The 72089-nt window shown below is 39.1% G+C and overlaps 1 protein-coding gene and 1 long non-coding RNA gene across 2 annotated transcripts; one reads left to right on the forward strand and one right to left on the reverse strand.

The window, feature by feature from the left end:
- Positions 1-11006: 11006 nt before the first annotated feature.
- Positions 11007-16610, reverse strand: TMEM229A (transmembrane protein 229A). The gene has a single exon (XM_019924597.3). The coding sequence runs from the start codon at positions 16311-16313 to the stop codon at positions 15201-15203; it is 1113 nt and encodes a 370-aa protein (XP_019780156.2). The 5' UTR covers positions 16314-16610; the 3' UTR covers positions 11007-15200.
- Positions 16611-25003: 8393 nt separating this feature from the next.
- Positions 25004-32229, forward strand: LOC117313610 (uncharacterized). The gene is made up of 2 exons (XR_004528167.2): positions 25004-28672; positions 30535-32229. It is a non-coding gene; the product is annotated as an uncharacterized lncRNA (long non-coding RNA).
- Positions 32230-72089: the final 39860 nt, after the last annotated feature.

Genomic DNA, 72089 nt, shown 5'->3' on the forward strand with positions numbered 1-72089 from the left:
AAAAGAACCCTCAGACTAATACAAGAAAATTATTAATATATATTTATATGTGTCATGTTTATGTTTATCAGTTAAGAGGTAATAGTACAAAAATGTTATTTTTCTATGATAGTGTTTTTGTTTTAATATGGATATCTTTTAACCCTAAGATAAGAGATAATAAGATAGACAAGTAGAAAAATAAAGTGTTTATATACAACTGTAAATCTAGTCTATTCTACTACTAAGTCCTTCCCTCTTTCTTATTTGCACTTCTGTAGCCTACAGCGGCTAAGTGCATTTTTTACTCTTTTTTAGACAATGTGAAAATAGGTCAGGTACCATGACTCACCCCAGTTAGGCTGGTAGGTCAGAAAATTGTAGCACAGGTTGGTCTGCAACAGGCTCAGAGTCAGATCATATACCAACTCTCTGGAGTAGAAAAATAGGGATTTACTGGAGGATTCACACAGCCGTTAGAGCTGGGATTTCAACCAGCACATCTGTGCCCTCCTCGAGAAGTGTCCTTGACATAGTTCTGATCATAGTGCTTCCCTGCAAGCTGCAATTAGAAGGGATGTCTTACCTCTGCTGCTAAAAAAACACATTCTGAAACCCAGCTTGTAGCAGCCTGAGGGAGGGTAGTAGAGGGTGGGAAACCAAGGGTCTGTGTGCCTTGCTTGGAAGTGCTGCATCTGCTTATTTGCTGAGCCCAGGTCCTGGAACTGGCCAGCACCAATCTTCAAATTCTGTTATTTCTTCCTGGGAACAGATTGAACTTGCTCAGACCTGCCTTGTGTTGAGATTACTCCTAACAACACTTAATTTGCAATTGGCAGTATTTGCCTTGTGCCTCTCAATGGGTGTGAAAATATTCGGATTGTCACGCTAATTAGAATATCTTTTGACAGCTGCACTTTCTGGGGAGTGGGCCAAGGAAAGGCCCCTGGGCACCCTAGTGTCCCCTCCAGGGAGCAGGTTTGTGATCTCAGGTGGCCCAAGGTTAGTCAGTTTCCATTCACAGGTACCTTGAGGTGCTTTTTCAACCACACCACACCCTGAACCATTACCTTACAAGATTGTTAGGCACTTTTGATCTTTAAATATCACACGATATATACAAAGCGTTTTAAAAGAGGAAGCAAACCAGAAAATGGCAAAGTGAATGTTTATTAAAATAAAAAAATGGACAAATAAATTATGCAAGCTATCTGTTTTACATAGAATACAGCAAAGTCATGGGAAGTTTTTACATGTGGCCAATTCTGTCAGTCTTGACAGGACTATGTTTTAAGACAAAAATATTAGAGACTTCCCTGGTGGCTCAGTGGTTAAGAATCCGCCTGCCAATGCAGGGGACATGGGCTCGAGCCCTGGTCCAGGAAGATCTCACATGCGGCAGAGCAACTAAGCCCGTGTGCCACCACTACTGAGCCTGAGCTCTAGAGCCCACGAGCCACAACTACTGAGCTCGAGTGCTGCAACTACTGAAGCCCGCATGCCTAGAGCCCATGCTCTGCAACAAGAGAAGTCATCACAATGAGTAGCCCGCGCACTGCAATGAAGAGTAGCCCCGCTCGCCACAACTAGAGAAAGCCCGCGTGCAGCAACGATGGCCCAATATAGCCAAAAATAAATTAAAAAAAAAACCCCACAAATGTTTGATAAAAATATAAAGTCCTGGGGATGTAATGTACAGCATGCTGATCATAGTTAATAACACTGGATTGCATATTTTAAAATTACTAAGAGAGTAAATCTTAAGTCCTTATCACAAGAAAAAAAATTGTAACTATCTATGGGGACAGATATTAACTGGACTTATTGTGGTGATCTCTTTGCAATATATATAAATATTGAATCATTATGTTTACACCTGAAACTAATATAATATTGTATGTTAATCTTACCTCAATAAAAAAATACATACATAAAGGAGGAGATAAAGAAAAAAAGAAAGAAAAGGATGAGGATGATGCAGTGTTTCAACTCTCACATATTTAAGACCAAAATCTTGCCATCACAGTCCCTCCTATCCCTCTTTTGCTGTATCTATTAATTCTCCCGGAACCTACTTTCCAAATAACTTTCTCCTATCCACTCTGCTACAGCCTTAACTCAGACCTTCAGCATTTCTTATCTGAATTATCACATCGACTTCCTGGTTTCTCTGTCATTCACTATTCTCTCCCTGCTAATCAGAGTAATCCTTCTAAAACCCATATCTGCTTACAGATAGTTCGCTCTCCTGTTTCAATTAACACCCAATATCCACAGGATAAACCCAAACTTGGCATGGAATACACATCTCTCCGTCGCCTGATCCCTATTCCAGTTTTACCTGGCAGCCACTCCTCCCTTGACTCCCTTCCTCCCTGACTCTAACAGAAATACACCCTCTGCTCTCCATCACCATCGCAGTGAAGTTTTTGTCCTTATGCTTGATTAAGGACAGAATTTGTGAAAAATGCAGTTACCTATTCCCTTGTGGTTACAGAAAAAGGGCACGTAATACACACTCTCATCACTAAACAGCATAATTCCAATCAGACTTTTAAAGAAATCTTGAAAGTCTGGAATTTTGAGTTAAATAAATGTATTATTTATGAAGGTTTTTTAAAAAACCTAACCCCCATAGGTAAAAATGTACTTAAAAGTTTCTATTGAGAAATGCCTCCTGGTACTTACATGAAGTTAGATCTGGCCTATGAGAGGAAGTTCAGTTTCATACACGATAGAGAAAACACACAGCAAAGGCTAATGCTAGCTATGGAATAGTTTTTCATCCCTGAAAACTCATAGCTAAGTCTTCCTCTCTAATTTGAAGCCAATTTTTAACAGGAAGTGAAGAGTCAGTTCACACATTTACATACTCAACTTTATATTTACCTACTCAATCTTCATGTGAAAATTTTATGTCATTTATTTGGTCAGTAAAGTGAGAATCCAAGGAGGACCGAACACAGAAGGATAAGATTAATTTAAATCTTAAATGCCAACTGGGACCGATCCCACAGGAGCGGGTCATCCATTAATCAAAGAGTAACTGATCACGGTGGGGCCCAAGGGTTTGGGGCCGTATCCAGGTGAGTGAATTCCGCAAAGAGCCCCAAGGGGGAGCAGGGAGAGCAGAAGGCCAACCCAGAGGAAAGTCTGAAGTCTCTAAAAAGAAAGGGGTGAAAGAGATTAAAGGGCTCTAAGAAGCACCATCAGATGCTGGGAAGGCACATCCTATTGTTTCTGAACAATGACAGGCTTTCTTTACAACCTTCCCTTTCACTTCATTCCCATATATTTATTCACACGGATACGTGAAACTTGCACTAACACTCATTTCCTTCAAATAACACAAAATCTTATGTTTGAATTTCAAAGTTTTGTCCTCCTAAGAGCTTTGCTATACACTGATACAGAGGACTCTGCTTTAATTTCAAAGATGTACAGTTAGTTTATGTTTCTTTATTCTCCATTTTTCCAATTTCCTCCTAATTTCATAAGGAGAATCAGAAGTGCAGTCGTGTTAAGAAGAGCCTTCCAGGACTTCCCTGGTGGCGCAGTGGTTAAGCATCCACCTGCCAATGCAGGCAAAGAAAGCTCAATACCTTGTTATCCGTGTTTTCTATTTTATGTCACCAAAAGCAAAACATCACGTAGATAAGCATATCTGGAGTTATTTATAGATCATCTAGAAATAATAGTAGGAATTTATGTTTCTGAAATGAATACCCTATACATTAATGGAAATGTGGTTATGTAATAATAGTTACAATACCTTGAAAATTGATTTTGTACACTTGAATACCCTGGTCAAGTATTTTAAATGCTAATCTAAAAATACATTCTATGAAATTAAGTGAATTGGCTCTCGGTAGAGTTGCCCTTTAAGGCCTCTGTCTCAGCTGTCAGAAAGTCTTGGAGACACAGTGTCTGTGTTCAGATGTTTCCAGAGAGCTAATTTTCAAAGTAACAAATAGACTTTGAAGAAAAAAATAAAAATGGGGAGGGGCTCACTTAAAAAATCTGTGTACAAATACCAATAAAGGTTAAAATTAGGGGTGGATGAAATAGAACTTGTCCCTAGAGAGAATTAAAAAAAAAACAATGATGAATTTATTATGTAACATTGGAAGGATAAAACTAAGAGGAAGCTCCTTCTTTCTTTTTTCAGATATTCTTCTCGCCTGTCTAATGATACAGCCCTGAACTTTCTGAGAGACACATAATGTTGCTTAAAAAGAATACTGAGGGACTTCCCTGGTGGTCCAGTGGTTAAGACTCTATGCTTCCACTGCAGGGGGTGCGGGTTCTATTCTTGGTCGGGGCACTATGATCCTGCATGCCACGCGTGGCCAAAAAATTAAAAAAAAAAAAGAAAAAAGAATACTGAAATGGAGTCTCATTCCTGTCTCTTAGCTGTGTGGCAGATAAATTTCAGTGACTTCATCTATAAGCTATAAATAATAATAATAACAATAGTAACTATAATACCATACAGGGTCATTGTGGGAATTAAAAAAGAAGAAGTGGTATGAACTGAATTGTGTTTCCCCACCAGATTCATATGTTGAAACCCTAACCCTCAACGTATTTGGAGATGCAGCCTTTACAGAGTTACTTAAGGTTAAATGAGGTCATAAGGGTAGGGCCCTAATCTGATAGAATTAGTGTCCTTTTAAGAAGAGACAGTGGAGAGCTTGTTCTCTGTCTACCATTCGAGGACACAGTGAGAAGGCAGCCATCCGCAAACCGGGAAGACAGCTCTCACCAAAAGAGAATCCTGCCAAACTTTGATCTCGGACTTCTAGCCTCCAGAACTGAGAGAGTAAATTTCTGTTGCTTCAGTCACCCAGTCTACGGTATTTTGTATGGCAGCCTGAGCTGACTGATACAATAAGGTAGGATATCAAGGGTAGGGTCCATGTCAGGCTTGCTGATATTTAATCCCACAGCATTCTCAGTGCCTATTATCTAGTAGGTACTCAATAAATCTTTACTGAATGAATAAATGATTGAATCAAAAACTAAAAGTTAGTCATTACATACAAATTTAAATTCTCTTTGAGCAGAGCTGACTTCAGACTTTCTCTGAGTTCTTTATTGGATTGCATATGTTAGACAGCATGAAAATCCAGTACAGTGCCAATCCCAGGAATTTCTCCCTCTCTATACTTTCCCTTTTCCTCCACCTGTCTGTGTAGGTGTTTAGAGAATGCAGCTTGGGATCCAGACTGCCTGAGTCCAAATCTTGGCTCTATCACTTGTAGCCTTGGGCAAGATGGTGGCAGTAATAGCATATGTAAAAACAGAGATAATAATAACCTACCTCATCAGGTTGCTGTGAGAATTAAATGAACAGACACTTGTCATGCTTAGAAAACAAATAGCTTAATCTATTGACAGCATCCTCCCTTCTGTGCCTATACTCCCCCTTCCTGAATATCTTGAAATACAGTGGTCATTAACTCTGTTCTTAAATTTACCTTAATTTTAGGACGAACTTGATGTGTTGACCTAAAACAAATAGACTGCCAGATATTTCTCCAGCAAAGATGGATTTTTTTCAGGGTCAGCACAGAATCACAATTCAGGGTCTACAACCATGGCAAGTCACATGCAAGTTCCCACAAGGCAAGGGAAGGAGGAGATTTCATAGAGGGGAAAAGGAAGTTGGGAAGGCCAGAGTAAACAAAGAGTCCATGGCTTTTCATTGGCTGAGTCCTTGCCCGGAAAGAAGTGGAGTCTTTCTTCTTCCCACTGAGCTCTGCTCTCGTTGCGGGGTGTGGAAGTTCCCATCTCTATTTAATTGCAGTTTCTGTTCGTTAATTTTACAGATGATACCAAACACGGCCTCTCCTTCCTCTCTTCTGTTGTTGGTGCTATCACGTTCTCAGGATCTCCCACCTATCTGACCATTTATTCCCATATCTCTTGCAGGCTTCCTCTTTCTACTTTCTTTTGGAAGTCCTCAAGGCTCTGAGTCTACATTCACTTGGCCAGTTGCATCTGCTTCTCTCTCTCAACTTGTACAACCATCCTATCACTACACACTCTCTATTCTGACTCTTAAATATCTCTCAAATCTATATGTCAGGCCATCTCCACTGTCACAATCCTGGTCCAGCTCTCCATCATCTTTCATCTTTTGTATAACAGCCTCATAACTGGTCTTTCACTACATCTAATCTTGTCCTCTCCGATCTCAGTTTTGTTTTTCTGTTTTTTAAATTAATTTATTTGTTTATTTTTGGCTGCGTTGGGTCTTTGTTGCTGCGTGCGGGCTTTCTCTACTTGTGGTGAACAGGGGTTACTCTTTGTTGTGGGGTGCAGTCTTCTCATCGCGGTGGCTTCTCTTGTTGTGGAGCACGGGCTCTAGGCGCACAGGCTTCAGTAGTTGTGGCTCGCGGGCTCCAGAGCGCAGGCTCAGTAGTTGTGACGCATGGGCTTTGCTGCGCCGCGGCACGTGGGATCTTCCCAGACCAGGGCTCGAACCCATGTCCCCTGCATTGGCAGGTGGATTCTCAACCACTGCACCACCAGAGAAGCCCTCAGTTTTGTTTTTAAAAATGCAAGTTGGATTAGTACTTTGTCTGCTTAAAAGCCCTAATTAACTTGTCAACACCCTTAGGAAATGGTCCTCCAAACTTTAATGTGCCCATAAACTTCAAGACCTGCCTTTTGCCTACCCCTCTGGCTTCAGGTCTCACTCATCCCTCCGTTGCTGTCCTCAACCAGACACAACAGGCTTTGAGTTACTCGGCGCTCTGACACTCACTCTTGACAGGTCTTTGAGCACATTGGGCCCCCCATCTAAAACCTTCCCAATATGCTCTCCAGTCTTGGTGGCTGCCCCATGGTCTCCTCCAGCGGCATCTTTCTGTAACACACTTTTGTTTTAAACTCCTCATCCTCTGCTTGATGAAAGAAGAATTGCTTATGTCTTATTTACTTTTTAACACACAGTACACATGTAAATAGTTGTTGGCTGGATGAATGAATGAACTCTTCTCAATTTTCCTTATGCTCATTTTTACTCCTTTAATGCTTTCATCTGTATGATGGTTAATTTTATGCATCGACTTGGCTGGGCCACGGGATGCCCAGATACCGGGTCAATCATTATTCTTAGTACTTCGGTGAGGGTGTTTTTGGATGAGTTTAGTCTTTAAATCAATAGATAATGCAGAGTGTTCTTCCTAGTGTGTGTAGGCCTCATCCAATCAATTGAAGGCCTGAATAGAATAAAAAGACTGACCTTCTCTGAATAACAGGGAATTCCTCCTGTTCAAGCTGGGATGTTGGTTTTTACCTGTCTTCAGACTTGAACTGAGACGTCGGCTCTTCCTGGGTCTTGAGCCCACTGGTCTTTGGATTGTAACTACATCATTGGCTCTCTGGGTCTTCAGCTCGCAGACCCACCCTAAAGATCTTAGGACTTGCCAGCTTCTATAATTGTGTGAGCCCAATTCTTACAATAAGTCTGTCTGTCTATCTATCTATCTACAGCCTGTTGGTTCCGTTTCTCAGGAGAATGCTAACACAATCTGCCAATAATATATGAGGTTGGAAATACAGCATGAAGTGAATCAGATTCATAGATAATAAAACAAAAATATTTACTGCTGGACAATAAAACTGCCACGAGCAGCAGTTTTCTAAATTTAACCAAGTTTGAATTTTATTTTCATTTCTCTGTTCAAAAATTGCCCCAATCCGGAACGTCAGCAAAAACAGTAATGAAAATCAAGATGCATCAGTAAGCTGCAAACTGAGTAACTCCTTCTTTAGAGGAGTGTCACCCAGTAAAACAGGCACTACCAACCAGTTCATATTTAAAAATTCATATTTCAGAAATAATGTTTTAAAGGGTAGTTAAGTTTAAATAGCCTACAAATTCAAACAAAAATCAAACCTATAATGTGGCTAAACTCTCTTAGAGAACGACCTGAGTTCTGTTAAAAGAAGTTGCTCAGCAGAGAATGAAAGACTATGAGAAGATTAAGCAATTCCTACCTTTTTTCTACATACATGGTGGGTCTTATTTATGTTCCATAAATAAAGGTCCTGTTGAAGTCACATGTTGTCACCTGGCAGCGTTCCTAATTCCTGCTTCCACTATTGAATTATATCTGGCATGAGAATTCAGATGAGTTCACCAAAAAAAATTCTTTGAGCATCTGCTCTGTGCTAAGTTCATTGCTAAGTGTTGAGAAGACACAGAGAATGACATATGCCTGCTCCCAACAGATGAAATTAGAAAATAGTAGGAACGAAAGAAGTGAAGAGTGAATTCAATGGCAACTTTTCTGTTCTTCACTCTATTTGCCTTCATTTCCCTCTAATTCACTTTCAGCCTCGGTAATGAGTATGTGAAGAGCAGATCGTGGCCAATTACTTATATCAGAATGTACAGGTCCATGAAGAGGACCACCGGCTTAATGGGAGTCTATAGGAGACAGACTTAGGGGATGTAGAAAATCCAACTGAAACAGTGATGTGACAGAGCTGCTAAAAAAGCTCATAATGCTTACTTTTGTTCTACATTTGTAGAAATAAAGCATCTAGATCAAAGTAGGCAATAGTTTTACCACTGTATATTTTATTATATATTGCTGAATGATCTTGGATATTTAGCCTGGAGTAAGTCAATTAAGACACACTTGGAAACTTTCTTCAAACCTTTGGTCTTCTGTTTATCTATGGATGAAAAACTTGGGACAATGAGTGAAAGTTACAGATGGGGGTCTTTTCTAGCTATCAAGGTATATAACAAAGGAATGAGTTGGCCTGGGGATCTGAATAAGTACAAAGATTTCTATCAGAAGTGATCAAGGAAAGGATGGACGGACACCTGTCAAAGATAATCTAGAAGAACTTATTCTTTTGGCTGGGAGTTGAATCATGACATTCGTTACCTCCTCAAGCTCTAAAGTTTCATGATTTTAGATTTCAATAAGTTGTAGACTGTTTACCCGTGCATTGGGTAGACACATCAATGACACATTATTAAAACTTTTATAGCATGTTCAATAACATCATTTCACAAAAAATAAACTCAGAAATCTCATTAAATAAATATCGATACAATAAAGTGTACATTTTGGTACCCAACCAAACTTAGCCTGTGCAGTATTTCATGAACATAAAGTTTTCTTTGTAATTCAAATCTTACATGGTATAAAGACCTAGAATAATATTTATAAATGTGAATTATTTTAGCCAAAGAAAAATAACACAAGGTCTCTCTAAGGCTATTGAACACTCTCCCTTTCAATGTATCTTTTATTTCTGCCTTTATTATTCTTTTGTTTCTGTTTTATTTGCTGAAAATATCACTACAAGTAAGTACAATGATAAATTTTGTTAAACTCTTGCTTTTAAGTACTTGGAATCTGAATCCTTGTTCTGATGTACTCCGGGGAATTCTTCTATTTATTTTTTCTTCCTTCCCTTCATTGTTTCTAATAAAAGGTTAAGACGGAAATAGTTCCCCTTCAGAAATGTACAAGGGCGTATATTTAATTTAGTTTTTGTTCCTAGAAGTTAGTGCGTAATCAAAATTATATAAACTTTCTGCATGTTCCTCTCCATATTATTTTCAAATATTTAAAGTTTCAAATCTGAGATCCTTTGAGACTACTTTTATTTTCATCATGCATGGATTATAAATAATATGTTAATAAAATATCTTGTATGTAATATAAATATTTGTTGGAAACGCATCAAAAGTTGGTCTAGTTCTCTCCTTAATATCGTAAGTATAATTTTTTTTTGAATGGGAGGGTTGATCCATGGCATCCTTCATCGTTTCTGGTTAGCTAATTGCTTCTGTCGTACCTGTGTCTTCTCACTTCTTTTCCTGATGAAGCTGTTTAGGTCTGGCCGGGAAGCTACCATGAAACTCCCCCAGCTAATATTCCATAGGTGGACCTGAGCAACCACCAAAGGCTTTTCCTGGGTTGAACTAGGTTGAGATTCCAATGACGCAAACATGGTTCCTACTATTTAATCTTTTACTCCTATGCCTGCAGCCAATGTTGGTTTACTTGTTTTTCTGAAGTAATTTAAATTATACTCAAAGCTCTCAAAGTCCTATTGCTTAGACTCAGTGAATGGAGCATCATTTGAAAAGATATGATAAGTAGACCATAAGTATCATGGTAAAAGAATGAAATACTGATTTTTTTCTTTTAAATAAAGAGAAAGGAGTGTCTTAAAAAGTGTTTCATTGCAATACGCAAGCAGGCTGACCAGTATATATTAGCTCCTGGAAACTTTGAGAAGCCTTCTTCCTTCACAAATAGACAGTGGGGTTTATCATCTCAGGTTTAACACTTTTCCCCTCATTTAGTCTTTGCATGAAAAACACAATTAATGCTGTCTTGAGTTGAGAAACCATCTGTCAGAGATGTAAGAAATTCCAGCCTTGGATGGAAGGTTGGATGTTATTAATCTTCATGGTTTCTTTCAACCCTTAATTCTTCTTAATTATGGTAAAGATATATTTTCTTCTAAATGGGAAAGTTGATCCATGTGACTTGCATTCTAACAGTGGATTCTAACAGAATTTTTAAGAGGTTAAGATAAACATCAAACTTTTCTGTATATCAAAGACCAGCCTCTCTGTCTCTCTCGCTCTCCCCCTCTCTCTCCCTCTCTCTCTCTCTCTCTCTCTCTAGGAGTTGTCTGGTCATTTGTTTGACCATTTCTGAAAAAAGAATTTAAAAATTAAAGAAAAAAGTCTCCATATTTTACATTCTCTTTATATTAAGAAAAAAAATCTCTAAGGAAAAATTTCTCTATACACATCACAGGTTAATTTACAATTTGGGTTGCTAGCAACTGGAATTCATTGCCTGTGTGATAGCTTCATGTCTCTGTGTTAAAAATTAGAAAAGAGGTCAGTTCTAATGAATAGAGGTCCACACAGACAAGTGTTGTTTCTGTTGGTTCCTCTCGTACCAAGTCTAAGAATAGAAAGGAAAAAAAAACAACAACTGGCAACAGAAGAGAACCATCTTTTACTGCCATCTTTCCCTTCAGCATAAACCGAGGCATGTGTTTGACAGAGGGAAGGAAGTGTGCTTCCTCAAACTCTCGCTCAGTAAAGGATATTAGTTCCATTAAGCACTGTTGGAAAGTATATTGGAGATAGTATATTTAAAATTAATTTAAAAGGTAAAGGGTTTTTAATGCCTTTTAATATAAGCAAACATTGATTTTATTAAAATGCCTTCAGATATTACAATACAATGACTTATTTATCACTCCAGGTCTGTATCATGTGTATAACTTCCTTTCCAAGTATACTGATTCTGTGTATTTTGGAAGTGGAGAGAGAACCAAAGCAGTCTACCAAAATTCTTCCTCACCATCTTTCTTGAATAGAACCAGGTCTATCATGCCAACAGAGACTATTTCAAAACAGTAGAAATTATTATTTTTTAAAGGGATAGGATTAACCAATTAGATGTTTCTTAAACAACAAAGAATGTCATATTTTTTCTAAGCTTTGACACAAAATGTCAAATATTTATAATAAAATATTAAAGTTAAGTACAGTGAAATGTATGAAATATTGAAAGGATTATCAACCTTGTTGGAGTCCTTGTATAGCATAGGAATGTCTATATTCATTGATAACATGAAAAACTTAACATTTCTCTTTAGATTGAAAGCCCAAATAGAATCGATTTAAAATTTAAAGCACTTCTAGTAAGAAATTTCAGCACTGTGTAAGTTAAACATGGAGTGAAAACCATATTTATTACTTTTTTTCTCATGTTTTTCTGTTAAGAACTTTCTTAGACTCTGAGGTGTTTAATTGAACTCAACAAATATCTGCAAAAATTTAATTTGAATTTTTGGGCTGTTTAGCTCTTACAGTGAAGCCAAATCTGAGTGCTATATTAAATGTATAGCAATAATTATATGTATTTTCCTAGCTCGTGATATGAGGAATCTTGCATTTCAATATATTATTCTTACACTCAAGATCATCTGACTTCAAATGAAGAACTCTATTTCAGAGCACCGCTTGAATATAGACTATAACCCACCTGGGGATTAGAACTAAGCTGATTGTCAGTTATGCAACCTGGTATTAGTGTCCTTGTTATTTTCCACGGAATAAAAAGGCAACATGAAAGAGAGTCTTTGCTACTAGTATCTAGCTTTTATACAGCTGCCCTTGGCATTTGTCATAGCGCAAGAGAAGAGAAATACAGATTGTAAGGTGAAATCCATAGAAGATTCAAAATCACTGTGGTCAGTAGATAGAGGCATGACAGCCATGCTGTTAAGAAGACACTGGAGTCCAGTGTACTTGGATTCTATCTATTGATAAATAGCTGTATGACTTGGATAGTTACTTAACCTCTTTGGGCTTCAGTTTCTTTGTCCTCATGTAAAAGGAAAGTTGTTAGAGGTTTAAGTAAATATGTGTGTGTGTTTGTATACATATATACGTGTATATATATATACACTTAAGGTATATACATATATGATATGTATGTATCTTTAATATATATCATATATGAACCATAAGATATACATTACTTAGAATTAAATACATATATACTTGAGATAGATATATAAATAATATATTCATTTAGGATATACATGGCTATGTACATATATTCACTTACAATTATACATATACGATAATAGAACAGTTCTTGGCAGGTGGTAAGCACTACTTAACTATTAACTATTATTTTATTGCCTTATCAGTTCTATATCTGAACTACTAATGAGTAACAAAGTTGATTGACCTGATGGTTCTTTCCTTTCCCTGCTTTTTCTTTAAAGGTTCAAAGTTGCAGCAAAATGTTACTTTTAAGAGATTGAGTAAACACAGAATGAGAAGCCCTAAAGCAAGGTGCTGAGTTAATAGACAGGATAATCACTTCCTGAATACAGATGAACGAGCTCTTTGTAGAACTAGCAGGGGGACTGTTAATGGGCTTTTGTTTTAGAGAGGATGGATTGAGGGAGAGGCCTGATGAGAGCCCTTACAACATCTGCCTCCCTCCTTGCCTATTACTGAAACAGTAGCCTTGCAAATAAGTATAATCACATATAAATCAAAACACTAGACTGTGAGCTCTATCAGGACAGAGATTTTGTCTATGTTGAGTCACTGCTGTCTCCACAGGGTCCAGGCAAGTGCCTGACAAACAGCAGGTTCACAATAACTATTTCTTGAATGAATGAAAAATCTTGACCTTTCCTTTAAATAGGATTAACAGGAAAAGCAAAACAAACAAAATAGCAGGCTTTCCTACTTCCTGATGGATTTCTGACCCCAAGAATGCTGGTAAGCAGATTAAGCAGGGTTGAGGAGGAGCATGTGAATGACAGCAGTGTGAATACGTACATTTAGCAAGTATTCCAGAAGCCACGGATTTGCTTAAGGCTTCACAGGAATGTGTGGTGTGGAGAGGTGCCGCACTCAACTCTGATTCATGCACATGTGACACATTTGAATCACAAGTATTTTGTCCAGCAGCTAACTTTAGTGTCTATACTTATACTTTTTCTCTCCCCAGGTTTTCAGAAACCTTTTTCACAAAGTGATACTTTTACTCTCTGCAAACATTTAGCTTACTTTAGCTTTCTACTCAACCTTTGACTGGCTAACACTATCAGTGTGACAGGATTTATTTCACAGGTGGGGTTTATCCTATAGCATTACTTATAGTTTACCTCACGACCTCGGACTGTAGATTAAAATAATATAACATTCTTAGAGCTATGCCTGACTTAAATCTGAATGCATGTTCATTTTTACTGTCATAGCAAACATGTTTTTGAAAACAGAAAGAAGTCCCTTTTTATAGCATAGGCAAACTAATAATTTGAATAGGAATATATGTTCAGTTATGCACACCATAAGTTTTCCTAATTTTCTTTGTAATGAAAACTGAGAAGGTATTAGTCATCCTTGGATGAGCCATACTCAGTTCTACTTGACTTTTCTAAATATAATGAAAACACAGCAAATAAATTTAAAGTACATTATTAATTGATTAGATATGATTTCTTAAAATGGTTTACATCATCTCTTTTAACTTCCATTCTTCCAAGCTTCCAGACATTAATAATGAGTCACCAAAAAGCTATCATTGATTTATAATGCACATTACTACATCGGACTTGGCCCAAGAAATCTGTATGGGCCCCAAAGGAAACAGAAAAATGTTTACAACTGAGCCATGGCAGAAATAGGCTGAAAACACATATCTGTATTCTCCAAAAACAATTAGGGCTAATGTAATTAAAGTGAATATTCCGGTTCATTTTATTCCATGGAACTGTTTCACTCTTGAAGCCCCATGTAGGAAAGAGTCTTTATGGTTAGAACACTACTGAGGGTGGTATAATTTTGCTTGGCCCTTGTACACGTAAAGTAAACATTTTACATTATTGCACAGGGACAAAAATTTACAGCCAGAGGTGACACAGGATCCGATTAAAGTTAACACACTTGGCGTTTAAGGCTAACCCACATAGGAAAGCAATCATTCCCAGGATGGAGATCAAATATCTTAACACAGTGTTACCTGTCTGAGTTGCTAGAAAAGATTTCTTATCTAAAGATTGATCCATAGCATATGTTTTCAAATTTGTCAGTCTCTTTTCATTTGTGTGCTAGACAGAGGCACTTTAAGAGCTATTAACTGTAGTCTCAGGAGTACAAGACTGGTTTTCAGCAGTCATTGGTAAATATGGCAAGGAATTAAAATGACATTGGATTAAAAAGAAAGTAAACAAATCATTAAATCAGAAAATTTCACCAAATCTTGTAAAAATCACTGGTCTCTGAGTTGAAGAACTTCCTCACTTAAAAAAAAAAAGAAAAAAGAAAAATCAGTGGCTATCCCCCCACCCAAATAAGTGAATACTACAGCTTTTCGATGTTAAGGTATGATGGTTTTGCTGTTTGGGCTAGTGAGGGTTTTAAAATATTGACGAGTTAAGTACTTTGAGTTATGTTTCCAGCAATATTTCAAAGTATTGTAGTATTATGCAGAAATTCCAAATAGAAAAACTAAAATATCGAATAAAACAGGTTGAAAAAGTTTAGTAAAATGTATAAAAATTAAAAGGCTAAAAAACAAAAACAAAACCAAAAAAACCTCACCGCGTTTTAAGTGTGTAAAAATAAATCACATTCATTCATGGAAATCCAGTGATCGTTTTTTTTTTTTTTTTTTTTGGTCTTAGTTAGTTGGTACGTACTGCACCTGCCACAACACGTTGGAAAGTAGGTCCTGGTACACACTAAGGAATATCCAACCAGGTAAATACATCAGGGTGATAAGGCCCATGAAATTGAGCGGATAGTGAGAATAGTCCCAGGAACAAGCGCCCCAAGTGCGGAGTCCCAGACCCCAGGACAACTCCCACGCGTAGATGAAGATCACGTAGAAGGGCACTCGCTTCCAGGTGCCCCAGCCCCGACTGTAGTGGAGGTGGAAGTAGAGCTTTTCCACCACGAAACTGCAGCTGCCGTACATAAAGAAGGACCAGAGAGACGTGTGGCCGCTGCTTGTCCCGTCCCCCTGGCCCAGCAGGTTAAAGAAGAATGTGAAGAAAATCTCATCCAAAAAGCCGTGCATTCCGAAGAAAAGAAAGCGGAGCAGGTCCGGCAGCCCCTGGCTGGGGGCTCCCCCGGCGCCCCTGGGGCCGCGAGGTCTCCGCCGCCGGCCGCCGGCTGCCGCAGGGACCCGGGCGCCTGCAGGGGCGGGGGGCGCGCCCCGCAGCAGCTGTTGCTGCTGCTGCTGCCGCGGCTGGTACCGTAAGCGCAGGAAACGCTTCAGGAACACTTGGCAGTGGTAGAGCGCCAGCACGTACTGCAGCGCCAGGTCCAGCGCCCCCGGCGCCGCTGCGCCCCCCGGCCCGCCGCCCTGGTTGAGCAACGCGCCCGCCAGGGTCTGCAGCCCCACGTGGGCCGAGGGGTAGAGGAGGAAATTGAAGACGAAGGCGCTGGGGCAGCGCCGCTGCTGCAGGTAGACCTTCTCCAGGGCAAAGTGGGTGAGCGAGTGCAGGAGGCAGTGGTAGGGCGAGGAGAAGCCCAGCATCCGGAGGTCGGGGCTGCGAACGAAGCGCCGCGCCGCAGACAGGAGCACGTCCAGGGTGATCCCGTGCATCCCGTAGAAGTAGAGGCGCATCCAGGCGGGCAGCGCGGCGCCCTCGGCCGGCGCTTCAGCAGTGGACAGCGGCTCGGGGCGGCTGACGGCTGCCTCGCCTCCCGGTCCGCCGGGGGCCCCCGAAAGCCTCGCCGCGCCGCCCCTCCGCGTGCGACCCTCGTCGTCCGCGTCCCTGCCGGCCATCGACTCAGAGGCTGCCGGGGCGCCCGAGCCCGCGCCACCGCTGCCGCCGCCGCTGCCGGGTGCGCGGAGCTGCGGGGCCGAGAGGCCGAGCCCCGCGCCGCCTCCCGGACGCTGCCGGCCCCCGGGGGGCGCGCGGGGAGCTCCGTCCCGGCCGCAGCCGGGCGGCGGCCGGAGCTGCTGCGATTGGGGGATGCGCGGGCCGCCCGCCTCGCGGAGTCCCCCCGCCGCGGCCCCGCCGCGCCCTCGTCTCCAGTCCCGGGCGAGGTGCCGCCGGCCAGCGCCCGCGCTCACCCTGCGCGGCCTATCGGGCGCCGAGGCCCGGCGAGGTGCAGTGGCGCCGGGGCCGAGGGGAGAAATGCAGAGGCTGGTGCAAACCCCATCTCCTCCGCGGCGCAGCCCCGCCGCCTCTGCTGCAGGCTCTAGAAGCGTAACGCGAGCAGCGACGCCCCTTCCCCCGGCCCTCCCCATGCCCCTCTCAGCCCGTGTCGACCTCTCCCGCCTTCGCAGTCCCCCCTCCACGCCCCAGCCCTCCGCGCTGAGTCCCGCGGGGGTCCGCTGGGGAAGGCCCGGCCCTGCCTCTCCGACCGCGTACCACGCTCCGCACCCGCTCCCCGCCCGGGCCGGAGGCGTTTGCTGGGGCGGAGGCTCCGAGTGGAGAAACACCCAACAGGTGTGACTGCGAGCTGGTGGGCATCCCTTTTATCGAGGAACCAGGGCGAGGGCCTGGCTGGCGGAGACGAATGGCCGAGTGCCACCGACCAGAGGCTGGGCCTGAGACCGAACTATGGTGCTGTATACTTAATGTCCTTATTCAAAGCCAGCTGTGTCCCAGTCACAGAGAATAAACCGGAGACTGCAGGCCGGCGCGCCCCTGCGTTTCCCTGCTTGGGAAGTATTGCCGCGGGGCCTGGTCCTCTTTGTCAATCTTTCTGCCTGGCCAGTCGGCTTGCGGCGGCTTGTTTGCTCCGGGCCGGGGACCGAGATTCAGAGTCCGCCAGAAGTTATGAAATGATTGGAGGCCAGCTGGGTCGGGCATTGCTTTATCTTAAATCAAGAGTAGTACCTTTGCTCACACTGGCACACCCCAGTGGCCACTTTTTCTCCTTGCAGAAGAACTAGGTCATCCCAAAAATGGAGAGTGAAAAAGAGAGCGGGGATTTTTTTTTTTTTTTTTTTTTTTAGGTGGAGAGGGTGAGGGACTCCAGAATTTTGGTGTTTGCTCCACTGTTTTTCTCCAATTTTGAATCAGGCTTAGAATTGGAGACAACCTTAGAGATAAATTATACTGACAGCTCCCCCCACCCCGCCAAAACAAACAAACCAAAAAAAAAAAAAACCCCCAAAACCCATAGATCATGTCTAGGCACAAACTAGATAACAGATCTAATTTGTAAGTTCAGATGTTTCCTGGGTGGAAAGCTTTCTGGGGATTTTTTTTTCCTCGGGAAAATAAATATTCTGAGGCAGTCCTCCATTTTTTTTTTGTTGGTTTTTTTCGGTACGCGGGCCACTCAATCTTGTGGCCTCTCCCGTTGCGGAGCACAGGCCCCGGACGCGCAGGCTCAGCGGCCATGGCTCACGGGCCCAGCCGCTCCATGACATGTGGGATCTTCCCGGACCGGGGCACGAACGCGTGTCCCCTGCATCGGCAGGGGGACTCTCAACCACTGCGCCACCAGGGAAGCCTCAGTCCTCCATTTTTAAAGTAACTTTCTCTCTACTCTCTCCCCTTCATTTCAACCCCTTATATTACAATCAGTCTGTGGTTACTAAATTGTCGGTGAGTTAGGGAAGAGAGAGAAATAAGAGTGTGGTGAGGAGAAAAATTGTTAAGGTGATATCAACACTTGAATAAAGCCAAGTTCTTATTTATTTATTATTAAAAGCTTTGTTTGAATGTGGTTCATTTGCAGGTTTCTTTTAGCAACTGTCAAAAGTCAGTGTGTGGACGTTGTCATGCTACGGACAGAAGCATCAAGCAGCAGGCTCATCAAACCTGTTGTAAAACAGACAAGGTTAGTTGCCCAAGGGCATGAGCAAGTATGATGAAGAGAAATAATAATGCAGACATTTTCATGAGCACCTACTATATATAAGATGCTATGTGCATTGGGGAAAGAAAGGGTTGTAAGATGCACAGTTTAAGAAGTGTATAGTCTAGTGGATATGACAACAGTCTACCATACCTGTGTAAAGCTTACTTATTTATGATTCTTATTAATAACTAATTATGACTGGCTAGTAGTACACACCAGATAAAATGTTTCTTTGAGTTATTATTTTACTAAATAAAGAATTTAGGGCCCAATTTATCAGGTAATAAACAAATGCTGTTTCCATAATTGCTATTCAGACAAGGAAACACTTCATCATAATAGCGTAAATATAGTGATTCAAACATGCATACAGTAACTTGCTAGATTAAACCTGAATTACTTTCAGATGATAAATTAAACTTCAAGGACCCAAGCCTTCTATTTCTTCTAACTTTTTTTAAAGATGCAAAGAAAACCTTGAAACGTCTAATTTTGTAATCCAGTCTAGTTCATCCCAGGGAGTATAGGAAAATCTTTTGAACTAAATGAAAAATTAGAGCTTCTTTTTCTATATTTTAAATCTCAGCATTTAAAAAATTTCTATTACATCAGTATGATCTCAGTAAATAGGACATGTATAAATTTTATATTAGTATATAAATTATTTCAGCATAATAGGATGTATATAAAATTTATACATGTGTAATACATACACATATATGAAACATGCTTACTTTTAAAAAATTAATTAATTTTAAATTTTTGGCTGCATTGGGTCTTTGGTGCTGCATATGGGCTTTCTCTAGTTGCTCTGAGCGTGGGTTACTCTTCGTTGAGGTGTGCGGGCTTCTCACTGCAGTGGCTTCTCTTGTTGCAGAACATGGGCTCTAGGTGGCTGGGCTTCAGTAGTTGTGGCACATGGGCTCAGTAGTTGTGGCGCACAGGCTTAGTTGCTGCACAGCATGTGGGATTTTCCCAGACCAGGGCTTGAACTTGTGTCCCCTGCTTTGGCAGGTGGATTCTTAACCACTGTGCCACCAGGGAAGTCCCATGCTTACTTTTTAAATGAGGGGATATATAATAAAAAGTTTGGATCTTACCACTGTGGTCATTGTAGTGCTCTACCAAGTGGCTTAGACTACTAAAAATCTCATTCTTCAAGGACACTTTTAAAATCTGTTTTTCATTTATCTTAGAAGTGATGAAAAATATGTCAATAGTTTTAAAACTGGAGTAGAAAGTGCGTCTATTACTTGTTATTCTTTCCATGTTTTTTTATATTTCACTGTGGCCTCTACTTAGTCACAGTACTTTCAGAATGGGAAATACTAACTTAAAAGAAAAAGCAAGGGCTTGCCTGGTGGCGCAGTGGTTGAGAGTCCGCCTGCCGATGCAGGGGACACGGGTTCATACCCTGGTCCGGGAAAATCCCACATGCCGCAGAGCGGCTGCCTGTGCTCCACAATGGGAGAGACCACAGCGGTGAGAGGCACGCGTACCCCAAAAAAAAAAAAAAAAAAAAAAAAGCAAAAGGTGAAAAGAAAAGTTTTTTAAAAGGCATGAGACAAAGTGCAAGAAAAATATTCATTGTATAAATTATCTTTAATTCTTTTCACTCATTGCCTCTTTTTTTTTTTTTTTTTTGCGGTACGCGGGCCTCTCACTGTTGTGGCCTCTCCCGTTGTGGAGCGCAGGCTCCGGACGCACAGGCTCAGCGGCCATGGCTCACGGGCCCAGCCGCTCCGCTCCGCGGCATGTGGGATCTTCCCAGACCGGGGCGCGAACCCGTGTCCCCTGCATCGGCAGGCAGACTCTCAACCACTGCGCCACCAGGAAAGCCCATAAATTCTTGTAATTCATAAAGCTTGGAAAAAAAAAGAAGTAAATTGTTTTGATACAGCTTGCTTAAACAATAAAATTTCACCTTGAGCAATGTTCAAATCAGAAATACTCCCTTTGTGTAATCTTTGTCTGCCTGCATGTGCCTCACCTTGAGTGCCTCAAGGAGACTCTTTTCCCCACCCCTGTTAATTCCATTTTTTCTCATAGGAAGTAGCTTCTTTTGAATCATAATATTCCCTTATATTGGTTAGGGGTTGATTGGTAACATAGATGATCACAGTCAATGGATACTACCTCTTGAATACTACTTATCAGCTGTGAGCTTCACACGTATTATCAGTAATTCGTACAATGGTTCTCTTATTTTTTTTAACATATGTTGAAACTAAGGTTCAGAAAAGTTGCTTGTTCAATGTCTCAGCTAATAAGCCAAAAGCCAAGCCATGAAGCTGTTTCCACTTGACCCTAAATTTCATTTGCCTTATACTGTCTTACCCACTATGTTTTCATATTGAAGTCACTTGAATGAGTTGAAGTGGCAGACTTAATAAGTAATCAATTTTGTTTATAATTCCAGTGAGCATTAATTTAACAATCCCTAACTCCTCCCTTGTTACTGTCTCCCTTTTGTTACCATGCTTTTTGTTTTAATCATCTATCTACACAGTCATTTTATATCTTTTTTTCTCTCTCTGTACGTTTACTTATTTATTTTACCCATCTTTCCTTCCGGGTTCCTTTACAGATTAGTAAATGGCTATTTATTTGGACAAGTGTGGCTATGTGGAATGGGTTGCTATCTGGTACCGATGTGAGAATGGAAGAAGATGGGGTTAGACGATAGGAAAATGAGTATGGAATGCAAACGTATCCCTGTGGATTGTTGGTACACGTTTCTAGACATCGAAGTTCAGCAAAATGGCTCCCTGCTATTCTAGCTGTTAACACCCCTATTCGTGGTTACCATAATTTGAAAACCTTGGCTTGGTTAAGTGCAGTGATTTAAATAGATTTGCCTGTGTCCATTTATTTAACCAAGTCCATTTATACCTGGTGGATCTCCAAAACCAAAGTGCAGATTATATTTTAATATTTTTAATATAGAAAAAAAATACCAGTGAAAAAATACGTTGTCTGCTCACCTGGAGACTTTGGGAAAAGATCTATCCAATTTTTCAAAGCCTCGTTTGGCGGTGGGGTGCAGTAAGAGGGCAGCTGAACAAACACCTCAGTCAAAGAATTCCAGTTCTGCGGTGGAAAGCAAGTGTCATGAGCGCTTGGACCCTGTTCCACTTCTTACATTTACTGAACCTACTGCATTCGAGGTATCCTGCTGTGAACCAAGGATGCAAAGCTGAGCGCCACGTGGATCTTATCCTCACTGAGATCAAGGTTTTGGCTACAAGGTTCATTCTTAATTATCATGAGCGAGATGGTAAATTCCGGACAGAAAGAAATGTATATAGCACAGTGGGTATGGGGCTCTGGAGGGATCTGGTTTGTTGCGTCTGCCAGGACTGACAGGTCCCGTGCGCACTAGCAAGAACCCAACTACCGACTCCCGTGATTCACAGAGCAGGACAGAACTCTGCTGGTTGTTTGCCTTCAGCTCTTGTCCCACCAGTCAAGAGGTAGATTAGTAGGTAGGAGGTAGGTAGGGGTGAGTGGAATTTATTGGCTGTTTTGGTGAAACTACATTAACACCAGAAGGCAAGGTCTTTCCTCTTGCACCACAGAGTGTTGTGAAATGACTTCATTACCAGGAATAAAGGTCGTATTATACATTTTATAGTTTAACACCTAGTTATGGCTCGTCTTAACTTTTTTCTTCAGTCATTATCGCATTTCGTCCTCAATCTTGTGACTATGGAGCTATTTTTATAATTCATGTTTAACAAGTAAAACCAGAAAATATGATTTGATTGCCAAAACTCACACACTGTGTTAGTGGCAGCGCTGTTTCTCATGTAGAATTTGAAATCTCCTTCTTCCAGACCACACTGCCTCTCTGACAAGAGGTCTCTTCCCCACGGGAGGATTCTAAGTGCCTACTTTGGCTATGAAACAAGCTCACTGATCAGGGCTCTGAAGAGGGGAGCCGTTTTCACTTCAATTCCAGAGGACAGGTGAAGGAAGCTTGAATAGTCTCATTAGCCTATAGCCTGGATTTCTTCGACCTTCAGGTAAGGGTGCAGCTCCCAGGACCCAGTATATTCATCGCCTTCCTTAGCTAAACTGCTGGCTCTGTTTCTGGTCACTAGTGATGCCTGGTGGTTTCCTTCCTCCTTTAGCTGTAGTTATTTGGCTTGACCTGTGTGGTCATGTTTCTTCTGTGATTAGTCATGTTGGTGACATATCGCTACCTTCTGGCTATGACTGCCATAAATAACTCTTGCCTTAAAGAATAGATATTTCTTATATTTATCTCATATCTAAATTTTATTTAATTTAAAATAGCTAAATAGAAACATCTTTAAATATATTTTTCTTAATTCAGCAAACAGTTACGGAACAATTCTGAGCAATATTTTGTGCTATGTCCCAGACATACAAAAATAAATATGGCAAAGTCTATGTCCTCTTGGAGTTTAAAATATAGCTTATTACAAAAGATATAGTTGCCTATTGAAGAAATTGGATATAAAAGTAAAAAGTAAAACAAGTACCTATCACCCATGATACCACAACCCTTAGATAATTACTGTTAATATTTTGGTATATAGCATTTCAACACATTATACTATCACCAGAAGGAGGTTATATCATGCATTCCTTTTGTAATTTGCTTTCTCGCTTACTGATGATTAGGGAGTGTCTTTCCATGTGATAGTCTGCTACATCATTGGTAATGATGACAAAGGATTCCTTCGTATAGATATTCCATAATTTGTTTAGCCAATTCAATTTTGGGCTGCTTAGTTTGCTTCAAAAAATTTTTGCTGTCATGAGCTTCTATGTGACGAGCATCCTCTTCATTATCTTTTTCATGTAGCCATGGTTACTTACCTAGGATACATTCCTTAAAGTTCAGTTGGAGGATCAAAGTTATGTACATTTTAAGGCTTTGTTTATTGCTACTAAGTGGGCCTCCAGAAACCTTGCTGGAAACTTTGAAAACTTTTGTGGAATAAATATTTCCCTCTGATGAGACTAAGAAGTCATGGCTGGTGGGGGGGTTCGGCTTTATGGTAGAATCTTGTGTTGAGAATGTATGTTTGGGGTGTACGATACCATGGGTTGTACCGAGTGGATGGTAATAAAGATAATCTTTGAAAAAATCTAATATGAGTAAATGAAATATAAATGCATTATTTTGGATGACATACTGTTACTTCCATCTCTCCATGTATAGAAATCCTTTGCTTATCTCTCCCTCTGAAACAGTTCCTTCCTTCCCTCTCTCCCTTTCCATTTTGTACACATACAAACATCTCTGTGCCAGATATAGCGCAACTAAAATGTGATCTTTACTCTCAAGCAGCTCACTTTCTAGTGAGGGAGGTAGATAAATAGAGACCATACAACGGAATAATAACTCTCATGACAGAAGAAAAGCGCTAAGTGTATTTGCTCCCCCAGGAGGGGGACCTGACTCTAATTGGGAGAAGGGTCTTCCTGTTCTCCCAGTATACTAACCTTGACTCCTTAATATCTCTCAACCCTCATATTCATCAGTTATGAGGCCTTGCTTATGTTTACTCTTCAATGTCTCTTGTAAACATTTTCATAATTTATTGTCTCCTTTCCAATTCCACGCTATCACCCTCATCCAGAACGCTACCACCTCGGCCAGGACTATTCCAATAACCCACTAACTGACATACCCAGCACAAGTTTCTTTACCCTCCTGCAATCTACCTTGGATACGGCTATCAGCGTGACCTCCCTAAACCACTACTTTGAAGGTCTCATTACCCTGGTCAAAACCCTTCAAATGATTTCTGTGACTTATAGGAGAAAACTTATGTACCTTCGCTTGATCATCAAGGGCAGATAGTGACCTAGTTTTCCAACCTTGTTTCTTCCACTCACCTTCAATAACCTCCCTGAGGCCCTCTTCCTACTTCAGCAAATCCCATCCATTCTCCAAGGCCTGTTCATGTTGATACCCTCCTTAAAGCTGAGCGTGACTGCACCTGCCTGAGGTTTTTCAGTTGTTGATACGTTACCATAAAGTTTTATCATATACCGCTTTAATTGTTACCCTGAAGTTTTCAAGATATCTCATGTTTATGTTTTGTCATTTTGAAAACTCATTTGCGTCACAAATACTGTCGACATTCTTGGAGCTCCTAGCATAGAAACTTAGAGAGCTCATTCAGCGTCTGTGGATTCTGATATTGATTTAAGTGAACTGCTATTTTGACAATTCTCAAACTTCCTTGATTAGATTATATGTAAATAAAATCTAGTCACGTTGATATGAACTAGGTCATGTGTCTCTCTCCTACCCTTCCACATTTTAATTTAATGATCAGAGATAAAAACATCTAATTAGGCTCTGGACAAACTCTTCTTCCATTTCTTCATCCTTTCCTAAGGAATTCTAGGGAGGGGCCCACCTCTTTCTTTCTCAGTACAAGGCTTTACAAATCCTTCTATCATGTAACTCTCATACCTAGAAATCTTTTTGTGGGAAATTATGGCGGGGGAGGGGAGCAGAAAGGAAGAAGGAAGGGGAAACATGGAAAAATACAGAGCGAGAGTGACTGTGTCTGATTCCTCCCACCCTTCCTAACTCTCACATATGAGGCAGACATAATTATTGCAGCATTCTTTCCTACTAAGTCCAGACTTGTCTTAGAATCCTATTCAACAGAGTGATCTAGGAAGACATCACCACTACAGGAGTTGGCGGAAAAAATGAATCTTACTTGGAATGCCCGTTCTAGAATGTATATGGGACATTTATCTCTCTTTAAGCAAATTAGATATATGGAAATCAGCATTTATACACTTATACTCTCATGATTCGGATAATCGTTTATTCTATAAAAGTTCTCTCCTTTGTAAGCAAATCCTCACAGTAGAATTTTCTGAGATCACAAGTTTTCCTAGTACATTACATGTATTGTTTGAGTTACACACAACTATTTTTTTTATTATTTAAATTGTACAATTTTCCTTTTATTTTAATTTATTTTATTTATTTTACTTTTGGCTGTGTTGGGTCTTCCTTGCTGTGCACAGGCTTTCTCTAGCTGCAGTGAGCGGGGGCTACTCTTCGTTGCCTTGCACGGACTTATTGCGGTGGCTTCTCTTGCTCCGGAGCACGGGCTCTAGGGACACGGGCTTCAGTAGGTGTGGCACGCGGGCTCAGTAGTTGTGGCTCGCAGGCTCTAGAGCACAGGCTCAGTAGTTGTGACGCACAGGCTTAGTTGCTCCGCGGGCATGTGGGATCTCCCCTGCTTGAACCCGTGTCCCCTGCATTGGCAGGCGTATTCTTAACCACTGCACCATCAGGGAAACCCAGTGCGTTTGTAATTTTGATAGCTATTGCCAAATTGTTCTCCCAAGAAAGTACATCAATTGCACTCCCACCAGCAATTATGAAAGGGACTATTTCTACACAATTTTGCCAGTGATGTTTTATTACACTTTTTGATGTTTGCCATTCTGATATGTGAGAATAGTATCTCATTGTAGTTTTAATTTTCGATCATGGTATTATGAGTGCAGTAGGGCATTATATTATATATAGAAGAACTATTTGTCTTTCCTTTTCTATGAACTATCTGTTCATATCCTTTTCCATTGGGTTAATAGGTCCTTTTAAATTTATTGGCAGCAGTTCTTATTTATTAGAGAAATTCATTCTTTGTGCAAAGCACAAGACTTTTGGGTACAACTTACAATGTTGATGAATTTCACCTTCTGTCTAATTTTCCTGATTTCTGAAGCATCTTTTGGGGACCTTCCAAAATTCTACCAAGAATAATTTTACCTGTAAGAATACTCCTTCTTACCAAGAGGCATTTCCCTTTAATGAAAATTTTTACCCAAATATCTGGAAACAAATTAACTTATGCATTTTAAAATTTCACAGTGGCATAGATCTCTTTTCCGAATCCAAGCATTTTGGGCACCCAGATTTTTCTGGGTATGTGAGAGAGCAAGCTGTATTCCCTGAGCTCACTCCTCCTCGCACCTAACTGGTGGCAATTATCCCACTCCTGCTCTGAATTTACCTCCGTAGGGTGGTCTACCCCTCCTGTCTGCTGGTCCATTGAGTCTGTCCCAGAAAGAAACTGTTGCACCACTTTTTCCCATGCCCTTCTTGTCCACAGAAGAATTTTAGTGGATTATGGTTAACCAAATACAAATTCTGCAAACATAAAGAACAGATTGTAATTGACAACCCCTTTGTTTTCAAGTTATTCATGTGGCTTTTCAGCAACAACACAAAGCTCTCTTTGTCTTTGAAAAACAGAAAGAACCTCTTAACTCACCAAGTATTTAAATCTACTCAATATGATGGGTGGGCTAATGCGTGAATCCTGGCCTGGTACAAAGGAAGTGCTGTGAAAAACTCATTTTCGAGCCATATATGCTGCTAAATTTGCCACCGTAAACAGTACTGAGGTAAAAAACTGAGAGGGATTAAAGAATGTTCAAAGATTCACAGTGGGAGAAATTCATGTAGTTGGGAACTTAACTATAAAGAAAGGCATTAGGACCCAGGGTTATTTAGTCTGCAAAAGAGAAGTCTCCAGAGTCCTTTAATAAGTGCTTCTGAGTCATAAAATAAACATGGAAAGGATGGTTACATGTTCTTTATCTGGGGATAAGGGAAAATGAACACATAAAATATGAGGAAAAATATAGGCTAGAAACAAAATAAACACTTTGAATATATTCCATATTTAAAAATAAGGATGTGCTCTTTTCTCTACATATAGTATAATTTAATAAAAAGTTAAAAAAAGAAGATCTGATTTTTGTCTGTGTGGGATGCCTCTGGAATAGTCAGAGAGCTAGATGGTTTTCTGAAGCTTGGTGGTAATGAGTGTGGCTCTGCCGTAAGATTACTTAGACTAAATCCCAGCTCTGCTGCTTTCCTTTTGGATAACCTTGGGTAAACCTCTCTCCTCGCTTGTCCCAGTCTCACTTCTCACTTCTAAAATAGGGATGATAGCGTTGTTATGAGGATTAGGTGAGATAACGTACGTGTCCCAGTTTTGATTTGGTTTTGTTTTAAAAGGCAGTACATTCAAATATTAGTGGTCTAAACAAGAGGCAAATTATTTTTCTCCTATGAATAATTTCCAGTAGATGTCTGGAGTTATGTGGTGCTATACAGTTCCTGGTACCCAGGTCCTAGCTCATGAGGTTGCCCTACTATGTATCATTTTCATTCCTAAGTATACGTCTATTCTAGCTATCTAGCTATTGTCTGCATTCTAGCCATCAGGAAGGATGAAGAAAAGGCTCTTGAAAACACTTGCATTCCCAGCCCTTTGGTCACAATTTAGGTGCATGATGACTCCTACCAACAAGGGAGATTGGGAAGCTTAGTCTTTTTCCCAAGCAGCTAGGTACCGATTTGTAGCCACAAATCAGTGGTTCTCTTAGTTTGGATGATAGGGGAATATTGTTGGGGAGGAAGAGAAAGAAGGCAGATATTTCAAAATATCTAGCGACTTCTGCTATAGGGTACAAAATGCTTAACACAGAATCTAGCAACAAAGTAAAGCTCTTATGACTGCTATCATTTCAAACGCAGATTTATATGTACAGGATTCAATCAGCTCTTTTCACCTGGGTGTTCCGCAGGCACTACCAACTCAACATTTCAAAAAAGTGAAGTCCTTATGTCACTCTTTATTGTCTCTCATTATTACCCACTCAGAGGAAATCTGCTCTGCCGTTCTTGTTCTGAGTCTTGGATAATGGCTTCACCACCCATCTCCCTTGGGGTCTCTCTCTGCTACTTCTTTTTCTTCACTCACTCTGTCTTAGTTTCAAAGAGGTGTCAGTTCTTGGGAAATGTCCCTCAGATACACACTCTTTTCTCTACTCTCACTATTCATTATCTTAATTTCACAAGTCTTTAGAATGTGGTTTACAAGGCCTTTCACAGTCTGACTCCAATTTATTTTTTAGCCCAGCTACTCTGTGTTAAAAAGATAAAACAAATATTTATATTTTTAGTTTTCTAGGCAAAATCTGAACAAAATATTTATTTGTTTAATAAAGGGGTTAATTTTTTAACAAAGATAGTAATTAAAAACCTACACGAGCAACCAGTTTTATATACTACAGTCAATGCAAAATCAGAAGCTATCTTCTGAATGGGGCATCTCTATATGTGTCTCAACAAGTGAAAAAGTTGCCAAGAAATAAAAACCATGTACCTTCTTTTTCACTTATATTCACTTCATTTACAATCTTCCCTCCAAAGCCTACAGACTCGCAGGAAAGTGAGAACATTTCAGAGTTACCTGCTTCTGCTCCAACTTTACCCTCCATACTCTGTTAAAGGTTTGTGAATGACCCATTAAAAAAAATAAACTTGCTCTGTAAGCAGTTGAGCCCTAGCTATTTGGTTGTTGTAAGTTCTTAATCATTTTTCTTTCTAGTCTGTTAAATATTCAGACTCTTTTCCTTCACTGGGATTCAAATGTTCATAAGACTTTGAATCCAGAATTTGGAATCTGAATTTTGTGCCTGTGTCTTATCTCTTTAACCCAACAGTCCATTCGAAAAGTCATTTTCGTCAACTTAGAGGACCCAGTGCAGACTCTGGCTATATATATCTAACTAGATGAGGATAAAAGCTAGGGTACTTTAGTGGTTAGAAGTTTAGGCTCTGGAGTTGGAAGGCTATAATTCTAGCTTCATCATCACCTGGTCATGTGACCTTGGGCAAGTTCCTTAGTAACTTGGTGCCTCTCTAAAATGGGGGTTAGACTAGTTTTGTACCTATTTCAGAGTTTTTTCTTTTTTTTAAGATTAAAAGGGTTAATGTTTGCCAGGCTCTTAGACCAATGCCTGGTTTATAGCAGATACACAATAAATGATAACTTTCTAACAATGCCATTGTTCAAGCAACTGCTTTTTGTCTGTAGTGTTTGTTTCTTCAGCCTTAATAGTCTCTCACTCAGGTGCTTAATCTTTGAGCTCTATTTTAGATTGCCACATAAAACACAGAATATTCATAAAACACTATCAGTTGGTAATATTATTATTTCTTAAATTGTAGATGAAGAAGTAACTCAAAATTGTTAGAAATTTTCCCAAGGTTTTATAGTATCTGAAAGTTAGAGCTGAGATTTGAACCTAGATCTGTCTGTCTCCCAATGCTGAACCTTTTCTACATTATCAGACACTTGGAAATTAAGGCTTGAATTTAGTTTGAAATTCCAATGGCTGTATTTTCAGGGGATTAAAGAAAAAATGTCAGTTAGTGTTGAAATTGTCATCTGTTGAATTCATGAATGCCTTTAACTTATTCAGTATCCCTCTGCCCCCCAAACAGGCATAACCGAAAGCTTATAAATCTAACCAAACTAACATTAAATTATTTCCTTTCTGAACAATGGCCAACCTTTTCCCTGACAACAACAACAAAAATCTTTCATTCTCTGATTTCTCCTTCTTTGTTTTTATACAGTACAATGTGGTTGTTGTTATTATTCTTATTGAGAATCCAGGTCTATCGATAATCAATTACATTTATTGTGTATATATTATGTCATAATGTGCAAAATTACCCACAAGTGATTTTATTTAACCCACTCAATAATCCAGTAAAATAGGGACCAGTTTGCTCTCCAGTGGGCAAGTCTGGAAAGAATTTTGATTGTTCCAGCTGAGGGATGTATTGACATCTAGGGAGTAGAGGCCGGGATGCTGATAAACATCCTACAATGCACAGGATAGCTTCTTCCAACAAAGGACTAACTGGTACAAAATGCTGATAATGCAGAAGTAGAGAAACTCTGCTATAAAGTCTTATGACCTCTGTATTATAGAAGAAGAAAACTCAGAGAGGCTAAGTAACTTGCCCAAAGTTATAGCCTATAAATGTCAGAGCCAGGCCTAGAACCTAGATATATCTAGCTCAAAGTCCATGTTTTTCCCCATAGAGAGGCAAAGATAATTTCAGTTTAGAGAAGGCAAAGATTAGTACATATACACCCAAACCATGAATTAACCTTAAGTGATAATTAAATGAAGACCCATCATTATCAAATGAAGTCTTTAGCAAAAGCTTCTGACCTTGCTGTGATACCTGAGGTTAATGTCTAGAGCACTTGATATAGAGAAATAAAACTGTAATCATGTCAGAAAAAGGGGAATCACTTTTTTTCCCCCATTTAATCACTTCTTGTTTGTTTCAGAAAATGCTGTCGCTGGATGTTAAAATGATGTCAAGTGGATGAAAAAGGGCATAGGCAATCAGATAAAATGATTCAGGTTTCTGGGGAAAGGGATCATCAAATAATGCTCCATCATGGCTTCACTAAAAATAGACACTTTATAATGGAACCAAAATTGATACCAAGAAAGACTTGATATTATAGTGGTAAACTGCCTGAAATGCTAAACAGTCTTATAAATAAGTTAGTTGCTGTTTAGAAAATACAACTAGAGCATTTGGTTTATTCAAAAACAGGACTGCCTGCTTGCAAGGCTTATTTTAAAGGAATCGCTTTGCATTTTATTCCCTATCCAGCTAACTATAGCATACTAGGGGATATATTTATAATCTTATATATGTTCTCATGTAAGCACTTTATGGAGACTGAACTTCAATATTTTAGAGTTTTGTCCCTGCAGAGGAAACCATACTTCCTCTGAACCATATTCATAGTATTTCCATAATAGCAAGTGGCAGATGAATATATATGAAAAGTGAAGGACAGGTCAGATGTTATCCCTATATTTTAGAACTTACGGGGCAGGTGGGATGGTGACATTTCTATCTGCAGGGCGGGGTATAGCTTTGAAGATGATGTATTTAGACCTAGAAGATTTCAAATGTAATTCCCTGCTCTACCTACACCAGTTTCTAGTGCCCCAACCAAGTATTTCTAGAACACCTGATAACTCATTATTCAGAGCATTTGCCAACACCTTTGTTTTTTATTTCTGGCGTCACTGCGCAGCTTGTGGGATCTTAGTTCCCTGACTAGGGATTGAACCCACACCCTCAGCAGTTAAAGCACAGAGTCTTAACTACTGGACCACCAAGGAATTCCCTATTTTTGTTTATTTCTTTTGGACTATAAGCTTTGTGAGGACAGGGTTTGTGCTAACTTTTGTAGTATTTGATATTTCCTTAATGAATTTTTAATGGAGTTTTCCTTTTAGGTATACGTAGTTTAGTTAAAAGAGATCTGCAGATAATACAAAAGAACACCAAAGGGGGAGGAAATAGATATAAGTATTTGTGTACACAGAGAAATGGAAGCTGAGAGAACAGAAGAGAAAGGACATAGATTGAAATCAGAAGTCGAATAAGAAGCCAAGGATACATTTCCAAGAAGCATTCATAGTGAACAGGCCACTAGAAAACAAAGGACCCTATTTGAAGGTACTTCTGAACCCACCGCAGTCCACAGAATAAGAGATGAGCAGGGAACTCAATACTTTTACTTCCCTCTGCATAGATTCTGTAGTTCTCATCTACTCTGGTTGAAACGTACTCAAGAAAAAGAGAGGACTTTGTGATTATTTTGATTATTGCTTCACCGTTTGTTGGAGGAGGTCACTGAGAGGATGTGACCACAAGTTGACCTGTGATCTGGACCCTGGCAACTGGAGGCTCTTCACCCTCACCCTTGTCCTTGGAATGTACGTTCTGCCTACGGTTCCCACAGCGGGAGCTATTTTCAAGGACACAGCCTTGAGACAGTAATGTGCTGTTGAGACCATCTGGACGGGATACATGACTGAACTTTGTTAAGAGCTCTATGCAAACGTTTAAGATTCTGGCAGGTGGCTGTGGAGATCTACTCATCTTGTGGCTGCCCAAGACAAGCCTTGTACATAAATTCTCTTGCTTATTAAACCCACCGTTAACTAATCTGGAATGATCTGTCTCCTTCCTTGGTCTCTTCTTGCCCTCTGTGTACGGAGACCAGTTTGCAAACCAACACTGTGCCTTTCCATTTTGGAATGAATATACACCTAAAATGTAAATAGTTGTTCCTGGGCAGATTTTGATAGCTTTTGGTATTTGTAACAATACAATTTTTTTAAACTTCCTTATTCCTCAAGGAAATTTTTTCTTTTTTTTTTTTTTGCGGTACACGGGCCTCTCACTGTCATGGCCTCTCCCGTTGCGGAGCACAGGCTCCGGACGTGCAGGCTCAGCGGCCATGGCTCACGGGCACAGCCGCTCCGTGGCATGTGGGATCCTCCCGGACCGGGGCACGAACCCGTGTCCCCTGCATCAGCAGGCGGACTCTCAACTACTGCACCACCAGGGAAGCCCCCCTCGAGGAAATTTTGATTAAACAGGTTTTGGGTACATTTTGGCTTGTTGGGAAATATTTTAAATTTATTTCATACAAACTTGATCTTTTATTTATAACATATTATTAGAATAAAGTATTAGAATAATACTTTGAAAAATAAAAGTGTGATGAGCACAAGAAACTAAAATACGGTAAGCCCACACTATAGCTCACTTGCAAAATCAGGTCACTGAGGAAATATGGACTTGGAACTCCTGAAATATGTGAGCAAGGAGAAGTCTCTGACAGTAATGGGTAATTGGAATCTCTCCATCTTAGCCTGCTCAGTGTATTAGAGCACCTTGAGAAGCTGTTTTCACTGACTCATTGTCGTCTGAGTGTAGAGAGAACTTAATGAGTCCAAGTAAATGTGGCCACAGCAAAATTCTGTAAAAGAATAGACTCCACGGGGTTAAACCCATTGCCATTGCTGAGTTTTGTGTGGTACAAGAGCCTGTGACTGGCAGGCTGGCAACATGGGTAACCTAAAGAAGAAAGTGATGCCTTTCACATCTTGTTGCACACATGCCTGGTCTAGGACTCAGAAAATAAAAAGGAAGAGAGCTGGTGCGAGCTGGAGTCGCTATGGACCTGCTGCTGCTCCTTTTCAGGGAGGTGAGCAAGCAGGTGAGGACAAGGTACATGAGCTATAGCAGTGCCTGGGGCACAGTCTTAGGCTCTAAGCAATTATCAGGTAGACACATTGAGTTTGCTGTTTCTGTTGATGTCCTCATGTACATGCTGGTAGGAAGCTGGAGGTTGTACCCAGAGACTGTATTATTAGAATCCTAAATATTTTAAAAATTAATTAATTGATTTATTTTTGGCTGCGTTGGGTCTTTGTTGCTGCACGAGGGCTTTCTCTAGTTATGGCGAGCGGGGGCTACTCTTCGTTGCGGTGCGCGGGCTTCTCATTGCAGTGGTTTCTCTTGTTGCAGAGCACGGGCTCTAGGCACGTGGGCTTCAGTAGTTGAGGCATGCAGGCTCTAGAGCACAGGCTCAGTAGTTGTGGCGCATAGGCTTAGTTGCTCCGCGGCATGTGGGATCTTCCTGGACCAGGGCTCGAACTCGTGTCCCTTGCATTGGCAGGATCCTTAACCGCTGCATCACCAGGGAAGCCCTAGAATCCTCAGGTTTTGAAATAGAAGAGTTCCATGGTTGATAAGATTCGGAAAATGCAAGATTAAGATCCCAAGATTTTAGGAGATTAAGGAACTGTGAATCTAGGACTTTAGGCTGTTGGATAAATCATCTAAGTGGACATTGAAGTCATACAAAATGATGACTGATATTTTGAAAGACTAGTGCCAAAACCACCTAGGTATTGACTAATGGCAGTAGATGGCAGAGAATAAGGGCTGGATAACATGTCTCAAAGGACAAGAGGTTTGTTTGCTTTATTAGAGGATGATGGAGAATAAACTATTTAAAACTAACGTGATGTGCTAGGGGAGCGCCATTTCTTCTCTAGTAGATAAGCTTATTTTGTTTTTCTTTGGAAATATGAACTTTATATGTGTTTTTGGAGGAGCTATCAATTTTGGTGTCCAGTCTCTCAAATCAGTGGCATGTTTATCATGTCCCAGGCTGGACCAGTAGTATAGTATTCTCCATAGATAGTGACTGGACCAAAGAATAGTTTTGTGACACACGCTATTTCAACTAGAGTCTTGCATTGTAGACATAATTCTTGAAAAGAGGAGAGAGATGATGTAATCTTGTGGTTATCAGTAGCTGTCCTACCCACTGTCTAGAAGAAGATTGCAATAAAATCATGAGAAAATTAATTCAAGCACAAGTGGAAATAATGGTTGAAGGTTGGAGGGATATTTCTGATATCGTTTGTGGCTTTGAGAATACCTCTCTTTAGTTATGTAAGTTCATATGTCCCTTTTTTAAACCTTAAGCTAGATTTGAGTTTGGGCCTCTATTACTACCAATCAAAAGACTATTAACTAATATACTCCTTCCTACACCTCATCACGATGGGCTTGGACTATGTGAGTTGTGAGAGAACAAAGAGGACTGTAGATGGTTAAGAATCCGCCTGCCAAGGCAGGGGACATGGGTTCGATCCTTGGCCCAGGAAGATCCCACATGCCACGGAGCAACTAAGCCCACGCGTCACAACTACTGAGCCTGTGCTCTAGAGCCTGGGAGCCACAACTACTGAGCCCGTGCACCTAGAGCCCGTGCTCCGCAACAAGAGAAGCCACCGCAATGAGAAACCCGCGCACAGCAACGAAGAGTAGCTCCCGCTCGCTGCAACTAGAGAAAGCCGGCGTGCAGCCACCAAGACCCAACACAGCCAAAAATAAATAAATTAAATAAATTAAAAAAAAAAAAAAAGAAAAGAGGACTGTAGAGAGAGGGATCCTCCAGGGAAAGTGAAGTTTCTGTTAAAAAGTACAGAGTGCTTGTTTACAGTGGGATGGAGCGTTAGAGGCCGTGATGGAAAAGGTTGGAAGCCTGGGAAGTGTGAGAAGGAGGGTGAAAGGAGAGGAGTAGAGAATAACGAGGAGCTAAAGTAAACAGTAGTCCCCTCTTATCTGTGGTTTTGCTTTCCAGGGTTTCAGCAACCTGCAGTCAACTGAAGTCCAAAAATATTAAATGGAAAATTCTAGAAATAAACAATACGTTTTAAATTGCACGCCATTCTGAGCACCATGATGAAATCTCACATCGCCCCGGGGACGTGAGTCATCCTGTGTCCAGAGTACACAGCCCATTAGTGTTAGTCACATAGTAGCCCCCTCAGTTATCAAATTGATGGTCATGGAATCCCAGTGCTTATGTTCACGTAGCCCTTATTTTACTTAATAAATGTCCCAAATTGCAAGAGTGGTGATGCCAGCAATTCCTATATGCCAAAGAGAAGCAGTAAAGTGCTTCCTTTAAGTGAAAAGGTAGAAGTCATCAACTCAATAAGAAAAGGAAAAAAAAATCATATGCTGATGTCGCTAAGATCTACAGTAAGAAGAAGACTTCCATCTGTGAAATTGTGAAGAAGGAAAAAGAAATTTGTGCTAGTTTTGCTGTCACATCTCAAACTGCAAAAGTTGTGGCCACAGTGTGTGATAAGTGCTTAGTTAAGATGGAAAAGGCATTACATTTGTACAATAAGATATTTTGAGAGAGATAGAGAAAGAGAGAGAGACACCACTTTCACATAATTGTTATTATATTACATTGTTATAATTGTTTTATTATTATTGTTGTTCTTAATCTCTTAGTGTGCCTAATTTATAAATTAAGCTTTATCATAGGTATGTATGTATAGGAAAAAACATAATATATACAGGGTTTCATTCTATCCACTGTAGGCATCCACTGGGAGCCTTGAAATACATCCGTTGAGGATAAGGCGGGGATTAATCTATAAAAGTTCTTTTGAAGAATTAAAGTATTGTATACATAAGGTTTAAAATTATGTTAAAGTCATGACTTTAGTGACAGCATATATACATTTTTTTAAATTAAAAATGTCACTTATCTGACCTATTTAAAGTAGTCAGATTCATAGAAACAGAACATAGAATGGTGATTACCAGGGCCCCTTGTAGGATGGGGAAGTAGGAGTTATTTAATGGGTTATAGAGTTTCAGTTTTGCAAGACGAAAAAGTTCTGGAGATCTGTTGTACAACAATGTGAATATACTTAACACTACTGAACTGTACACTTTAAAATCGTTAAGATGGTAAATTTTATATTACAGGTTTTTTTTTAACCACAATTTTTAAAAAATGAGTTAATTAGTTCAGTTAACACAAGTTCTTACATAACACTACGAAGGGTTAAGATGTTGAAGAGTACCTGGAAATAAAATAATCAATCTCACACACACACACACACAAAGAAACAATGAGAAGAAGCTATATTTTCAGAGCAGGCATAATGTTTGTTACTAAATATTGAGTTTTAGGTATAGTTTCTGCTTCAGGGAACTAAACTGTAAATTAGAGATGGAGACAGATCAAAGGTCAGGAAGGAGACTGGAGAGAAAATATCACAGTTAATAACTAGCTGATACCTTAGTAAAACAATATAGGACAGACAATTGGAAACCAAGAAGTTGGACTCATTCTGGAATCTCAATGAAAGGGAAAGGAATGAATGGTTGAATGAAAAAAAGAAAAAAAAAAAAGCAGCTCCGAGCAGAAAATGATTGCATCTTTAGTGTAATTGTTTCCATGAGAGGAGTCCCTTGGCAAACTCTAGGAGGAAATTTGGGGGGGTGATGTCCTAGAACTGAAGAGTGTCCGATTGCTAAGCTTCCTTAGAGAATATATATATATATATTTTTTGTTTGTTTGTTTGTTTGTTTGTTTGTACCCTTAAAATAAACTCAAGAAATTTCAAGACTGAGCTAGATCTACTTCTGGAGGTCCATCTCCCTGTTTTACAGAATGTTAAAGAACCTTGACTTGCTGTGATCTGACTTTGATTTGTTCAAGTTCACACAACTAATAAATGGCATAGTTAAATCCTAAATCTCTGGACGTTATTCCTAGTACTTCGCCTAACTGCGAGTTTGACTATGTGCCATGCTGTATGACTGGAAATCATTGTCTGTTCATCTTCATACCACCAATGCCACCATCATCATCATTAGCAGCAGCAGCAGCAGCAACATCACAATCATTTGCTCTTAAAAAAATAGCCAGCAAAAGATAGGACAGGGGTTATTAAAGCTATAAGTAACCTTAGCACAAATAGGTAATAATCTGTCTTTTACTTTTCATATATTCTTGGATTAGAAGAAGGCATATTATAAGAGAAATGGTACTATCCAAAAGGATGAGTGTAGAATATCACTTTAAGAATTAATCCCAGGGAATTCCCTGGTGGTCTAGTTGTTAGGACTCCGTGCGCTCGTTGCCTGGGCCGGGGTTCAATCCCTGGCTGGGGAACAAAGATCCCACAAGCCGTGCGGTGCAGCCAAAAGAAAGAAAAAAAAAAGAATTTGTCCTAGAGAGTCTCACAGCCGTGTGTCCCAATATGACCCAGTTCTAAATACCTTCTTACTCTATATGTTATTTTGATTCTTGGAAAATATGTCACATATTACTGAACTGCCAGATTAGAAGCAGGCATGAGACATGTTGAGTGATAATGCAGCCTTTCCACCTCGAAGTTCACTCTCTTTTTATGAGCAGAAATTTAAATATTCTTACATCACTTTCTGTCCTTCTTTTCTCTTTCTTGGTACCTCTACCCTCTCCTCCTAATAACCCAAGTTGCTCAAGTTTAGGTTGGAGAAGCAAAACCATTCCCTTTTTTTTTTTTTTTTAAAGCATTCCATTTATTATGTTGTCTCTGAATTAACCTAATAGGTCGGGTGACCATATAGTTTATAGCTTAAACCGAGACATTTTGCATGAAATGGGAGCGTTATCAAGATTACGCAGTATAACTGACATAAACAGGCATTGTCCTGGACACAGTGGACTGTATGGTCAGTCTATTTGTACAGCAAGACAAGGTTTAGTCTCTCTGAGTGCATCTTTTCAGATAGAATCTAATCATCTGTAAACTTATGAAACAGAGTGATGGGATAATGTGCAGAATTCTCGGAGGTAGAATGTTCAAATATTTGGGACTGGGTCTGTGAACTGAGTTGTGAGATTTTCAGAGCCACCATTGCTTCATAAAGAGCTAGATAAAATTAAAATGGAGATGATTGTTTAAGCTTTTTTAATATTTGTTTCAAATGAGCATTTAGATGTTTGCTTATTAATATTCCTATTGTATTTTTGTATAGCAAATAGGGAAACAATTTAGAAACATGCTTAAGCATAAATAAGCAAGTGATACTTCTGATTCTGGTGTGGATTCATACCAGAATACCTGCAAATAATTTCTGAAGTTGACATTCATTATATATACCTAAACTTTCAGATATTCAAATATATTTAAAATCAGATTATTCAAAAATCAGGTTATATGGGAATTACCCTTGGAAACGATAATAATTCAGAAATTATCTTTTGCCTTTGAACCTACAAATAGAATAAATTAGGTTTTGCTAATAATTCCTAAATTTAAATCTTGTTAAATAGGAGACCATATCTTTTCAAGCTGCCATAGTGTGACATATTTTTTTATCCACTATGAAGCCAAAAAAATTACAATTTAATCTTCAGTGCTTAATGTGCTACTTTAATTTAGGGCATCCTTGATTGGTGTGTAGGGAAGGAAGACTTTTCAGATTCAGAAAGAAGTATCATTTACTATTTTTTGTAGATGTGCCAAAAAGTTTGAAGAACAGAGCCTTTTATATTTAGTATAAAATCACATTAACACCTTGCCAGTAATCTAAACCCTTTGGAACAGAGCCCTGAATTGGAATTATGTGGAAAAGCCTTCTAAGTTCTCTAAATAATTGTCACAAAACCTCTGTACTGAATCTGTGCCCTTAACAATTATTGATTCCACAAGACTGAGTTTATTGACTTTTAATTTGATGTGTCTGTGTATACTGTACATGAGGTTAAGAAGCTTTATCTGTTTTCTCTATAAGTAGAAATTTAGAATAAAAAACTAGAAGGAAGGCAAGAACAGCAGATAAGAAAGGAGACAGATTCAATCTACATGCATTCTTTTTTTTTTTTACATTTCTTTTTTTATTTTAACATCTTTATTGGAGTATAGTTGCTTTACAATGGTGTGTTAGTTTCTGCTGTATAACAAAGTGAATCAGCTATACATATACATATATCCGCATATCTCCGCCCTCTTGCATCTCCCTCCCACCCTCCCTATCCCACCCCTCTAGGTGGACACAAAGCACCGAATTGATCTCCCTGTGCTATGTGGCTACTTCCCACTAGGTATCTATTTTACCTTTGGTAGTCAATTTACATACATTCTTTTTTTTTTTTTTTTTGCTTTACGCGGGCCTCTCACTGTTGCGGCCTCTCCCATTGCAGAGCACAGGCTCTGGACATGCAGGCTCAGCGGCCATGGCTCACGGGCCCAGCCGCTCCGCGGCATGTGGGATCTTCCCGGAGCGGGGCACGAACCCGTGTCCCCTGCATCTGCAGGCGGACTCTCAACCACTGCGCCACCAGGGAAGCCCTACATACATTCTTAATGAGATCCATTCTCAATGAAGACTTTAAATCAACAAGAAAAATTTAAATGATACCCACGAACTACTGTTTAATAAGGATATATGTAATTTCTTTCCAAAAGAATTCCATAAAAATCAGTATAAATGTTTTAAAAAGTTGTCGGCATTTAAGCAGTAGGCTTTGCTTTGCAGTAAAATGCACTGCCATTGGACACTTCATTTTTCCATGAAGCTAAATAAATGAAATAGTTTTACAATATAGGCTAGGTGAAAGGTAACATAAAAGTATGCATATTATGTGATATATGAGTATATAAATATCTATCTTGATATAATTACCCCCAGAGCAGGCCTTTTTGGACTTGAGTACTTGAGACTCTGAATCTGATGAGTGAGAGAGTGGGAAGATATGGAATAATTCTGGTTTCCTGGGGCTCAGTTTATAGCTGCTGCCTATCTGAAGTGATATGCCATGTCATTCTGTATTATATAATTTCAGAGGTGCTGATTCAATGTCATGTCCAAGTACATTTCCTCAGGAGGTTGATGAGGTTGAACTGCAGAATGGCTGTAGGTATGTGGAGGAAATGGTGGACGAGCTGTTAAAAGGTAGTAACGAGACTGATGATTCGTCTAGGATTCAGTTATTAAGAAAAGCAATACTTTCTCCAGAAGCAAAGAAAATAAGAAAACTGCTTGGTAAGAAGTAACATATTACTATACTATCCTCCCCAGTCTCCTACTAATCCATGTATTATTAAAATTGTGTTGTTAAAAACATTCATCTTTGGGACCATGAAGAGAACAAGACTGAAATAACTCCAGCCTGGAGCTAACACTGCCAGGATTCCATACTTCACACCAAACACTTTCTGGTTGACAAACTTCTTTTCCCACTCAAATTCTGAATGAATCATTGAGTTGTTGGTATAACCTCAGTCATTTTGCTAGCATGGAAATATGCTGTTCGGAGTTGATTTCCATGATTTCTTTCGGAGAGGTAAGAGAGCTGGATCTGGCTAGGGGGAAATCTGTGGCCAGAGATCCGTTTCCTTCTGCTGAAGTTAAGTGTCTTGTACTAGAATCATTCCTTGACTAAAATCTTATTGCTATTGAGATTTTAACAGATTGTTAACAAATGCCACCTACACATAAGAAGAAACATCTTTGCTTATTTCAGACACGTCAGGCCTTGGGGACCGTTATGTGTGTATAATAAATGCTGGACTTCAATCTCTGATGTGGAGATGGTGGTTATTCATTGACCAACCAAAGCTCTCAGACTTGTTTCATATCTTAGGTCACACAATAGGTGACGTGACCTCCCTGTTTTTATTTTTTTTTCAAATTTATTTATTTTGGCTGCGTTGGGTCTTTGTTGCTGCATGTAGGCTTTCCCTAGTTGCGGCGAGTAGGGGCTACTCTTCATTGCGGTGCGCAGGCTTCTCATTGTGGTGGCTTCTCTTGTTGTGGAGCACGGGCTCTAGGCATGTGGGCTTCAGTAGTTGTGGCACACGGGCTCAGTAGTTGTGGCTCGCGGGCTCTAGAGCACAGGCTTCAGTAGTTGCGGTGCACGGGCTTAGTTGCTCCGTGGCATGTGGGATCTTCCCGGACCAGGAATCGAACCCTTGTCCCCTGCATCGCCAGGCGGATTCTTAACCACTGCACTACCAGGGAAGTCCCTCCCTGTTTTCCTTGGTGAGGTTCTTGCCATTATTTGTCTTATCTCTTCAGGACACATAGAAAGAGTAGAGTGGGGGTGACGAGGTGGGGTGCGAAAGAGGTTGTAATGATACGAAACAACGTGTTCTCCTCTTACCTGAATCTTAATATGGGTGGAGTGATCTAGAGATGGGTTGGTGGAAGAGCTTTCAAATACCAAAGTCGCAACTCATATCTTTCAAATGATAAAGTACTCCTTTGTAGATAATTGATTTATTTATTTGGTAAGGCAGAGGTCATTATTGCTAAAATAACCTCCTTCTCACTTGTTTTCATTTCATTACTATTTCTTGAGTGGGGAGAAAGGAGTATAGTTACAGTTAGTATACTGGGAATTTCATACGTCTTACCCATGATGAAACCCTTAAGTGACTTACTGTTATATTACTCAGCCTGAGATGTCCTTCACTCCTTCCCTGTCTGGAAAAAAAAAAAAAAAAAAAGAAATCTGCTTATCCTTTAAAGCAGGGATCAAGTGTCACTTTCTTTTTACTAACAGCTCTCATCCCCCAACCCAGCTGAACTTTGCTCTCACTTCTCAGCTGTTTATAGCAAGTTATGCTGCCAGTTGATGTTTATCACATTATGTTTGGGTTAGTTATATGCAAATCTCTCCCTCTTATTAGAGGGTGAGTCCTTCAAAGGTCAAGGCTCTGTTTTCTCCATTTATATATCACCAGGGCCTCCTGGAATATCTAATGCTTAGTAATGCCCAGTAGATGTTAGTGCTGGAACCAGAACTGGCGTCCAGTCTAGGATTATCATGACATCAGGTTATTTCTGAAACAGAAAACAACGAACCAATCAACAGCAAAAAAGAACAAGTAACTATAGTCTCTATTACTTGCCTAATTACCTACATCCTTTACTCAACTCAAATGTTGTTTTGTGTGTGAGTGAATGGGGCAAGACAGCGTGGTACATGTTTCTGAGTGTATTTTCTGATTGACGGTTTCTCAGACTTCATTATAAGTCACTTAAGTCATGGACACCTACATCATGATACTGTGAAACTTTTAAATGTTAAAAAAAATAGGAGTTTCAGTTGAAAGGTGTGAGCTGTTGGGACATTACTGAGATAAGTAGAATAAATAATGAATGTTGAAGGTACTGTATTTCTGTCAAAATCTTGGCCAGAAGAGTCAAGGATTTTCTCTCTGTCTTTGTAGAAAGCTCTCTGTTTTATTTCTTCTTCTCCTCCCCTCACCCCTCTTCTTTTTTTTTTTTTTTTTTGTGGTACGCGGGCCTCTCACTGTTGTGGCCTCTCCTGTTGCGGAGCACAGGCTCCGGACGCGCAGGCTCAGCGGCCATGGCTCACGGGCCTAGCCGCTTCGCGGCATGTGGGATCTTCCCAGACCAGGGCACGAACCCGTGTCCCCTGCATCAGCAGGCAGACTCTCAACCACTGCGCCACCAGGGAAGCCCACCCCTCTTCTTTTGCTCCTCTTTCACCTCTTCCTTCTATTCTCCTTGTCTCCATGTCTGTTTTATGTGCTTGTTTTTCCCCCTTTTTATTCCTAGAAGTTTATTTTTAAGAAGTTGGCAATGGTGATGGCAAGTCAGTGAATCAAAGAAGAAGATGATTATAGGGAAATTAGTGCAATCTAGGCCACAACTATAGGAAGAAACTACTTCTCCCTTGGTTTTATTTTTCTGTCTTTCAAAAATGCATTTATTTATGTTGACTACATAACACGGTCACATGGTTCTAAATTCAAAACTAGAGAAGGGAATAGAGAGAAAAATCTTCCTCTCACATCTATCCTCTAGCCACTATCCTCTAGCCTCTGGACAGAAAACAAGATCAAGTTTCTTCTGTGTCCTTTCAGAGCTATTTTCTACATAATACAAATAAATACACACACACACACAAACACAGATATTCTTTTTCTCCTCTTGTACATCAACGGAAGCAAATATTTTGCACCTTAATTTTTATGCACATTACTTATTTTTATTTAATGCTGCAAGGTATTCCATCATGTGAATGTACTGAATATATATTTAACCAGTTACTTATTGTTAGATACTTAGGGTATTACCAACGTTATGTTGGTACAAGTTACACCAAATAAATTACCTTGTACAAATGTCATTTCACACATGTACAAGTACTTCTATATTCAAAGATGAAGAACATCTAGGTCAAAGGGAACGTATGTCAATAATTTTGATGAGTATCACCAAATTGCCATCTTCTCACACTTATGAATGATGTGTTTTTAAACCTTTTGATAATTTCCAGTCTGATTCACAGGGTTTCTTTGAAGTATGAGTATAATTCCTTTCCTATTAAATATTCCATTAGCTAGTTATTAAGGCAAAACCCATTTGTTTTTGTGCCTTTATGATGTTTATTGAATTTTAGTAATCAATTGAAAGAACTGAATGTTTGTTGGAGACTGTGTCCAAAGAACTGTTTGAAAAGTAAAAATGATAGGATTCAGCTTGTTGTTTAATTACATGATATTGAACCACTGATTGGAGGGTTTTGTTTCAATGACTTGGCAAAATTAACTTATCATTTAGACTTAGATTGAAGTTCTTAATTTCATAGTAGTCCAAAAAATATTGTTTTATATGTTTATTTTCACAGTTTACTTTCTACCAATTCAACAAACATTAACTACCTAAAATGTGCTAGATACTACAAGATTGGGAGATTCAAAGACACATATGACAGTCCCCCAAATCAGGGTCTCACAGTCTAATAAATGGCATGTTAACAGGCTTCTAAAACTTGCTTTAGTCAGGGGATATCGAAAGTACTTGCTTTTAATTTTAAAGAGGATATTAAGAAATCGATGTCATAAAGAGGATGAAGAAAATCTCAACCAAGAAACTCTCTCTGTTCCAATCAACCAATTGATAATTGTTCTCTCCTTGGCATTAATGCAAATTGGATTACCCTTTTCAGTAGCGCAACATGAAATGTAAGCTATAAAACTTTCCACTCCTTTTGACCCCTTAATTGCTACAATTAGGCAATTTGCTTATAATTTGGAAATAGTTAGTTGATTTAACTTGATAATGAAATTATCTATTTTTAAAAGACAAAACAACTAATTGAAAGATCAATGCTTTCAATTATCATGTTGTAGCCTTGCTCTGACCCTACATCATCCTATTTTTGAATCGTATAATCAGATTGTAAACAGAATCAATGAACACTTGAAATTTATATATTAATGTAGATCACGTGTTAATGGTCTGCTTAATGAAGTTTTTGTGAAATCTCTACCTCTTGATTATGCAACATTAGGTGTTAACTTCTTACTCTATGACCAGTTTCTTCCATACTACTTGGTACCAATTTTGTTCCACAATTATATTGTAAGTAGAAATTACAGTCTTATGATTTTGATTGTCTGCCATTGTTAATGTCTTGCCACTTTGATTTTAGTACCGTGATCTATTAGGACAAGTTCAGCCTTCCTATTTCACAATTCATGCATTGAACAAATAATAATTAGGACCTATTATATGCCTAAATGATGTCTGTATATTAAGATAATAGTTGAATATCACAGTTGACCACAGGTTTGAGAATGAATGAGTTTTACAATTATTGGGAAGAGCAGTCTAGGCAGAGATAATAAATATTAAGGCAGGAAAAAGAGCTTGGCATTTTCTGGGAAAAAGATGAGAGTAAATGATTTATCTGGAGACGCACAGCTAGTTAGTGTTAGAAGTCATAGGTCTCACTTTGTGTAATGTCATCAGACACGTCAGATAGAATGTAGAAGAGATTCATCACTCATTCACTCCTTCATTTATTTAATATACTCTACTGGAAACACAAAAATCACAACAGCAAAACCGCTGCCTTGGCATCTGGTATTTTCAGTAGTTAAATTAACTTTTTAAAAAAGTTTATGTTTTTAATCATTTTCTTGATATTAAAACTTTCACTTCCTGAAGGGTAAAACACAAGATGAAATATTTGAATTTTGAATAGTATTTTGTGCCTGTTGTGGTTGTGCCTCTTTGATGGCAGAGACTGGCATTGTTTTAGAGTGTAGGGCAGGCTTGGTCAAGTAGAAGCTCTTGGGTAAGTGAAAAGACTAACTTACCTGTCAAACTCATGTTTCTCTCAGCCAACATGAACACAATAAATTTTTGCACGATAAAATGTGATTTACGGTAGTGCAGGATGTATATTTTTTTTGTTGTTTCTCTTCAAATACTCCAATTTGTGACTCCAGAGGAATTCACAAGTTGTATAGTATTTAGAATACTGGTGCAGAGTGGGAAAGCATCATTTTACAATAATAAACAATTCACATTATTTATAAATATACAAATGTGCATTGTAACATGCAAGATGCTGATTCCTTATATAACTGAGAGGTTCGAGATATTGTTCAAAGAAATGAAGAAAATTGAAACATAAATTTTATAGACTGATATTATAAAATTACTATATTTTGTAATGTTTTCTGTGGAATGATAATTTTCATATGCAATCCCACTAAATTTTGAATTATGGTATATAAAATTCTTGGTTCATTTATGAGTTATTTTTACTTCCTGTTGCCACTGCCTGATAAAAACAAAGTTTGTCCAAATTGACATATAGAAATATATTATTTAAAACTGTAGTAACTCGAGTGGTTGTCTAATTTAGCATTACCATTAATAAAACACAAATTAAGTGAACATTTTTGACTATAACAATATAATCAGCAATTTTGCTGAAATGAAAGCAATAATTAATTTTATGGAATGTATTATTTATTACATTTATTATAATGTAATACATTAATAAATAATGTATTATTTATTATTATTTATTGCTCGAACCTGTGTCCCCTGCATTGGCAGGAGGATTCTTAACCACTGTGCCACCAGGGAAGCCCCAGGGCCAAGCTGTTTTAAAGATAAATGCCTAGTTCCTATTTCCACTCTCTCCTGCCCAAACTCACACCTCAGTGCATTTCATCTCAACTTGACCCTCCCTTACTCATCTAGCTCTAACCCTTGTCCCAAATTCCATCACAGAAATTGCTCTCTACTGTTACCATTGACTGCCTACTTGTTAAACCTAAAGGATACTTTTAAGTTTTTATGTTGCTTGATCTATAGAACCACAGAATGTTACATCTGGAAAAAATCATCTACACTGCCCACTCCAGCTCCCCCCACCCCCCACAGTGATGGACGTGAAAACTGGAGATGTGAAAACTCAAGGTGTTCTCCTTTCCACTCTGAGCAATATTTCCATAGTCAAGGGAAAGAAATGAAATGTCATGTTGCCAAAAGAGTCTTCACTGTTCATCTGACCATCGCTCTACCAGGATAAATCATTGAAAATTCGTGATGCTGAAAGTGAAATGCTTTCAACAAGAGGTCAGAATAAAAATGACTTGTGTTTTGCATGTCTAATGAGTCTCATTTGTGAACTTCATGATAGCAAGTCTTTTTAAAAAGTGTCATTAATTCTAGAATTTCAAAGTAATTTATTTTACAAAGGAGGATAGATATTAAGAGCCAAGAAAGGTTTGACAAGAGTAAAATCCTACTTTTAGTATGAGTGACTTTTTAAAGTGGGCAATGCTGATACATCTGCATGAGTGAATTTCAATTATTACACAGTAAAGAAGTAAAAGATGTCTCTAGTTGGAGATGTGATCTTTCAACCAGCTGGATAGGTTTCTGCTAGAAGAGGAAGAAGCTGTCTTCTCTGCTTCCTTCCTCTCTCCTCATAGAAAAGTGAGATGTTATCTTTAACCTTTTACTCTGGCCAGCCTGGATGTTTTCCTGTTCAGACTCGAGTACTTTTAAGTTTCACATCCATCTGTAGTTCCTCAGCTTCGGGAACTAGGTCAGCATTTAAATATAGAGAAACATTATTTAAAAACTTGAGAAGCTTTGGAGCCATGTCAAGCCTCATCTCCATGAAGCATTCTGACTAATTCTCACTAACACTATTTGAATAATATTACTACTTGAAATGTCTTCTGCACTTGTGCATTCAGTCATCAAATGTCTGCTCATATGTTGCCTAGGAGCTGTTTACTAGTTTCTCTTTTATTCGGGTATGTTTCTTTGCCCATTCAGGAGGTCATTTTCATGAAGAACTTGGAGTCCTTCTAACTAGATGAATGAATGCTGGCTTTACTTACCTTTCCTAAATATTAATCTCCTCAGTTCTCCAATGGGAATACTACTACCGGTTTACAGAATGGTCATGAGGACTGTATGTTCCCAGCATGCTTGGCACATGGCAGGCATCTAACATTGATTTCCTTTCTTATCATCCTTGTTTCCTCTCTTCTCTGCATTTCTTCTCCATGGAACCTATAGCCAAGTCGCCTTCGGTAGATACTTTTACATTCTCATTGAGTGAATGGGTATTACTACCGGCAGATTAGAGTGAAGGCTTATTTTGCAAGGTAACATTGAAAACTGTGTGTGACTTGGGATGAGTGATTCTATGTGGTTCAGCTGGCTAGGGATATTTTGCAACCTTTTCAGATAATACAATGAATTATTAATCCAAGTTAGAGAGTGGTAGCTGGAGACCTGGATTTGTGCCCAGAGAACAGCTCTGCCACGTTATAGGCATATGGTCATATGGCTGGGACAGTGACATGGCCGGTGATCTAATTTCTGCATGAAAGATTAGAAAGCTGTATTATTCTTCTCAAATGTGCCCAGATACTAATATTTTGTTGGTTAAAATCAATGTCATTTTCTCAAAAATCTTTTTCTACTTAATAAAGTAGGTCATATGATCTAAATCGTAAGAAAATACATTTTCACCAATGGAGGTTAATTCAGCTATTTTCAGACTAAATGGAAAAAATAAAAGGGAGTCTCAAAACATTAAAAAAAATATTCTCAGGTTGAAACTCGCACCAGTTGCTTGCCACAGGGTTCCGTGATCACAGGCTGGGGATTAATCTATGACGGCCACACTGAAACCACATGCATGTGGGAAATTTTTTTCGGCCTCTTCCTGAGCACGTTGACCTGGTTAATGGGTCAGACTTGTGAGCAGCCACTTTGGACTCCTGGGGGATCAGGTAAAGGACTGGTGAGCTTCAGTGAGGAAGGAGTAAGCTGGACCACAGCAGGGGAAAGCTTAGGTGAGGGTTTGGGAGAGAAAGAAAAAACAGACAAGACTGATTTTGCTGAGGCACAGTTATGGTAAATGCCTGGTCCCTTCGTCAGAGGAGTTCCAGCTGCTGGGAACTGGCATATGGGGCTGTACTAGCAGAATGGGAGCAAAACTTATCTGAGAGGCAGGAATTATGCCTTGATCTGGGCTCTGCTTTAACCAGCTGTGTGATTTCAAATAAGCCACTATTCTGGATAAGGCCTCCATTTCCTCAGTTGCAAAATAATGGAGTCAGATCACTTAAGCCATCTGTCCTACTGGTAATGTTCTGTGATTCTAAGATTAGCTAATTCTTATACCATATTCTCTGTGTAATAAGAACTTTTTCCAAATCCCGAGGTAACGCTGAGGACATACCCACTGCTGTTTTCTGAAGATGAATCAAACTTACTTTCAACTCTGATTTTGTGTTTCCAAGTTGACTAGTAGCTCTGTGTCCGTTTGACTTGTATCTATCTCTTCACTGATGAGAAACGATCTGAGGACATTAAACATGATTTCTATATATTTTCAGAAACACACTATATATCTTTAAAACCTCCACCTTTGGTAATTAGAAAATGCACATCCGCAGTACTGTTAACACACATAAATTCTAGGTAAATTCAATATTCTTTAAAAAAAAACTTGCTAAGTCATTTTTACTGTGTTATATTACATTTTCTTTTAACATTATAACTCTTGTTTTCACTGCAACTGTTGACAGACTAGTAAGTGGTACAATATCTTTTTCCTATCTTTTGGTTATTAAGTTGCTTGTTCTTTCTATTTGTGTGTTTTCATTAAATAAATATCCTGATATTAAGAATTTATATGCAATCCCTTGGCTGCTCATATGATATGATTCCACATTAAAAATTATCCCTGAATTGAACAAGAAAATTCAGAAAACACATCAAATATTGCCTTAGAGATGAAATACATCATTGAAATACATCATTAAACTATGTAATTGAATCAAAAGAGATCTGAAATAGATATAGAAACTACATGAAGTGAACATATGGAAGATGCTAGAGGAAAATGCTACAGTTTCCCAGGCTACAGGAAACACCAGCAGCTGGTTATGCTATTGGCACAGATGGAAAGAAATGACATATTTTTTCTAATAGATTAAAATATTCAAAGGCGTGGAAAGTTCCAGTAGATTAAGAAACTTTATAACACATTACCTAAACCTGGTTAGAAATGATCACAGAGCTTTGACAGGGAAAATGCAAAAGGAATTAGTCTTAAAGAGTTACAGAACCATTTAACCAAGGTTCCTGGCCCTGTAGAAGATGTTTCTTTTGACTATATTCCTGAACAGAAGTGATATATGAGGACTGTAACTGAAATTGAGCTCTACCAAGGGAGTGTGTGTGAGAGCAGGGCAGAGTTTTTAGGAGTTCAGTCCTCTTTTCTCTGTGGAGTTAAGAAAAGAAATTGCAAGTGACCTGAAATTCAATGAGACAATGTGACCATTTCAGTGAAAAAGTTCATCTGGTTCTCAATGGAAAATAACTGAAATGGGAATTTTGCTGAAACAGGCAACATTTATAATCACCCAAAATATTAAAAAAAAAAAAAGGCAAAAAGAAGAGTATTCTAAATAATTCTAAGAAAAAAAGATGTAGCCAGAAAAATCAGGGCAATTCTTTTCCTGTTCCTTCTCAAGATCAGGAAGTTGTATTACAGCTAAGAAGGTGACCAGGAAGGACTATTGGAAAGTGTGGAGGGGGAAGAACTGCTGAGGCCTCTGCTCCTTTCCTCACCCAGGATTTTACAGCCTGAAAGACAGGTGGAGAAGAACAGGGAGCCAGTTAGCTCAGCTGACATCCATCTTTAGAAATAGAAATAATAAGATACGATAATTTTGAAACACTTCTAGTCTAGACTCTTCCCAGGTCAGAGATTAGAGCTTTAAGTGTCAGAAAAGGAAGTTCCAATGTGTTTAGAAATCATCGATTAGAGATTTAAAAATAAACAAGAACTGGCTGCCCTGGTGGCATAGTAGTTAGGAATCCGCCTGCCAATGCAGGGGACATGGGCTCGAGCCCTGGTCCAGGAAGATCCCACATGTTGCGGAGCAACTAAGCCTGTGCACCACAACTACTGAGCCTGTGCTCTAGAGCCTGTGCGCTACAACCACTGAGCCCACGTGCCACAACTACTGAAGCCCGCGTGCCTAGAGCGTGTGCTCCATAGCAAGAGAAGCCACCGCAATGAGAAGCCCGTGCACCGCAATGAAGAGTAGCCCCCGCTCACAGCAACTAGAGAAAGCCCGCGCACAACAACGAAGACCCAACACAGCTAAAAATAAATAAATAAATAAACAAACAGATTCCAAGTCTGTTTAATGTAATGAATTTATATGCAAAACCGATTTAAAAATATCTTTTCAGTGTAACTTAAATGTTAGCCTTAGTAAGTACAGGCGCTGGGAGGTAAACCAGATAGTTTGGGTCCAAAAGCCATACTCGTGACACTGCTTACCTTTAACTGACCATCCCTTAAATATTAATATTCCTCAGGGTTCTCTGCTGGGCTCTATTTTATTCTTTCTCTCCACACTCTTTCTGGGAAATCCCATGCAGCCCAGTGCTTCACAGGCTGACCACCTTCAAATCTATCTCATGAGCCTGAAACACTCAGACACATACTTGACAGCTCCTCATGGATGTCCTTCAGGCAACTCGAACGTAACGCATATAAAATAGCTCATCATTTAACCCTTCCAAACTCTTCACTAAAATGTAAAGCTCTTTCTATGCTGCAGTGTGGGAACTCTGCTTATCAGTGTTTTCTTTGTTTAAATTTATTTATTTATTTTTGATTTTGACTGCGTTGGGTCTTCGTTGCTGTGCGCGGACTTTCTCTAGTTGCCGTGAGCGGGGGCTACTCTTGGTTGCGGTGCGCGGGCTCCTCGTTGCGGTGGCTTCTCATTGCAGAGCACCGGCTTCAGTAGGGGTGGCGCATGGGCTTAGTAGCTCCGCGGCATGTGGGATCTTCAGGGACCAGGGCGCGAACCCGTGTCCCCTGCATTGGCAGGCGGATTCTTTCTTTCTTTGTTTTTAATTAATTTATTTATTTTTGCTGTGTTGGGTCTTCGTTTCTGTGCGAGGGCTTTCTCTAGTTGCGGCGAGCCGGGGCCACTCTTCATCGCGGTGCGCGGGCCTCTCACCATCGCCGCCTCTCTTGTTGCGGATCACAGGTTCCAGACGCGCAGGCTCAGTAGTTGTGGCTCACGGGCCTAGTTGCTCCGCGGCATGTGGGATCCTCCCAGACCAGGGCTCGAACCCGTGTCCCCTGCATTAGCATGCAGACTCTCAACCACTGCGCCACCAGGGAAGCCCTATCGGTGTTTTAATTCTCCTCCTTGTCCCATACCCTCCTTCCCAAGTTATATTTCCCAGATTCTCATGCTTTTAAATTTAGTTTTTACTTTTCTATTGTTTTTATGTTTTGGAAGCTACCTTAAGTCTATTACTAAACACCAATAAATGAATAAACTAATAAATTAAAAAAGAATGAAAACTCTACTCCACGTGGCAGCAAATGATAGTATGCCCACGAGTTAGCATGATCTCTCCAGGAGATGGCGCTCACGGTATATTTTTGCTTTTAGGTTTTTATGCTGAGAAAAATCTCACAATTTCCTTATACAGATAATTAATTCAAAGCAATATGATGTTCCCTATCTTATCATCTTTCGATAGTCCTATGGGCTAACAAGATTTTACCTAATGATTTTGTCTTCTTATTTTACAACTGAAGGTAGGGTTTGGGGGTGAAATTGTTACAAGGAACAAAATTTATGATAGGGGAGAAATAGTGATATGAGGTAAGAGCAAGCATATACCTCGACACCTTTGATTCTAAAATTCCAATAAACAGAAAGTCATAATTTCATTATTATAGGGTGGGAAATATACAAGCTGGAAAGCAGAAGGGAAGATGAGAGATTTGGGGAGAGAGAGCTAACAACTGAACATATATCTAGGGTTATCTGAAACAATAAAGAGGAAAAGCTTTATTTCAGAAGCAGTTACATAGTGGAGTCCTGGCACTCCACTTATAAGATGTGTGATCATGGGTAAGGTTTTCTCTCTCTCTGGCCTTTAGATTACTTCTCCTTGTAATGATGAAATAGTTAGATAATGTCTATGGATACCACAGTTCTAAAATTCTGATTGCCAAACAGAACTACAGAGTAAGGAGGAAAAGTAATTGCATGGTCAACTGGGGAAAGATACAGGCTAAGAGAGCTTTCATAGTCTTAGGAAAAGTTAACTTACAGGTCCTTGCACAGAACTAGTTTGTTGATTGATGGTAGTTCTGGGTCACTATTTTCAACCACCGTTGCATACCAGGTTCACTGGGGAGAATTTTAGCAGTGGATGGGTCCCACCCACCCAGGCCAACTAAACAGAATCTCTGAAGGTGGGACAGAGCTCTCAGTATTTGTTAAAAGTGCTCCGGGCCATTCTATTGCACAAACAAGACTAAGAATCACTGATCTAGATAATCAAAAAGACTATTAAAGCTAAAAACCTTTAAAGAGGATAAACAATGTTCTTAACAGTGATGAAGGTGTAGGCATAATCCTGGAGGGGAAAAGATGCAAATGGAAAAATAAGAACATAAAAGAAGAAAGAGAAAGTAGAAGATATGAGGCATAAATCTGGGGAAAAAATACAGAAGAATAGAGGGTCAAGTGGCAGGGATATGGACAAACTCAAGTTGTCATTGCTTTTGGAAAATTTAATCAAATGAAGAAAATTGCTCTGTTAACAAAAAAAAGAAAATGGTACTTCCCTGGTGGTTCAGTGGCTAAGACTCTGCACTCCCAATGCAGGGGGCCCCAGTTCAATCCCTAGTCAGGGAGCTAGATTCCACATGCTGCAACTAAGAGTCCACATGCCACAACTAAAGATTCTGCAGGTCACAAAGAAGATCCCGCACGTATTAACGAAGATCCTGCATGCCGTAACTAAGACCCTGTGCTGCCAGATAAATAAATATTAAAAAAAAAAAAAAGAAAGAAAAGAAAAAAACCATTTTTCTTCGCCTTCCATTCCAAACCTTCCATTCTGTTATCACTGAAGGGAAATTAAAGCAGGAAATGTTGGGAGTAAGAAATAACACAGTCATGTTTTTACAACCTACATCATGTTATTTGGAATCTCTTCTCTCTTCTTTCCAGATGGAAAAGACTAAGTTTAAGGCATTTCTGTGCAGACAGAGTGCTCTGATATCTGCCTGTCTCTTTGTTATTGAACTTTTTGTTGAATTAGATTTCATGGGACTTTATGGTTATCGACTTGATTTTTAGTGTTTTGTTGCAAAGAAGTCTGCAAGTATTTTGAGTAATAGGATCATTCCTATATGCCCTTCTATCAGATTGCTTGGCTCGATTCTGGGTGGAGACAAATTGTTTGCTGCTTGGTTCATTGGACTTGGAAGCATTAAAAAAAAAGAAAAAAAGTCATGCTATGTATGTATTTCTTTCCTGTAAACGTACAAGATTGCTATTGTTGGGAAATCTCACATTCTAGAAAGTTTTTACCTGAATGAGAATGCAGAGGAAAACTATACTGGTCTCTCAGAGAAAACAAGATAAAATAAAAATCCAATTTAAGCTATACACACATTCACACACATACACCCACACCCACACACAGAGTTTTGTATATAATTTTAGGGATTCATTATGGTATTGAAGTCCATCCATGGATTTCTACTGGGCCCTGGGTCTCAGGATATATCCATGAGGGATCTGGACTGGACTTGTGAACAAGTTTAGTTGCTGTCTTTGATTTGTTAAATGAACATACACTTAAATGGCTTTGTATGTATGAATGAATTTCTCTTGAAAGACACAGAAGTAGACTTGAACAACAAAAAAAAAATTCCCATTTTTGGGTAGGATTACTCAATATCATAAAGTTGTCAGTTCCCCCTAAGTTAATTTAAAATTTCAATGCAATTCAATAAAAATACCAGTGAACATTTTTTTTATTGAGCTAGACAAATTGATTCTAAAGTTCATATAAAAAATTTAATAAATGGCCAGGAAAACACTGAAAAGGTAAAACTATGAGAGAGACTAGCTTTACCAGACATAAAAACACACCATGAAATCACTCTAATTAAATCAGTATGATACTGGCTCATGAATAGGCAAACAGGCTAGAGCAATAGAACAGGGGGAAAAAAAATTCCCAAAATAGACACAGCACATATGGAAATTTAGTATAATATAAAAATGGTATCTCAAATCACTACAGGAAAAATGATCCTTATAGTAAGTGGTCTTGAGACAACTGGGTAACAATTTGGAGAAAAAATAAAATTAGATACATACTTCATACTGTATACAAGAATAAACTCCTATAATAACCTAAACATACTGTACGTAAGAATAAATGGAACAGGGATATAAATGGAAAAAAAAAAAAACCCATAAAAGTGATAGAGGAAAACATAAGTAGATTCTTCTTTAACTTCATTGTATGGAAAGGTTTTAACCTATATTTAGAATTTACAGACAATAAATAAATTGATACATTTGACTACATAAAAATAATTTGCATTCAAAGAAAACTGTTAACGAATCAAAAGACAGTTGAGGGTTTTTCATGTAAGGAACTTGGAAGTTGCCTCTATGTTCTAAGGAGTAAAAAGCTGAACAGACTGAAAAACCTTAGAAGTGAGGATGCAAGGGTAACAGCTGCTCCCAAAATGGAAGAGGCAGTTGGGTGAGTACAAGGACTTGCTGCTTACTGAACAGAAATTCATGAGACTCAGTTTTCTTAATAAGGCCTGCCCTCAGGAGAAACTAGTTAACCAGAGCCTACTGCAGTATTATCAGAGCCTAACTGACATGGGGAAGAGAAATACCCAATGCTAGTCCAACTCTAGCCATCTGTTCCCACCTAAGGGAGGAGAAAGAAACCCTGAGAAGCACTTGTGAAGTACATAGTCCAGAGGCACAGGCTTACAAAAAGACTGAGATCTAATGATAGGATGCTTCTCCTTCCTGCACACTTTCCCACCTCATTCCTCAAAACCTATTTATAGAAATTCTTTTTATCGGTGCTTTATGTCTGGCTTCAAAACAAACAAAAAATTACAAGGCATACCAAAAGGCAAAAAAATATAATTTGGTGAGAACCAGTTATGGCAGGGATGTTGGAATTATCAGATGGAGAATTAAAACAATTATGACTAATATGCTAAGGGCTCTAGTGGATAAAGTAGACAGCGTATAAGAAAAGATTGGCAATTTGAGCAAAGAAATGGAAATCCTAAGAAAGAACCAAAAAAAAAAAAAAAGCTATAACATTGAAGAGAGATTTTTAAAAAAATGTCTATGATGGGTCTATGATGGACTTATTGGTAGACTGGACATGGCTGAGGAAAGACTCTCTGAGCTTGAGGATATCTCCATAGGAATCTCCAAAACTGAAAAACAAAGATTGACAAGAAATAGAACAGAATATTCAAGGACTGTGGGACAACTACCCAAAGTGTAATGTTCATGTAATAGGAATACCAGAAAGAAAAGAAAGAGAGAAAGGAACAGAAAAAATATTTGAAACAGAATGACTGAGAATTTCTCCATTTTAATGTCACACATCAAACCACAGATCCAGGAAGCTCAGAGAACACCAAGCAAGATAAATGCAAAAATCTGCAGCTAGGCATACCATATTCCAACTAGAGAAAATCAAAGATAAAGGAAAAATCCTGAGAGAAGCCAGAGGGAAAAACACCTTCCCTATAGAGAAATGAAGATAAGACATATACCTGATTTCTTCTTAGAAACTGCACACAAGAAGAGCGTATAGTGAAATATTAGAGTATTGACAGAAAAAAATCCACCAACATGGAATTCTGTACCCTGCAAAATTATCCTTCAACAATGAAGGAAAAGTAAAGACTTTTGGACAAAACAAAAATTGGGGGAATTTGTCGCTAGTAGACTTGCCGTGCAAGAAATCTTAAAAGAAAACTTTTTTTTTTTTTTTTTTGCACGGATTTTAGGATCTTAGCTCCCCAACCAGGGATTGAACCCTTGCCTTCAGCAGTGAAGGAGAGGAACTCTAACCACTGGACTGCCAGGGAATTCCCAAGAAAATCTTAACAACTACACTTCAATTTTAAAAAAAAGACTTCACTTCGCTCTACAGTAGACACTAACACAACATTGTAAAACAACTATACTGCAATTAAAAAAATTAAAAGAAAATCTTTAGAGAGAAGTAAAATGAAATTGGTAAAAAACTTGGATATATATAAAGAAAGGAAGAGCATCAAAGAAGGAATAATTGAGGGTAAAATAAAAACTTCTATTTTTCTTATTCTTGTTGATTTAACAAGTAACAGTTTGTTCAAAATAATAATAGCAACAATGTATTCAATTATATGCATATGTATATACATCCATATCTACTTATGTATGCTTATATATAAGTGAAATAAATGACAACAATGATACAAGGGACTAGAGAGAAAAATTAGGATTACTTTATTGTTATAAGGTACTCACATTGCCCATGAAGTGGTATAGTGTTATTTAAAGTGGACTTTGATTAATCATAAATGTATGATGCAAACTCTAGAGAAACTACTAAAAAAAGTAAAAAATGAAGTATAACTGATATGCAAAGAAAGGTGAGAAAATTGAGTGATATAAAATGCTCACTTAAAACCACAAAAGGCAGAAAAACAATGAAAGACAAAAATAGGAACAAAGAACAAGTGCAACAAACAGAAATACAGTAGATATGAATCCAACTATATCAATAATCACTTTGAACGTCAGTGGACTAGATGCAACAATTAAAAGAGATTGTGAGAGGGAATAAAAAACAAGACCCAACTGTATGTTGTCTACAAGAAACCCACTTTAAATATAATGACACATATAAATTAAAAGTAAATGGATGGAGAAAAACATACTCCTGATTTTAATAATTGTAGAATGGTTATATAAGATGCTAACTTCTGAGAAATTGGATGAAGGGCATATTGTAGATGTAGTATTTCTGCAACTATTTTTTATAAGTATGAGATTATTTCAAATTGAAGAAATAAAATCTAAAAATAATTAATAAAATATCAAGTAAAATGAACTGTATGACATGAAAAATCTCTTTAATATATTCCTTTTTAAAATTTATTAAAATGTGCTAAAATTTAAAAGGGTTCAATTTTAAAATATTCTTTTAATTCTAAATGATATAATATAGAAGTTATAACATTGCGGTTTCAAGTACTTACCTTCAAGTAAAAAAGCTAAAAAACTGAATTTTTGAAACACATTTAGTTAACAAGTTGAGAACAAAAGATAAACGTGTTCAGAAAAAATTTGAGAGACTTGTTAAATTTTGGAAAATACGTTTTTGTCTTCTAAAAGTATCCAGGTAAATATCTGTGAATTATGTGGCATAATAAATGTTTCAAAAGTGGGAGTTTTCTTTAGGACAGAGTAATATTTTATAAAACATTTAAATTATGGTTTGAACAACTCTACTTAGACTCTTTCAAAGGCTGGTTTCAATTGAACATAGTTGTTCAAATGGTCCCAATTCAAAAAATATTGCAGTTAAAATAAGCCAGTTTAGCTCTGACAAACATTGATTTCAACCTTACACAAGTGTCAAAGTTGTTGATTTTAACAGTAGATTGCCAAATGGATGCGGTCACTGTAAACCACTTACAAAAAAAGAAAACGTAGGTACCTTTGCTGAGAGAACATCTTTAAAAAAAACTGTCAAGCACAGGATTTTCATTTTCGTCTGGAGTGATATTTGGAAGCCATAATAGGCAGTTCTATGGGAATTTTTTGGATTATCAGGTATAAAGTTGTTCTGAATGGCTTTGCCTATAACTAGAATTTATTAGCTCTGTTTTGACTTCTGCAACACAGAGTTGCAGACATAGTGCACTACAACTAGCAACCAATAGTGGATTCTTTCTTCTGCTTCTTCCTGTAATTATAGATGTACAGGTGACCTTTGAACAACATGGGTTTGAAATATAAGTGTGGGTCCACTTATACGCAGATTTTTTTCCATAAATGTAGTATCTGTAAATAAATATGATTTTCGTTTTCACATTACCTTTTCATTTTGATGTCTAATGTTAGAAATACATATAACATCTACAGTGTTTTGTATCATATAAGACAATATTGATATAGGTACAGACAGACAATTCATCTTGGAAACAGATGACATAAACTTATGGTATTGATAAATACAGTTCAGTACTGTAAATGTATTTTTTCTTCCTTATGATTTTCTTTATAACATTTTCTTTTCTCTAGCTTAATTTATTGTAAGAACACAGTGTATAATACATATAACATACAAAATATGTGTTAATCAACTGTTTAGGTTATTGGTAAGGCTTCTGGTCAACAGTAAGCTGTTAGTAGTAGCAGTTAAGTTTTGGGAGAGTCAAAAGTTATATGCTGGTTTTCAGCTGCACAAGGGTGGGTGCCCCTAACCTCCACGTTGTTCAAGGGTCAACTGTAGTTATAATTATAGGTGAGCATTGGAAACTTAACAAATGGTTTTATTTATCGTAGATGCACACTTAGCCCTCTATATACATGCAGTAGTCTTAAAGGTTAATATCCTTGTTATTTTTCTTTCTCTCCTCCTTTGGACCTCAAGTGTAACTGCTTTAACTATTTCATGTCTGGGTGTTTTAGACTTTAAACACTGTCTTTAATGTATGACCTCACTTTCTCCTGCCCTTCGGACCAGGCATTTCTACTTGTATTCCATCTTTACTCTTTAGTTCTGTGTAAAGAACTCCTGCTTGGATTCATTTCATTGGCTATCTTAGAATTTCTTCAGATTGCAAACCTGTGGTACTAAACTGGCTCCTTGCAATCCAAGTTGGTCTACCTGAGCAATGATGAGGGGAGATTCTGACAAGTGAGGTGATTTTAGAACCACCTAAACAGGACTTTTTAGAGCATGGATATCAGATGGGGGGAAAAAATGGATCCTCATTCCATGTGAGCCTCTTCATTTGGACAGCCTCTGATTGTGTAACCAGTTTAAAGGGATAGCCTTAGTACTGTTGTATCAGCCCACACAAAGTAAGAGGCTCTATAAAAGTTAAGGAATTACGCGAAAAAAACCGAAAAAACCCTTGGGCTTCCCTGGTGGTGCAGTGGTTGAGAGTCCGCCTGCCGATGCAGGAGACACGGGTTCGTGCCTCGGTCCGGGAGGATCCCACGTGCCGCGGAGTGGCTGGGCCCGTGAGCCATGGCCGCTGAGCCTGCGCGTCCGGAGCCTGTGCTCCGCAAAGGGAGAGGCCACAACAGTGAGAGGCCCGCATACCGCAAAAAAAAAAAGAAGCAAAGGCCAACTCTGGGTCAGACATAGGGACAACTTTATAAGGGTCCTCTTGCTTAGTCCTGTCATCACTGTATGATCTAGACTTTATTAATTATTCCTATTTAATGGGTTAGAAAATTAAAACCTGGCAAGAGAAATATCATGTCCCATGCAAATGCTGTAGTTGGATCTAAACCCAATCAGATTATTGCAGAGCCCCAACATTAACCACATCTTTATCCTGGGCTAGATGCTGTTAAAGAAAATAATTGCACTGCACACGTGTTAAAATGGCATGGAAGATTTTACCCAAGACTATTGCAATAGGGGAGAGAGTTTGAACTCAACGCTGAATACGATAAGGACAAGGGGGAACGTGTAGCCAATGGGTAAAGTGAGGGAGTGGATGGAAAGTTACTAACTTTGTTAGGTGGCAAGGGTGAGAGGGAAGAGGAACTTGGTTAGATATCAAGGGCAGGGATTCTCTGTAAACTGGTTTAGCCGGATTCTTTGCTAAATCTGAGCTGGGCAGGCTAAAGTTGGGGTGGGGAGGACTCAGAGGCGCCTGGCTAAATTTTGGTCAAAGGGAGATTCATTGTCAATGCACTAGTGAATTAAGTTGCTGAAAATATTAGAGTTTAGAATGGGAAAAACGTGTATAAAATGGTCGTTGAGGTTATTTCGGATAGAAATTTGGTTAATTTGTACATGCTGGTGAACAATGACAGGCTTTAGAAAACTCTTGGGCCTCATTTCCCCGTGGTCTCGTCCTGATTAAATTACTCATATTGGCAGGAAACCCCGGTGTATCAGGTCTGATATGCAGGAGGAGAGTAAAGAGGAATAATGTGGAAATGTTTCAAAATTTTTATTGCATAGTTTAATATTTATTTCTTTCCTGTAGTTACAACCTCATTATCTGGATTTTGTAAAGCTCTCCCACACTTTCCACTCTCCTTCCTTCCCATTGATCTCAATCTTTTTCTCTTATGCTGTCTTCATTTCCAAAGTAGAGAAAAAAGGAAAGTTACTCTTTTTTTATATATATATCTAGAGTCTTATTTTCAATTTATTTTATTTTTTCTCATAACTTTTAAGTTTTAAAAATGTTAAGTCACTCTGCTTCCTTAAAATGTGCTATAGCAAGAGATAAACATACTCAACTATTTTAGGACATGAAACCTTAAATTATCAGTGAAAGCCAGATGAGTTTTGGAGACATCGGTATGCAAGAGCATGTACCAGAGACTATTTGGTTTCCAAAGGTCCTTCATAGCATCCAGTCCTGAAACAACAAACATCCTTTTGCTCTTGAAACTGGTTCAGGACAGAATAGAAAGAACAAGCCCGGCTGCTTAAAGCTTTGGAGGTAAGCCGACCATTTGCTTAACAAAGCAAGGCCTTACTCTACCTCTCCAAGGCGCTTTCATCTGAAGACTGGGTTTGGAACCAAGTAGAAACAAGCTCTCTACAGTGGGATTCATCACTTCCTGGTTTCAGACTGGCACAAAGAATAGATTCTTTTATTTTCCTGCTATTCACATTTTTAGACAGATCCGAAACTAGAGGTGTGCTTAGGTAATGATGGCTGGTACACATTTCCTTTTCTCCAGCTGGGGACTCAGATTCTTATTTTCCCAGAGCAAGGTGAAACTGCTTTTCAGCTCAGCTCACTAAAAGCTAATGCAAAGTAATATGAAAGGAACAGTCCTTAATAATGAGAAAGATAATTGGAAACATACAATCTCTGCTGCCCCTTTTGAATGCCCTTTATTATTATTATTTTCTTGGCCTTTAAATCCCACAGGTTTCTTTTCTGAGGGCAGGGGGTAGAGAGGAAAGCTCTTTAACTATACAGATACTGCTAAAATCAGATAATTTGATTTAACATGCATTTCAGAAAGCCATTTGTTCCCCATATTCCCATTTTTGTGTAATTAACGAGAACCTTGCATCGATTTGTGTCTGTACATACTGGAATTTTGAATGTAGGGTTAATCACCAGCACAGACAGGGGTTCATCTCTGCTGCCTTTTACGAGTGGTCAGTCTCTTCTGATTTTTTTTTTTTATGTATTTAAAAAAAAAATTTTATTTTATTATTTTTTGGCTGCATTGGGTCTTCGTTGCTGCATGCTGGTTTTCTCTAGTTGCGGCGAGCGAGGACTATTCTTCATTGTGGTGCATGGGCTTCTCATTGCGGTGTCTTCTCTTGCTGTGAGTGTGGGCTCTAGGCGCTCAGGCTTCAGTAGTTGCGGCGCATGGGCTCAGTAGTTGTGGCTCATGGGCTCTAGAGCGTAGGCTCAGTAGTTGTGGCACGTGGGTTTAGCTGCTCCGCAGTATGTGGGATCTTCCCGGACCAGGGATTGAACCCGTGTCCCCTGCACTGGGAAGCGGATTCTTAACCACTGTGTCACCAGGGAAGTCACAGTCAATCTCTTTTGAAATGGAAATAAAAAATACAAACTAAAACCAAAACTGAACACAGGCAAGTACTGTTTGTGCTTGCAAGTGTCCATAACTGTAAAATTTGTTATTGATCTGACTCACCCTTTCAACAGATCCTGGATGTTACAAACACAAATGCACACATTCTTGGTGTTCAGAAGTGGGTCAAGTTTCCCTTCCTCAGCAACCTAAGTTCATGGGGAAGATGCCCCTAGATAAGAAACTAAGCATTGAACCACTAATATTTTGGGCTAGCTCCTGCCAGAACACTTTTGAAGACCATCAAATTTAATTTTCCTTGAAATATAAGAGCACCTAGAAACAATATTCTTCAATCTTTGGCCTCTTCTTAAAAGACAGTAGTTGAAGGAAGAGAGATGTCAACATTGCAGGTGGGCTTTCACTTCTTCCTGATCAAAACCTGTTAGAAATAAAATTCTAAAGATTGGTTCTAAAGCAGAAAACAGCCGAAAATGAAAGAGAGAAAATGATGAAGGACTGATTGACAGTAGGTAGAAATCTAAATATTCAGTAAATAAGCATTTTATTAAATGCTGTACAAGATAGTCACTAAGAAAAAGGCACATTTTCTATCTTTGAAGACCTCTTTCATTCTAGTCACTAGTATAGGACAGAGGAAGTAAAAGCATAGCCTCATTTGTTATTGGCAAACCACAAAAATGAAACAATTCAGTAAAGGGCTGGATGTCCTTTATTCAGGGAAACAATCCATGGATTGGGGGGAGAATAGCCCCCCCCCCACTTCTTCCCCTGGGATTTTAGGCAAAATCAAGTTTTATAGAGTGTTAGAAGAGGCAGTACAGAAGTAGGGCACGAGTGGCCAGAAGATCAGGGATTTTCTTAAAAGGCTAACTGTCCTGTCTTTCAGGGTAAGCTGAGCTAGCTGGAGGGGAGCTGGAGGACTGTGACTGGTGTGAGTTAAGTTTCCTTGGCTGTGAGGTGTTTTCCGTAAGTGCAGGCTGAGTTAGGTTTCCATCTGTGACGTGGGCCAGGCCACTGGGGCAGCTTCCATTTTGTGGGTCCCAACATGTACTAATCCCCTTGATCACCCTCAGTCCCCAAAAGAGGTGAGCAGTAAACTAGAATTGTTCATTCTCTCTTTTTCCCCTCTGTCTCAACATCCAGTTCCCTGCTTCTCCCTGTCTTTACAGCATGTCTAAGGTTTATAAGGACTTAGATTGACCTAGAAACACTTGAAGACATAGAGGAGGCTTAAAAAAAAAAAAACAAACAACAACAAGAAGACACAATAAAACAATTTTATAGAAGAAGGAAGAGCAAATACTACATTCTATTTGACAAGGCCTTTTTTATGATGCGGCTGAACATGACATTGATTTTTTTGAGGTTCTATCTTTTCTTTTGTTTGGAACATAGTCTTCGATTTCTTCGTTTTGCTCGACTCTGTGTTGGTGTCTATGCGTTAGATAAACAGCCCCCTTTCCCGGTCTTAAAGGAGACGCCTTGGGTAGGAGAAGAGTGTCATCGTTCAACCCTGCCCTGGCTCTTGGTTGTCGCTTAAACTTTTGTGACCGTGCAAGTGGCCTATTTTATTTTTAGTGGCTCCCACTAGTTGAAGGCTTTCCAAGACGTCAGTGTTCCAAAGTGAGGAATTTAGGCAGCACCGAGATTCAGGCAGATTGGAAGCCAGACCCTCGGGCAGCAGCTTTGAAAATATGCAAATATATGCAGTCCTGTGGGACCCCAAGCATAAGCCCCGTGGCCGGCAGATTCCGAGGTGTCCCCTGGGTGGCAACTGCAAAACCAGGGCACCAGACGAGTGTATGAGCTTCCACCTGGGAGGCAGCAGTGAGCTGCAGCCGGGCATAGGGAAAGCAGGAGGACGACGTCCACCGGGGAGGAAAAAAGGAAGAAAAGATGGCTCCCGGCCATCTCCATCCCGGAGAGTATGCAGGCCCCCAAACGTTTGTCAGGTTAGACCCCTGCCCCTCAGGCTGATGCGCCAAGACCAGCCAGTGGGCCTGTCCCACAGAGAACGGGTGTCCCTGGACCTGCCGCTCCCTCCCTGGGTCCTGGAGCTGGTGAGTCCGAGCGCGCGAGCCGTTTAAGAGCTGTTTCTCAGGCGCTTATAACCTTGTGGGTCTCGGGGACGTGAACCCTGTTGATTTTCAAAGCTAGATGGTTGGGGGGTTCATCTCTCGGGGGCAGGTCTTAAAAGTTGGGAGTGCCTGGTGTGGAGTTCAAATCCTTTGCTTCTTAAGGAGAAGCTCTGGGTTTTGAGTTCCCTCTGACGTGGGGGTGGGGATGTCTGGCGAGATGGTGGCCCAGCCTCTTCCACCGGCTTCCATGGGCTTCTCTCCTCTACCAGATGTGTGGGAGTGACTCGGACAGTTTTTAGCTTTTTTTCAGAGGAAGTTGTTCCCTATGTAGCTGTAGATTTGATGAGTCTGTGGGAGGGGGTGAGTTCAGGATCCTCTTTCGTCACCATCTTGAACCAGAGCACTGATGTTGATTTTTGAATGCTGAAAATAATAAATAATGGCAAATTCAGAACTATTCACGGTGAGCATGGGACAAGGAAATTGAACGAATATCTTCACAATTTTCTATCAGACTTTTCATGCCCAAGAGACCTGTTATACCAGAAGAGTTCTGAACTAATCATTTAAAAATCCAAACCCCAAACTAAACAAAACAAAAAACCCTGTTCAAGCATGCACTAAATAAATTCCAGTGGTTAAAGAAACCAAACCCAAGAAGCATCTTAGTTTTGTATAAGGCTTCTCCTTTAATAAGCATCATTGTTAATGATAAATATTCTAATTATATACAGTGTTCGTTGAATGAATAAATCCTGAAGTTGTTTTATTTTTTATTGCAGAAGTAATATACTTTGTGGCTACTATAGAGAAACACAGTTGATTTTTAGACATTAAGTTTTAATCCTAATAATTTATCTGTGTATCCTTTGGTATTCTCTATATACATAATGTGTGTATGTTTGTGTGTAAAAAGTTTTCTTCTAATTTTTTTCTCCTTCATTTTTATATCTTTTTTCTTCACTACAGTTGGAATAGAAATGGGAAAAATATCCCTGTCTCATTTCTTATCTTAGAAAGAATGCTTTCAACATACACCATTAAGTATGTTTGGTGCAGTTCTTTTTGGAGGGTTGGGGGATCCTTTATTAAAATAAGGAAATTCTCTTTTATTTGCTGCAAGTTTTTTTTTTTAATCATGAATTGATGTTGAATTTAATCAAATATTTTTCCTTAAGTCACTGGAATGACCGTATGATTCTTCTTTAGTCTATGTGTTGGAAAGCTAGTGTCACTATAGAACTGCATAACAAATCACCCCTAAACTCAGCAACTTAGAATGACAATCAGGCTTCCCTGGTGGCGCAGTGGTTGAGAGTCCGCCTGCCGATGCAGGGGACGCGGGTTCGTGCCCCGGTCCGGGAAGATCCCACATGCCACGGAGCGGCTGGGCCCGTGAGCCATGGCCGCTGAGCCTGCGCGTCCGGAGCCTGTGCTCCGCAAAGGGAGAGGCCACAACAGTGAGAGGCCCGCGTACCACAAAAAAAAAAAAAAAAAAAAAAAGACAATCATCTGCGTCAGATCTATTAATATCTCACTGGCCAAAGCAAGTATGGCTTAGTCCTATGTCAAAAGGAGGAGAACCCACTCTGCCACCAGGAGAACTTCAAAATTCCATGACAAAGGGCATGGATGCAGGGAAGGGCCAATAAAAAGATCTTCCACATTCCGTTCTGTGGCCACAGTTATTCACAACACTTCACCTGCAAACTACACTCGTATCTTGGGATCCCCCAAACCTCACAATGCACAACATGTGGCTTAAGATGAGATCAAGAGGCTGCTCCTCCCCATCTAGATACCAATAAACCAAAAAGGTCAAATTATCCTCCCCATTTATAGGCAACATTGAACCATGGTCAGGACAACGTAATAAATGCTCTCAGATAATGGGAGAAAGGAGGTATATAGTCGTCACTAGTGCAAGGCAATTCTGAAATTCCACTGGTAAAATGCTAACATCTCTCCCTATTTAGAGACAGAAAATACTCCTTAATTAACCTATTTTGCTGTCTGAGAATGGCTTCCCATCAGTTCTCCTTGCTCTTGCCTGTACCCTCTGGGATACCTTTCCTTTTCCATTATTCTTCCTGGCTTTTTCTGAGGAAGGCATTAAAAAGTATGCCTTGGAAAAAAACATATGCCTTTTGGGGGAGCAGATGAGTAGTTTTATTGTCCTGTTTCCTGCCTGTAGAAAGTTGAGGACTAAGAGATTTTTAAAAATCTCCAACAGTATCTGTCTTTTTTTAGCCAAGTGTGGTGACACTTTTGCTAATAGAGATCTCTTACAAAGCTTGTTGATTATGTATTTGATTTCACTCAACTCTTTGTCAAATGCTTACTGTATAGTTCTTTCAAAGACATTTCTTTCTTTCTTTAGACTTAATTATGGATATTTTGCGTCTGTTATGTTTCTATGGGACCAAGTCCTTAAGCTTTCTAGTTGTTTTTTATTCAGCTGGAAGGATCTACTAGATGCCACCTTAATTTTTTCAGAGCTCTTCACATAGGGCATGACTACTTAATCCATGATTTGGTTTTTACTACCAAGCTTAATCAAATGGCCAAAGTCTTGATTTAATCACCCCACCCCCAGTCTGTATCATATTTTGAGAATCTTTAACTCTCTGGACATGTGTAGATGAGAAACAGTTTTATTTTTCAACCTAGCAAGTTCTGGCCTCCTTATATCCTTTTAAAGTCTGTTTACAAACTGGGCAGTTCTTTTCTGAATTTATCCTTGCTTCGAAGTGCCTTACTTCATGAAGCAAAAGCGATCAGCTGAAGCTTTGAATGTCCTGCCTAGAAAACATCTTTCCTTAGACTATAAATTCTGTAAGGTCGGATCTTAACAAACGGCACCGCGAAACAGAGGAAAGCTTCAAGTGAGCTTTATTAGGGAGCGCTCCCGGGCGAGGTTCACTGGTCCGAGAGAACGGGGCCAGAGAAGTCGCACCCGGGCGAGGGTTGGGCAAGATTTTATAGGGGAAGAAGGGAAAGGGGTGTGGTGAATCTGGGAGGGCGCAGGGTATTCCTTATTTGGTGGTCTTTTCGGGTATCCTGGGGGACCGTTAGTCCCGCCCCTCGAAAGGCGGGAAGGCTGGGCCGGGTTCAGAGTCCCCAGGTCAGTTCCTGGAACTGGGTGGTCTGGAGAGTTTCGGACTGATGCAACCTGTGAATCTGATTGTGTTCCCCTGCCTCGGGCCAGTTGGCCTTACAAATTCATTAGTTATATTTTACATCTTCCATGTAATAGTAGCGACAGTGTTGCCGCTGCATAACATAGGTCATCATTTTTTCAGTGTCTTGTATTAGTTCCTTGCCAATTTTCAAGACTCAACATTTTTCTCACCTTCTACTATCTGGTCCCAAACTGATGCTACATATATCAGTTTTTTGTTAAAGCAGCATCCAGTCCCCTTTTGGTTAGTTAACGTCACGATAATGCAGCAGACTAACCATCCTGAAACTTAATGCCTTAAACAACAGTCATTGATCCTCACAGATCTTCAGGTCAGCTGGAATGGCTCTGTTCAGGTTTGTGAGACTCATCTTGGGACCAGTTGGCTAGTCAGGGCATGTTCTTCTAATGGTGGTGGCAGAAGTACAAGGTATCAAGCCCACCCAAGTGAGCGATTTCAAGTCTCTGCCTCCTCTACTGTAAAATATCCTTGGCCAGAAAAATCACGTAGCTGAGCTCCAAGTCAAAGAAAAGGGAAATGCATTCCAAATGTAGTTGAGAGGGAAGGCCAATTTAAATGACAAAAGTCATGGATACAAAAAGAGGTGAAGAGCCTACTCCATTCTGTTTCTGTGGTGAATTACATTGATTAATTATTCACGTTAAATTATACTTGCATTCTTAGAATAAACCTCCTTTTATCCTGAAAGATTATACTTGTTGTATTTTGCTGGATGTGTCTTGTTAATATTTTGTTTAAGATTTTAAATTTATGTTCCTGAGAGACTGATGTTTTTTCTTTCAGTTTTTGAGATTAAGATGTTTCTGCCCTCATAAAATGAGTTGGAAAGATTTTGCTACTTTTCTATAGTCTGAGTGTGTATAAGAATGGTGTTGTCTCTTTCTTAAGTGTTGGTAGAATTTATTAATAAAGCTATACATACCTGGGGATTATTTTTGTGGGAAGGCTTTTAACTACAGATGGAATTAGTTTAATACTTATAGGATCATTTACATATTCAATTTCTTTTCGTGTCAGTTTTGGCATTTGTGTCTTTCTAGAAATATTCTATTTATGTAAAATTCCAAATCTATGGGTAAAAGTTGATATCTTCGTATCTTTTTAATGTCTGTGGGATCTATAGTTATGCTCCCATTTCCATCCCTCATACTGATGTTTTCTGCCTTCTCTCTCTCTCTCTCTCTCTCTCTTACACTTTGCCTCTGATTGTTTACTAATCTCTTCCACCTTGACGTCATGCATTCACTTTACAGAGGCAATTGCTTCAGCCAGATTTTTACATTCAAGGTGGTATACTTAGCCATATTTTTGTTTGCACTATGACAGTATTTTTGTGGTGAGTGTTCTTAACTGCCTTTGTTTTTCTTGTTCTTTTCTCCCTTTATTCTGGTAGTGTCCTTTTTAAAAAAGATTTTCTGCTGGCTTCATTTTGATCACTCATCTTTGATTGAGTTCCTGTACCAGTGATTTAAGGGGTAGGACTCAGAACCATTTTCCAAGTTTGTAGGCATTTTCCTTATGTCTCTGCATTTTCATAAGTTAATACTTCTAGTCTTTTCTTTTTCCCAATCAGTAGACATCAAGAGCTGTAGGTCTGGTTTACCATTCAAAATTTGTCTTCCTTCTTTACAGGAGGTCAGCTGTTTCTTGCAAATATGGCTTATCTGTGTAATTCTGTATTTAACTCTCTTCTGCTTATTAGAACCAAACTGGATTAACTGAAGCTCTCATCTCTAGCATGCTTGCAGTTTTGTTAATTTTAGTTGTGTATCTGAGGGTGTGCACATCAGGGTCTACTCTGGAGATGTGTACCTTGATCCTTTTTGTGCAAAGATTAGATTCTTGTCTTGACTCTTCCTTATAAACCTACTGCATCTCACTGCATTGACACCTCTTCAACCTTGTTCATCTGTTAAATTTGGGGGGAGAGTCATTATTTTGCTAGTTTTTCAATGATGAATATTGTTTCTTTTTCCTTGTTCTCACTGTTGCATTTAGATTTCTTTCTAAATGGTAAGGGAAAATGCTAATTTTATAGAATTAATCAAAATTATGGATTGTGATGATATGTTTAAAATTTTGTTTGAATAACCTTTTGTTGGTGATCTTGAGGTCAAATCCTGTGCCCTTTTCTCATTAATGCACAACATTTGGCCTCCAGTGGATTAGGGACCAACTGTTTGGGTGAATCTGAACAAATCCAAATCCATTTTTGAAAAAAGCAATTTAAAATGAGTGTTTCAATGAAAAGAAACATTATTTTTGCGTTTGAAGAGTTCTTCCAATCTCTAGCTCAAAATATAAAAAGAGCACAAATCTTTTACAACCATAGGGTAATAGGAAAATTGTTAAATAATATTGGTTGAGATCCTAGAGTATACAAAAAACTATACGTTGTAACACTGAGGTGGAGAAAATATATAAAGATGGTACTCAACTAACATGGAGAAATGGTAGAATAGATCTCAATACTGGGACTAGGCTACCTGGGTACTAATCCCATTTCTGCCCTATCCCAGTTGTGTGGCTTGAGCCAGTCACTTAACCTGCCTGTGTTCTCATTTGTAAAGATGTAGAAATAATAGTACCTCCTTATTAGAGTTGTTATAAGAATGAAATGAATTAATATATGTGAAGAGCTGAGAACAGTATTTGGCATTCTAAGCATTCAGTAGATGCTTCCTATTATTTTGTGGCAGTTGACCTTATATAAAGCTTTCTACAAGTCAAAATAAAATTTTTGTGATATGTATACATTCCTCAGCTAGATAGTAGTTTTGTATGCATGCAATGGAGAATAAATTGGCAGTCAGACTTTTATAGTTTTTTCTTCTATTATGCTTTTGCTTCATGTTATTTCTTTACAGATATTTGCTCTCAATCTCTCACAATTGAAGTAATTCTGATATATGAAAATTACTTTTTTTTGAAGTTTTCAAGAATAGAGATCTTACACCTGTCAATCACTGTATACAAAGAGTTTATTCTCTAGTGTTCAGAAGATCAAAGAATCTGTTTCTTACTCAGGGCTTTTTCACCTTGTACCTTGTCCACTGGTAACTGCTTCCAAACCTGAGAGACCCAGCTCTGTGTTAGCGTCTTCAAGAAAATTTCCCTAATACCTGCAGGATTGTGAGTCTCGGAACATCCACCTCACTTACTCTCAGTACTCCTCTAGCTTTTAGCTAGAAATAAAAGAATCTCCTAATAAAGTGGCTTAAATAATGGTGGTACTATTCCACAAACATTCTGCAAAGAGGCAGCTCCGTATTTGGTTCAGCAGAGCCCTGCTCTTACTGAGGAACCATCTTTTCACCCTGTTATCCTCAGAGTATCGCATGGGCCTAAGGACCTTGTTGAAAACTGCTGGTTGCCAATCCAAAATCTTCCCTCCTCTGCTTTCTTCTTCTTTTTTTTTTTAACTAACAGAATGACAATTTTATATGCAGAGACTATATGTCCAACTGAAAAAAAAAAGTCAAAGGAACTCCCCTTGGATGCTACTGACATCCAAATGAATTCTGTAAAATAGCACTGCTTTGTTAATGTTCAGACATATCCCTTGGTACATTTTGGGGACTTTGACTTCACTATAAAAGTGATTCATGCACAGAATTAAAAGCTATTAGGATGGAAAGCCTTAAAGTAAAAATTAAGTTAAAGTAAAAATTATCTCCTCTCATTCACTCCCACACTCCCAATTTCCTCTCATCAGAAAGGCAGCTTTTATATTTTCTTGTATATCTTTAAAATGACATCATTTAAAATGTCTTTTATTTACTGCATTATTTCCTTTCTAGCCTTTTATTTTTCTGTTACAACCACGCCAATTCCATTACTCATCTTGTCTGTGTATTTTGAAGTGATTAGAAATCACTTTAGAACTCAACAGGGAAATATGTTTTCTTTATCAGAGAGAATATGTTCATTTCGGAAAAGAGTCTGAATTAACAAGACACCCTCTGAAGCACTAAGCCATGTGACCATTATAATTTTAACAATAATGGTCAATGATGGTGTGTGAATGTGTATTTTGTGAGTATATCACTGCCGTTTCACCCCAGTATTCTTCAATGTTAATAACCCTGGCAGTGAGAAAGATTTTGTAAATGGTGTTTCATCTTCAGTGGCAGGTAATATTTTATATTTTGTTTTAGCACAAGGGGTATGAATGATATCTTTTCACTGAAATGTATAGAAAAAGATGCAAGATTTTTTAAATGCTATACATGTCCTGGATGCATATGCTGGAAGAGTACAGGAGAGAAGCATGACCTAAGCTAATGCATTTGATGCTTGCTATAAAGTACAATATACTTTAAAGTAGGGCCTTTTGGATTTCTTCCAAGCTATTTATTTCTAAAGAACCATAAGAACTTTATTAAATAGGGGTTATACTCAGCAATGTTATAATGTCCTTTTAAGTCTCTCAGCCTACTTTTC

The sequence above is a fragment of the Tursiops truncatus genome, chromosome 9 (assembly GCF_011762595.2).
Source record: "Tursiops truncatus isolate mTurTru1 chromosome 9, mTurTru1.mat.Y, whole genome shotgun sequence".
Taxonomy (NCBI): domain Eukaryota; kingdom Metazoa; phylum Chordata; class Mammalia; order Artiodactyla; family Delphinidae; genus Tursiops; species Tursiops truncatus.

Coding starts and splice junctions, on each gene's coding strand:
- TMEM229A (XM_019924597.3), bottom strand. CDS start 16,313: ATGGCCGGCAGGGACGCGGACGACGAGGGTCGCACGCGGAGGGGCGGC.